At 39.6% G+C, this 72,089-nt stretch overlaps 2 protein-coding genes across 2 annotated transcripts; one reads left to right on the plus strand and one right to left on the minus strand.

The window, feature by feature from the left end:
- Positions 1–3,387: 3,387 nt before the first annotated feature.
- On the minus strand, positions 3,388–33,087 carry LYPLA1 (lysophospholipase 1). Its single transcript, XM_032222753.1, has 9 exons — positions 32,660–33,087; positions 28,882–28,913; positions 20,907–20,972; positions 18,747–18,794; positions 13,567–13,637; positions 11,244–11,317; positions 9,620–9,721; positions 7,122–7,298; positions 3,388–6,613 (listed from the first exon to the last, which is right to left on the minus strand). The coding sequence occupies exons 1-9, from the start codon at positions 32,726–32,728 to the stop codon at positions 6,560–6,562; spliced, it is 693 nt and encodes a 230-aa protein (XP_032078644.1). The 5' UTR covers positions 32,729–33,087; the 3' UTR covers positions 3,388–6,559.
- A 1,344-nt stretch (positions 33,088–34,431) lies between these two features.
- Positions 34,432–39,736, plus strand: MRPL15 (mitochondrial ribosomal protein L15). Its single transcript, XM_032223396.1, has 5 exons — positions 34,432–34,636; positions 35,930–36,078; positions 37,474–37,639; positions 38,813–38,936; positions 39,278–39,736. Exons 1-5 carry the CDS (start codon positions 34,436–34,438, stop codon positions 39,613–39,615), a joined length of 978 nt encoding a protein of 325 aa, XP_032079287.1. The 5' UTR covers positions 34,432–34,435; the 3' UTR covers positions 39,616–39,736.
- The last annotated feature ends 32,353 nt before the right edge of the window (positions 39,737–72,089 follow it).

Below are 72,089 nucleotides of genomic sequence, written 5' to 3' on the forward strand. Positions count from 1 at the left end.
GTGGCGATACGGGCGGCAAAATGTACATATTTTTCTGCTCTTATTGCATCCACGGAATCCCGCCCAGCCGCCCTGTTTAGGGTGACCCGCTCCCTCCTAAAAGATGAGGAGGCAGGGGAACCCCTGCAGGGAAGAGCTGAGGAGTTTGTTCAGTTTCTGTTGGATAAAATCACTCAGATTCGGGTGGACCTGGACTCTACTTGGGCAGCACCAGCTGAGATGCCGAGGGAGGGTCTTAGTCAGATTTGCTGGGATGAGTTCGAGTTTGTCATCCCTGAGGAAGTGGACAAGGCCATGGGAGCGATGAGTGCCTCCACCTGTTTATTGGACCCGTGCCCCTCCTGGCTGGTCTCGACCAGCAGGGAGATAACACGAGGCTGGCTCCACATGATTACGAAAGCATCTTTACAGAAGGGGTCTTTCCTGCAACCACTTAAGGAAGTGGTGGTAAGGCCCCTCCTTAAGAAGCCTTCTCTGGACCCAGCTATTCTTCGTCCTGTCTCCAACCTTCCTTTTCTAGGAAAGGTTGTTGAGAAGGTGGTGGTGCTTCAACTCCGACGGACCTTGAATGAAGCAGATTATCTAGACTCCTTTCAGTCTGGCTTCAGGCCTGGATACAGCACAGAAACCGCTTTGGTCCCACTGACCGATGATCTCTGGCGGGCCAGGGATAGAGGACATTCCTCTATCCTGGTGCTTCTTGACCTCTCAGAGGCTTTCGATACCATTGACCATGGTATCCTTCTGCGACGGTTAGAGGAGGTGGGAGTGGGAGGCACCGTTCTACGGTAGTTCTCCTCTTACCTCTCTGACAGGTCGCAGTCGGTGTTGGTCGGGTGACAGAGGTCGACCCCTAGGCCCCTTAAATATGGGGTGCCGCAGGGTTCGGTCTTGTCCCCCCTCCTATTTAATATCTACATGAAACCGCTGGACGAGATCATTCGACAGCACGGGGTTAAGTATCATCAGTATGCTGATGATACACAATTATCTCTCTCTGCCCCATGCCAGCTCACTGTAGCGGCGGACGTGATGTGCAGGTGCCTGGAGGCTGTTAGGATCTGGATGGGGGTAAACAAATTTGTGCTCAATCCCGACAAGACCGAATGGCTATGGATGTTCCTCCCTGAAGGATAGCCCAGATAGTCCATCCTTGATCCTGGGAGGCGAAAACTTACGCCTCTCAGAGAGAGCACACAATTTAGGGGTCCTCCTGGATTCACAGCTGACACTGGAAAACCATCTGTTGGCTGTGACCAGGGGAGGAGCCTTTGCCCAGGTTCGCCTGGTGCATCAATTGCGGCCCTACTTGGATCGGGAGGCACTCCAGACCGTCACTCATGCCCTAGTCACCTCAAGGCTGGATTACTGCAACGTGCTCTACATGGGGCTACCCTTGAAAAGTGTTCGGAGACTGCAACTAGTCCAGAATGCAGCCGCACGAGCGATATTGGGTGTACTTAGATACACCCATGTTACACCTATCCTCTGCGAGCTGCACTGGCTACCTATTGGTCTCCGGACACAATTCAAGGTGTTGGTTATTACCTTTAAAGCCCTGCATGGCTTAGGACCAGCATACCTACAAGACCACCTACTGCCACACTCTTCCCAACGGCTGGTAAGATCCCATAGGGTGGGCCTCCTTCAGATGCCATCAGCCAAAGTTGGCTGGCGGCTCCCCGGAGGAGAGCCTTCTCTGTGGCTGCCCCGACCCTTTGGAACGAACTACCCCCAGAAATCCGGACCTCACCCACTCTCATGGCCTTCAGAAAAGCTGTCAAGACCTGGCTATTCCGGCAGGCCTGGGGCTGTTGACTTCATTGTTGAGGTCCAGCCCCGACTGAAATGAATGTATCTCTGTTGTTTTTTAACTTGTCTATTTTATTTTTTATTTTCCTTTCTTTCCCCTCTCTGTAAGTCGCCCGGAGTCCTCCGGGATTGGGCGGCCTATAAATAAAATTAAACTTCAAACGTCAAGAGAAAATATAAAGTTCAGAAAGAGGCTCTGTATGTAATGTGTAGTGCGGTATTTATTGACTGAAGAAAACTATCAGTGTATTGATTTACTAATTTAAATTGTCAGAATGGTTTTGTAATTATGTCTGCAATAAGATTTCATGAAGAGATGGATTTATATGTAGTAATTCAACTTTCCATTGTAAACTGTAATAAAGTAGATTTCTGACAAAGCTTCTGCCTGAGCTCATTTTATTATTCTTATGAACTATATAATACCAAAAAAAGCTTTTACAGAAGATTAAGGTTCACAAAGCATCTGTAGTTTTATTCTTGCAACAAAAATGCTACAAAACATATATATTAACTTATCATGGAAATAACTGATTTTTTAAATACCTGGTTGTGCATTTTATAACTGCAGTTTGAATTATATGTTCAAATTTAAACATGGTTAACATTGGTTGCTTTGTTCATATACTAAGTCACACAACCAAAGTTTGTAGCCAAATTGTATAGAAGCCCACCTTTTATTATTAGTTTATGGGTTGGTGAATTATACAATATGAAAAGGTGCTGACCAAGTAATTATTTACCTAACAATAGATAAATGTGTAGCGCAAATGTGACTAATTTTAATATAATGGCCTCCCCAAGCCTTGGCATTCTGCTGCAACTGTATGGAATGATACTGATTTAACTTACTTTTTTTATGCTGTTTAAAAATCAATCCAAGGTGGTGAACAAATGTTTATCTTATTTTCTCCGCAACAACAATCCTGTGAAGTAGATTGAGATAAGAGATAGTGACTGGTCCAAAGTCACCAGCTGGCTTTCATGTTAAGGTGGGACTTGAACTCATAGTCTCCTGCTTTCTAGTACCTTAACCATTACATCACACTGGCTTTCTTTGGTTTATGACATCTATTAATATGCTACATATTGTACTTAATATCTTCTAGGTATCTGAAGGCATGCAAGTTATATATGAAACACAAACAATTGGATATTGCAGTTTGAAAGTATCTTAAAGTATAAAAGAAAGTATCTTAGTGAAAAGTATGAATCCAAATAGTTTCTCATATACGCATTTATTTTTTAATTATATATATAGATAACTTACTATCTTTCTTCAATTAGAGGTGTCAAACTCAAGGCTTAGCTCTGGCCCAGAGATGGAAACAGCAAAGGACTGGCCCACTGTGCCTCTGCCAGCGAAAACGGAACTCCGTTTTCAGCTCGACAACCCCCTGCAGCGCTGTGCTAGTGAAAATGGAGCTCCACAGGGCCAACACAAGTGATGTTGAGTTGGCCGCACACACACACTAGTCACCCCTCTCGCGAGGTCAGACACAACCCTGATATGGCCCTCAATGAAATCAAAGTTGATCCCCCTGTCTTCAATGAACAATTTTTTTTCTTGTTTAATAATTGTAGAGATGTATAAAAGGGATACAGCCTTTGTCATACAACAATAATTGTTTCATTCATTGATTGTTCAGATTTTATTCACAGTAACAGATTACAATTTCCAACTAAGATGTTTCAGTAGATTTCTTGCCATAAACATATAAAATCAAAGTGTTGTCTTAGCTATGAACCTCCTAAAATATAAGATAAAGAAAAGCCAAATTGTTCATAAAATACTCCAGCCTGAACATATGGCTTCATTTATATCCTATACATACTTTCTGGAAACAATATTTGACAGTCAATAGCACCTATTTATTTAAAAAATGAATTTAGAATTTACTGAACTGCAAAACACTTCCTAAGGCAAACATTCAATTAACAGACCAGACATTCATGTTAGAATAGAGTATGCCTTCAGCAATTCATTCACTGCAATGAACACTATATTTCAAGATAAACTAAAAACTAAACCTATCAGAATAAAAATCCTGATGATTTATTAAATTTGCCTCAATTGTCACAGTATTTAAGGTATGATATAATACAATAAAGACTGGCAATTTTATTTAAACATTCAATTAAGAACAATTTAATACTTAATACTCTAACGTTTGATTGTTTAGCAAAGTATTGTATATCAGATTCCAAAGTAAACTCACCATTATTTGGGGACTATTATATTTTGATGTCAGTAGTTCCACATAAGTTTTTTAAGTTAAAAAATGACATTAATCAAAGTTTTGGTTTGTTTTGCATTTCTGATGTTTAAGAGAACTGAAACAGTTATCTTTAGGTAATAAATATTTTAACAGACTACTTCCTGTTAAGTCAATGTTAGAAAATCTTACATGTTTATCGCTTATAAAAAAATCTCTGAATACTGTCAAAATGCTTTCTTCTTGCTGGTTTATAAGCAACCAGTCTCTAATAAAAACAAACTGATAAAATCATTGTTCCCATATTCAAGTCCTATGTACACAAACTCTCGCAGAGATTCCTATAATTAAAATAATTCAGAGATGCTTTCAGTACAGAAATATTTACTTCTTTCAAGAGCCAAATTCAGTTCATTAGAATCCAGAATCTGCACTTTAAAATATTGTTTCAGGCTGCAACAGGGAACAAACTTAGTCTCTTGCTTTCCAAATTCCATCATATAACTAAATAAAGAATAAGTCCAATTAAACCTCCATATTAGCAATACACACTAGAAAAAAAATTACAAGTGGAAATTATGTATTCCAAACAGTCTTCTTTCCCAGTCCTTCTGCTGGTATATAGATTGCTCTGTTTAATTATCTAAAGGCCCAGCAAGTATCAAGAAACATGCCAGAACATAGACAAGTGTCAAAGGCCATGATTATCTGCTCCACCAACATGTAACTGCAATTACATTTTTAATTCTGAATTTAAGTGCTTATAAGCTGCAGATATGAGTGATTCCATTAGCTTCCATGTCTCCTCTTAAATAAAATCACAATAGAAGAAATTTCAGAAGGTGCTATTTCACCATCAATAGATACACAGTAGCAATGTGATGCTAAAAAAAAAATCGGCAAAATATTGGGATTTGGTGAATGGCCTGAAAGAATGTGTCCAGTTTTTCTCCCAAACATACAATATTGACCACAAAACTTGTACACTATTTCTAAAAGATTCTTACAATTATGCTATAGAATTAAGATTTTTTTTCATTTCTATACATACACAAAGTACATATAGAAGCAATATGTATGTATAGCTGTGTATATGTACAAAACTTGGAACTTCTGAAGGAAGTTATCTGAAATAAAATATCAAGTCTTATTAATAATTTTTTTTAAAGAATTTAGATGGATAATTTATCATGAGAAGGGTGAAGTAGTACCTTATTTCTGAATGATCTGGTCCAGGGACATTGAAAATGTTGCTTGCACAAACTGTTCCAGAACAGCTAGTTTGTGGTGCTCTGCACCAAACTGAACCATGCTTTGTTGTTCGGTAGTGGAGAAAACAACAAAAAAAAGCCAAGGCTGAAGGACTGACTTGATGGCATATTGGCATATTGGCTATCAGTTGCAACTGGGAACAGAAAGCACATGCTGGAAAAATCCTCTGTAGGGTGGGGGTAACAGACAGGCAGTGCGATATGCCATGCTGAATATCAGTGGTAGTGGCTGAAGGCAGGCCATGGGAAGAGCAAGGAGATGATAGCAATGTATACTGCTGAGAAGAAAATAATGTGTATCAGTCTTATTCTAACTTTCTCCAAAAAACTGCTGTGGTATCCTTCCAGATTTTGTTTTGAACAGCCAAAGATTACATTTCTGCTGAGCTGTGGTAGATTTAGAATAGTTAAAATTTTCACACAGTGATGTTTTTTAGCTTTAAAATAAAATATACTTTGTATGCACCCTTTCTCTTTTATAGTCAGTTGATTGTGTGATGCTTTAAACAACAACTTTAATTTCTTTTTTGAGTTTTTTGAAGCAGAGTAAGTTAAGACTAATACATACAATATATTTTCTGATTTTGATTTTTAAGAAGTTAGCTACTTAAAAGAGTTTTTGAAAGCTCAATTTTTGCAAAATATTAAAATTTCTAATGATTTTTATTATATTCTATGTATAATTGAGTGACATTTATGTCTAAATTTATCTCAGTAAGGACAGCTAACTGAGAAACATTTGTTATAGCGATAAATACTTTTTCAAAGATTCTAAGTAGCAGGGCATACATTTAAAACACTGTATTCCTCCAAGGTGTAGGGATAATTTAAAGACGTGAGTCTTACCTTGAACATGCAATAATATTGGTTAAATGTGAATGTTAAGAATACTTGTTCTACCACTGCATGCTTAGTTTTATATACTGCATATACAAGTGTCAATTTAGCAAATACTAATATAACAGGATTTGGGGAAAAATCTTGCTTTGAATTATAAAAGGTCTCCATAACTTTAAATTTGGAATGATCTAGCAAGGAGGAGAATACCTAATTATATTCCAACATGTCTTTTTACTGCCATATAACTATGTTATGGCCAATGGAATTTAAAAGGAGTATTGTTTCTCATGAAGTTATAGTTTCTAAACTTTGCAATACAGTTAATACTGTAGGCACAGAGATGCTTTAGAAATAGCTACATGAAAAAACAATCTAGTACAGATGATGCTGGTGCATTTAACCAAAGGCTTTTCACATATTTCAGTCAATTGAAGGTAGGTGCTCGTCAATAAATTGCTTCACATCCATCATTTCCTATTTAGGAATGAAAAACAGTATATTAGTTTAGATATTTGATACTAATATTCTTTTAAGTATTACAGAAAGAACTGGGCTCCTCATCATGCAAGGAACCTTTTGTTCTGGTCTTCAACGAATACTACTTCACTAAAATCAGTGTCCTGATTTATATCTCCAACTTGTCTGGATTAAAGTTATAACCACCAATTATATTGAAGCAAGTGCTACTGAACTCATATTATCACAATTGCCAATGTCAACTTCCCACAAGTAAAGTCAATGAGGATGCCAGCAGGAAGTCAAAAGTTGCCCTCATATGAGTGTCTTGCTTAATAACCCACATGGTCCTCTGTTAATGATAACAAGAGGGACTGTTGGAATTGTCACCACTCAGCTCCATGGTTGCATGTCACAAGAGAGTTCCTGCTCCCAACTGCTGTTGTAACCCAAAGACTACCTACACCCCGTAAATTATTTTTTCCCTGATTACAATAACTCATTCTTAATGTAAAACAATCATTACCTCAATACATGAGCTATGCATCATGCCTGAGTATATTTTGAAATTTATGTTGCCAGGGTTTAACATTTTCTTTAGTGTTTCAGAAGTCACACCTCCAAACATTAAAGGAACCAAAGGATCACGGTCACCATGGCACTGGAGAATAGAAATATCTTTGTTGATGGAATTGATGGAATCCTAGAAAAAATGTTACAAGAAGTCACATTATGAGAGTAAAGCATACAGTATTACACAGGCTGTTTATTTGTTATATGTTCATATTTTTATTTCATCCTACCTCTAAGCAGCTATATCCACCATTCTTTTTTTGGAATATAGGATTGGAATCTAGATGTCTTTGGTTTTCTGGCACACAGTGAAATTTATTAATCCCTTTAAAGTTACTGAAGCATTATTTGTAAAGCAAAATAAACAACAATAAGAATTAGTATTAACCATTTGTGAACTGTCCAAAATTGCTGGCAGTCAGATAGCATATAAATTTAGTAAATTATGATGGTTCATCATAGTCAGCCAGATGTTTAGGATGGATTTGGCATTTTTATCAGTCCAAGGGCCTGACATAGGCAGATATTGATATTTGTTGCAGGATGTAATTTATTCCAAGCAAAGCTACCTTTTACAACCAATCAATGGTGATTTTGTTAATGCCAATGGTATTCCAGTTGTTTTGGGATTGCACCCAAGGTGCCTATTACTATTGGTATTACTTTTGCTTTCTTTTTCTACAGTCATTCTATTTCTATTTTCAGATCTTTCTATTTTGTGATTTTTCTCCAGTTCTTTCTAATCTGCTGCCTTCAGGTACATCCACTATCCAGACTTCCTATTTAAATACTCAGTATTCTAACATTTAATTTAAAGTCATTCAATACATTGTGTTCATGAAATGGTGGTTATATTTTTTCCATAACAAAGAAGAGGATCTTAAAGATGCTGTTAAAATGCTATTAGGATTTTATATTAGACAATATAAATAATAATTAACTCTCTCATGGGGAAGGTTGTTGAGAAAGTGGTGGCCTCTCAGCTCCGGCGGTCCTTGGATGAAACCGATTATCTAGATTCCTTTCAGTCTGGATTCAGGCCTCGCTACAGCACGGAAACTGCTTTGGTCGCACTGACCGATGATCTCTGGAGAGCCAGGGACGGGGGTCATGCCTCCGTCCTAGTGCTCCTTGACCTCTCAGCGGCCTTCGATACCATCGACCAGACCATGGTATCCTTCTGCGACGACTGCGGGAGGTGGGGGTGGGAGGCACCGTCCTTCGATGGTTCTCCTCTTACCTCTCGGACAGGTCGCAGTCGGTGTTGGTTGGAGGGCAGAGATCGACCCCTAGGCCCCTGAACTATGGGGTGCCGCAGGGTTCGGTCCTGTCCCCCCTCCTGTTTTAACATCTACATGAAGCCGCTGGGTGAGATCATTCGACGGCACGGGATAAAATATCAGTATGCGGACGATACACAGTTGTATCTGTCCGCCCTGTGCCAACTCAGTGAAGTGGTTGACGTGATGTGTCAGTGCCTGGAGGCTGTTAGGGTCTGGATGGGGGTTAACAAGCTTGCACTCAATCCGGACAAGACCGAGTGGCTGGTGTATTTCCCTCCCACCAATTGGCCAAGTATTCCATCTCTCAGGCTGGGGGGTCAAACTGTACGCCCTTCAGACAGGGTTTGCAATTTGGGAGTCCTCCTGGACCCACAGCTGACTTTTGAACACCATTTGTCGGCTGTGACTAGGGGGGCATTTGCCCAGGTTCGCCTGGTGCACCAATTGCGTCCCTACCTGAACCGGGAGGCCCTCGCAACAGTCACTCGTGGCCTTGTGACATCAAGACTGGACTACTGCAACGTGCTCTACATGGGGCAGCCCTTGAAGAGCATTCGGAGACTTCAGCTTGTCCAGAATGCAGCCGCGCGAGCGATTGTGGGTGCACCTCAGTACACCCACGTTACACCTATCCTCCGCGAACTGCACTGGCTGCCTATTGCTCTTCGGATACGCTTCAAGGTGCTAGTCATCACTTATAAAGCTCTTCATGGTATTGGACCTGGGTACTTGAGAGACCGCCTGCTGCCAATTACCTCCAACAGACCGATTAGATCCCTCAGACTAGGCCTCCTCCGAATTCCATCCACCGGCCAATGCCGATTGGCTACCACCCGGAGAAGGGCCTTCTCTGTGGCTGCTCCGGCCCTCTGGAACGAGCTCCCCGTGGAGATTCGGACCCTCACCACCCTTCAGGCTTTACGCAAAGCCCTTAAAACCTGGCTGTTCCAACAGGTCTGTTGATGATGAGTTCCCGTCCCCGCTCGAATTGTGTGGCTGTTGATTGTTTTTAAATTGTTGTTGTTGTTGTTTGTCCGTTGTCTTTGTTCCTGTTTGTATCCCCCCCCCTTACTTGGTTTGTGAGCCACCCTGAGTCCCTCTGGGAATAGGGCGGCATAGAAATATAATAAAATCAAATCAAATCTTTTTTATGAAACAAATAAACTACCTGTGGAAATGAAGTTCGCAGTGGAAGCCAACAGCTGAGTGCTACAACACCCCCTAACTTCTGTTGCGTTGTGAGGGCAGTGTATAAAGATAAAGCTCCACCCTAATAAAAATCAAGATAAAGTCCATTAGTACAGTCTTAATCAAATACTGAACAACAAACACAATTTACTTTTGAAAACTAGAATTTCAATTATATTTATTTTATAATATTTAAGAAACTACTCAAAAGAATTTATAATGTAGTAGCATTAGTTGTTAGATTGTCACATCAACTAGTCTAAACATGTAGAAACACTTGCCAGAAGTTTGGAAGTGATACATCACTGTCTCTCATAATACTTTTAACAGTGGTGTATCACTTCCAAACTTCTTTTGTTACCTATGAAGCATTTGTTATGCAAATGATATATCTTATAAGAATTTTAAAGGACATTAAGAATCCATAGCTGTAGTCAAATCAATATTTGTCTGACTTCTGAGTACAGACTGTAAAACTGTGAGCCTTTGTATAAAGGAGAACTCTGTTCAATCCAATTCATTAAGGTATTTTAATGTAAATCATTTTATATGCCCTATATATGTGTTATCTTATATTATCGCATGTACATTTTCATGTTCATTTACTTAAGAAGCTAACACTTGATATGAACATGAGATTAGGTTATCAACTGGTAATATAACAATACTATTTGTATCCCAAAAATGTCACAGACACATAGACAGGATTTTAATTTTGCTATACAAGAAAACTGTATTAAGTGAAAAAGATTAGCTATAAACTATGCAAAATGTATTTTGGATAATACAAAATTAACAGGATGATGAAAACAATAATAATTTATATGTCACCTCTCTCCCGGTGACTCTACATATATGTGGAAATGTCTATTTTAGTATTTGTATTGGTCTGAACATCATTATTCATTCTGTACTCTGAAGGGGAAAAAAAATTGTCAGCCTCTGCTTCGCTGCTGCTTTTCGGCTGCCATTGAAACGGGGAGGGGGGATGTTATTTGGGAAGGGAATCATTCTGTACTGGAGGACTGTTTATTAGGGAGGTATTCTCACAATCTTGCATGTGGAAGGAAGGGAGTTTCCCGCCAAGGCCAACTGTCCAGCATTCCATCCTGATGATGATTTTTGAAGATGTCTCCCACCTGACAGTTGGGTGAAATATGATTGGACTATGGACTGGGGTACCAAGGGAAGGGGAATGAATCTTGTATTGATATCTATTGCTTTCACGCCTTTTTATTCAGATTCAGCTTTGCTTTGCTTCTTTTCGTTTGTAGCCAGTAAAAGTACACTTAATTCTGAAATATGGAGTTGAGTGGTTTCTTTCTTGGTTATTAAATGAAGGGGCAGTGACAGAAATTTAAGCAAGCATATCAAATCTACCAGTAAAACTGGATTGTGTTCATGCTGCTACAAACTAAATACCTACTATAAGCACGGATCTAAATAACCATAACTAAAAAAGTGTTTGGGAACTTTTTGTAGAATCAATATTTTGATTATAATCCAAAACGATTAAAAGAATAACTTAAAATCCAAGTTAGTTACAACAGATTTGCCACACTGTTAGGGCTTCCATAGAATCAGAATTGTTATATTAGTATTACCTGAGAAAATCCTCCCAAAATTATTCTGTTTGAGGGTATTCCATTCCTTACTTCTTGTTCTATAAGTGTGTTCACTGAAAGAAAGAACTGAATGTTAACTATGTTTATAAAAGAAATATTATACCATCATAGAAAGGTACTATGGATACAATACTTATTTAATGGTTATATAGTTTACCTCACTATGAAGTTTTCACTTTAAGATGGGTAGGGTTTGACATTTTAATTTTAATTTTTTACTATTCTATTTTCTTATTTAATTTGGGACCTATATAGATTCCATTGTTTTAGAATGAAGTCTAAAGCAGTGGGTCTCAACCTCTGAATGCCACGACCCTTTAATACAGTTCCTCATGTTGTGGTGACCCCCAACCATAACATTATTTTATGTTTTCTATATTTTTTCGAAAATATGTTTTCCGATTGTCTTAGGCGACCCTGTGAAAGGGTCGTTCAACCCTCAAAAGGTCCTGACTCACAGGTTGAGAACCACTGGTCTAAAGAAAATAATTGGTTATATTTATGCAATTATTACTTAATATTATTAAATGTGTATCTCAAATTATAATTAATTTCATTTTTAGGAAGCACATAATTGTTCCAAAATGAGTTCTAAATTTGTTCTAAAATACATTATTTTCTTGTGTTTAAAAATAGGTGATACAAGACAGGTGTATGTGTGTGTATCTGAGGCAACAGATGAATATATCAAGGATCAACTTGAAACAGAAGACTCAGTTTAAGGCAGTTAAAGCAATGGTGAAAGAATCCAAGAAATATAAAGTGAAAAAGATTCATAGTTATTTTTTTTTTAAAAAAAATCAGTATTCAAGGAGAACTGTTTTAGAATATAATACTGGAAACAGTTGATAAAATGTACAGGCTACAAATCATCATTAAGTCTATCAAAATTTCAAAGCTCTTAAATGCAATGCTACAAATTATGGCAATGCTTGCTCTATTTAATTATTTAATTATGGTAATAATTAAGAAAGGGCATATTTAGACTCACTGTATAATTCCAACATTTTATTTCAGCAAGAAAATAAATCATATAGAACGTAGTGAGTTGAATCTAATGGCTGAGATCTGTCAGTCATACATCTGCCTCTACAATCAATTCTTAATCTCCCCCCCAAAATGCACTAAACTTTCTCCAGAGCATACACAGGATCGAGGGAACAGAATGATAAGAAATCCTGTTATTGACCAAAATTCCCGTCAATACTACTGGCCCATTAGTACCAGTAGTTGTATAGTTCTTCAGTTGCAATAATTTACACAAGAATTGTTCAAATTGTGTTAGATACTAGGGTTGAGCTAGTTGGGATTCTGTGAATCTCCTGCCCCAATTTTCAATCACAGCAGAAAAAGTAGGGCTGATATTCAGATGACCCCCTCTCCTCATCCCTCAGTTTGTACCAACAAGGAATCATTACTTTTGTGTGTATTTAAAAGGCAGGCAGTATGGGCTCTAGGGAATTGTTGATGTTAGAATAAAGTTTGTAATCTAATCTAACCAGGTGGGAAATCTGGGCTGATTGGAAAAAAGATGCTCTTCAACAGGAAGAAATTGAAGGTATTATAGTTAGGAAGGGAAATATATGTCATATGTACAAGACTGAGGATTCATAACTTGGAAAGGATTTGGGTATGGCCACTGACAAGCTCAATATGAGCCAATAGTTGAGACAGCTGCTAGAAAAGCTAGTGCAATTCTGGGTTGTGTTTTAGAAGCAATACCATATCAAAGATTCATGAAGATCTTATATCCACATACCTAAAATATTTTATGTGGCAATCTATCAACAAGGGGTTAGAGTTCTCCATCTTGGAGCATTTTAAGAGGTGGATGGACAGCCATGTTTTAAGAATAGCCTAATCTTCCTGATACTGGGAGCATTTGACTAGATGATTGTGTCCCCTTTCAACTCTACAATTCAATGAGTCTGTATCATTTTGCTGCCATATACTGATCATCTGGATTTCTACATGATAGATGTTGTATTCTCAGTGCTTGACTTTCACAGAAACCATTCTTGCTATACAATGCTATTTTTTAAAATCATAAAATATCAGACATATTATTTTCATATGTACTGTAGTTTGTTGGCTGAAGTACTTATTTGTTTACTCATTTATGACTTCTCACTCAACATACAACTGAACAGTACTGTTTATGTATGAAGATTATTTGCAAGATTCTATAATATTTATGGAACATAGCTAACTTTATAAAATACAAGTTTATAAGTAGGATGGAAATTGGTAAATTCCCAAGCAATTATAATTATGTACTTCATCAAATACAACATGAATATACCATTCTCTGATGCTTGTTTGATTCCAGCTTCATCTTCCTGTGAATCTGGAGCAAGTCCAAAAATATCGAACCTTTAATCAAACAATTAATTGTATTATATTATGCAAGTAACTTCACAATTATTAGCATAAAGTTATTCAGGTTCAATAACTTTCATATCCAGCGGGCTTAATGAAGCTCAGCCTGTCATAAAATATATACCTGTAACAGAAAACCAACCCTTGAAAAATGAAATCTCAGGATTTCTAATGATACTTTTCATAGAATAAGGAACGCCTTTTTTTTCCAAACATTCCTATCAGCTAAAGCTGTTTTGGTGAAACATACCAAAACAACATTTGCTCAACAAATTCATATAAATATATTTAGTTGAAAAGTCTGCAGGACTCATGAGAATTGGCAAGACAAAAATTAGTCAACCGCAAGATAAAGTTTTTCAGCTTTATATCAATCTCTAACACTGTGAAATTGGAAAAAGATCCAGTCAGGCACCACAAAGAAGATGTGCTAAATTTTGGCTTCAAATCTGAGAGTGGTGAGTGAATATACAGTATAGCAAAAACATATTGTCAAAATATTTAAGGATGTCAGATGAACTCTATGCTTTTTCAGCAGTACAGTTCCTATGGATTTTTATTATGAGCAGAATGAAGACGTACTTGCTCAAACTTGCAGCCATCTATGTTGCAGATAGTTCTTGGACCTTTTGGCAAGTGCAATATCAATACTTGAGTTCTAATCAGTCTTCCATGAAACACATTGGTAGGGCCTTCAATACTATTTTAAGACAAATAATATTCTTAAAAGTACTGCCTACCCATAGTAGAACAAAAAGGTGTCTTCAAATACATTTTGTGGAAGGAAAATGTATGTCATGGAGATGGCCCACTAAAGAATTAATATAGAAGTTGAATAGGTGTTAGGCCAACATGCAGTCTTGCTTTAATGCTTTTCTCAGTTTTAATAGCACTGGTAAGGGCATGGGGTTAAATCTTAGTCTGAATGAAATGCCTTCATGTGTTATATATATGAAATGAAGTAAATTCTGGCCTAAGAAGGCCTCCAACTTCTTCTACATTTTAGCTCAGTATATGGAATAAAACATTGCTTAAAATCGGCTTCGAGGGGAGGAGCTGCCGCCGTCGGGAGCCAAAAAAAAGCTCCTGCCAGGACTCTGGTTCGTATATCTTATAAGATCTATAGATATCTCCCCTTTCTGGCAGAAAGGGGCAGGGAGGAGGTCAGTCGTTAGGATCTCTTTGTAATTCATAGCTTTTTTTTTGCTGTGAATGGAGAAGAGATTCAACATTAGCTGAGCCTTTACTCCGGCCAGTTTTCCGCGCTGCCTTTTTTGCAGCCTAGGCAGATTGCCTCCCCCCCAGGACAAAGCTAAGCTATTTAAAAGCCAATCCGGGCGGGGACCATTCCCGAGGAATTTCTTCTATTACTATTTAAAATACCAGCTTCAATTTCGCAAAAGGCTCCCTTTCTTTTTTAGCTGCGTCACAAGATGGCGATCTCGTAGCTTTTGTGTTTGATCTGACGGAGCTAGTTGACCCTACCCTCCTGAAGGCTTCTCCGTACTAATTGCTAAAAGATTAACTGAGGGGAGCACAGACTTTGATTTTTGGCTCGCTTGATTGCTTGTCTTTTATTTTTATTCTGGAATGGCTCCCAAATTTAAACAGAAGCGCTTCCTTAATAACATATCTCCAAAAACTGCTATGAAGGCGCTACCCTTGTCTCCTACACCCTCCACGGGAGATTTGCTAACACAAGAATTCCTTCTCAAAACGCTTAATGATTTCAGACAGGAGATTAATCAACTGATATCGGATTTATGTGATCAATTTGATGCTAAAATTGCTCAGGCAAAGCAGGATATGATCGGTGTAATGACAGTCATGACAGATTATATTGCTGAAACAGAGGACAAATTGGAACTTTTGGAAGAAACTAACCTTAATCTGATATCAAAAATTCAAACGTTAGAACAGGAAATTGAATCTGCCCAAAAAGAACTTGTCATGATAAATTATAACAAGACTGCCTTTGCGATACGAGTTAGAGGACTGCGTGAAAACCAACAGGAGAATTTGAAACAGACATTCTTTGAGGCTTTCAGTCGCTTGGTGGGAAGTCCGGGACTTAACTTTGATTGGCAGATTCAAAGAATTTACCGCCAGAATTCCTGGGTAGCAAAACAGCGACAGCTTCCGAGGGACATAATAATATACTTTACTACAAGGGAATCTAGAAATGAGATAATACAGAGGCTCTACGGAAAGAGGTTGAGAATTGATGGGGAAGACTTGATTGTTTTTAAAGAGATACCATTTCAAATATTAAGAACAAGAAGACAGTACGCTTTCTTAACCGAAGAACTCAGAAACTCTCAGATTTCATACAAATGGGAAGTCCCAGCTGGTATTACAGTTACATTTGGCAACCAAAAACACCGCATTAACTCCGTTTGTGAAGCCCGAAAATTTTACTACGAGACCCTGAAGGCGGGACTTCCTGATTCATCCGGATCTGGGGAGAGACAAGGAGAAGGAGAAGACAAACAGCGAGACACGTGGCTACAAGGCGGAGGGTGTTGTTTTTCTCTTCCGGAAGGGCAGAAGACTAAGGAATAAAGACTAAGCGATGTTTGTAAAGTTTTATGATTTCCGTCTGGGATAAAATGGAAAAGTGGCATATCGATGATGAGACATGGAGACTGAAAGAAGCGTTGCTGATTGTGGACATATATTGTACAGAAGTTTTGTCTGAACTCTAACTCAAATTGTGCATGAACTATTTTCTTAGGCGAGGAGAGCGGAAATTGTGATCTTTTTGAGTTGCGGTTTGGGACGAACGGAGTTGGGAGGTGCGTGGGAGAGGGAAGGGCAGCGAAAGTTTAATTAGATTACCTGGGGCTAGAACGCAAGCTGATGTTTGTTTGAGTTGCTATATCAATATAAGGTTAAGAAAGATTGGTCGGAGAATCTTCAGGAAAGTGGAGTAAACATGGGAGGAGCAATGAATGTGGATAAAATATATATGTGGATATAGATAAAGGCAGGGTGGAAGGTAAAAAATTTACATGTGGAGGTGGGTAAGGATAGAAAGGGAGGTGTTGGAAATGAAAAATGAAAGAAGTATTTGAGTTTAATGGTGTTATAGAAAGGTTTGGATATTTGGATAAAAAAGAGATAAATTAAAGGTCTGAATAGATAGACAAAGCAAGGAGACTTTTAGTTGGGGAATTCTAATTGATCAACTTACCTGGCTCTAATACAGTTTGAAACCCTGCAAGTAGCAAAATAATCGAAATTTGGAATGAGTCACATTGTTTAAGATTTACAGATAATGGGAAGCTGTGTTAACGTAGTGGGTTTATTGACCCTTTTTGTTTCTTTCTTCTTTTTGTGTGTGAGTGTGGGTGTTTTTTTTTTTGTTTATTTCTTATTTTCTACTATTTTTCCTTTTTCTTTTTGGCTTTACTTTTATCTTATTTTTTTAATTTTAAAGTTAGCTGGCCTTATTATACTCAAATGCTTGTTAAAGAATTATGCCGGGTATGGGACCTGCGAAGCCGTAAGGGGGTTGGGGAGGGGGGATTATAGGGGGGAGGGGGGAGGGTGGAATTACAGTTTCAATCCTTAGAACAATAAGAATTCACTTGTGTACTGTGGCTCGTTTTTCTTTTTTTTTTTCTTTTTTTCTTTTTCTACTTTTATTGTAAAAAACAAATTGAATTGTATGGATACACCAAAGTGAGGAGAAGAGGGAAAGAGAAGGGAGAAGTAAAGAGGGAGTGAGAGGGAATGTAAGGAGGGTGAAATGGAGGGAGGGGGAGACGTCTGAGGGGGTAGGGAAGTAGAAGAGGGGAATGCTGGAGGGGTGAAAGGAAAGTTGGAGGGGGAGAAGAGAGGGTGTATGGGGGAATGAAGTGTTATGTTGGGTTTTTTTTCTTCCTTTTTTCTTTTTTTTTATGCACAGTATATAAGTGATTGTATAAAATGAAAATGAAAATGAAATAAAAATATGTTTTATAAAAAAAAAAAAACATTGCTTAAAATCAACAAAAGCAATATACAGGGAGATGCGAGAAATACTTTCAATGAAGTGCTGGAGTACAAGCTACTGATTAATGTCAATTGACTTCTCAAGCAGACTTTCTTGTTTCAACCACTTCCAGAATTTCCACTGTAGGCATCTTGCATACAGCTTGCTGCTGATGTTGAGAAGGCCAATAGCTCTATAATTAGAAAGATATCATCTCTCTTTTTTATAATTAGGAACAAATATTGAAAGTCTCAAATCCTTGCAGACTCAGCCAAGGTGTCAATACAGGTAGAGGGAAGCCAGATAAGAAGCCCAGAAAACCAGATTGCTTTTAATGGTCTGTATAAGGATTTGGTCATGAATGTCAATGTTGGCAACTGTTTGATAGCTTGCATAGGATTCCTAATTCTACAGAAATGTCCTCATAGGTTTCAGAAAATACATTTCCTGACTCCTGAGGAAGTGGTACATAATGATGCACTGTTATGAGAGCTTGATGTGATATGCTCAAATGAGGCTGAGTCATTAAATGTTTCTGCCTGAATGAGTTGCATCCAATTGTTTTTCAGGACTTCCCATTTCTTGCACACCAACCATTGTTTATTGTATCCCTTCTGCTGGAAAAAATCCAATGCAGCTGTACAATAGTGGGTACATAAGCCTGGGAAGTGGTAACAAGAGCTATTTTTATAATTAACACAGCTCTTTAAGTGGTAGTGGTGTAGCTAATTATTGTGGGTCAGGCAGTATTGGTTCTCTATGGAAAACGTGTTGTTGTTCTTCATTAGTACATTAGGGGATATCTAGCTGATGACAAGGAAAATTGAAGTCTTTAAAGGCAATCTGATTCCAAAAACTCATTTATCATTTGATTTAGTTGATGAGGGGTCCACTTGGCAAGAACTTTTAAGACTCTTAACTGCATGGCCATTTATCATTCTGGTAAGGAAATAACTCATGAAATGGGTCATATGAAATTAGAATCAGTGGCTAATTAAGTTCCTTTCCATTTATTATTCATTATTATTTTTTTAGCATGAACAGTATAAATCACAGGAATAAATAAGCACCAGAATGTTTCAAACTTAAAAACAAAGAACGGCGAAAAAATTTAATCCCTCACTTACCAGGAAGGCATGGCCATATTCATGTTGAGAGAAACTGGCATGACAGGCCTTGAAATTGTGTAAAGAAAGATTCAAGTTAAAAGTCAGCAATAATGTTTTAAATATTTGCTTCTGCGTTTTAAAAAATGTTAAGAATGTTTTTACTTTTTAAAAATCATAGAATTGCATCATGCTATTCCTTAATGCATCTCTTTTCATTTCTTATCACATTGAGATAATCTATATTAATATCTATTCAAAATTTATATTCCAAAGAAGATGAAACAATTGTTTAAATGGTCGCAGCAAGCCATCCCAACATTTACAAAGTAGCTGTTTCGTTGGTGCCGCTGAGGCCACTGCCTCCAGCAACTGTGGCCGTTTTCGCAGTTGCAAAAGCGGCATGAGGTCCAGTGAGGAGTCCCACGCCTCATGCCGTTTCCACTGAAAGCAACAAGAAGCACATAGCTGGATCTCCTACCGCTTTTGCAGCTGCAAAAGTGATCACAGTTGCTCAAGGCGGAGACCTGAGCGGCACTGGAGAAGCAGCTACTTCATGAAGAGGGATGGCTTGCTGCGACTATCACACAGTTATTAGTAGACAAAGCGGGAAGTGCGAGGCACGTCACTGGGCTTGCTATTCTTTTTGCAGCCATCACTAAGAGAAGGAGTGCTAGGGCTTGCTGTAGCCGCCTCCATGAGGCTGTTCTGTGTGGCTGGCAGGTGCGTGTGGGGCATATTCCGTCCCATCCCCCCCCCCCAAGGAAATGGCAGGTACCGGCTGGGCAAGCGATTCAAAGTCCTATTTTCAGAAGAGGGCTTATTTTAGTGCATGCACTCAAAAGCCCGATTGGGCTTGTTATTCATGAAGGTCTTATTTTCAGGGAAATTATCCATCCATCCATCCATCCATCCATCCATCCATCCATCCATCCATATCAGTTTAAAGAGGATTAATATTTTTGTTTGTCCCAATTCATTGGCTAAGAATTAGCAATAGTACTTAGACTGATATATAGGTAGTTCTCAACTTACAACAGTTTATTTAGTGACTGCTCAAAGTTATAATGGCACTGAAAAAATTATTTATGATTATTTTTCACAATTATGATGGTTGCAGCATCCCCATGGTCATGTGATAAAAATCCAGACATTTGGCAACTGACTTATATTTATGACAGCTGCAATGTCCTGGGGTCATGTGATAACCTTTTGCAACCTTCTTATAAGCAAAGTCACTGGCAATTTTGCCCCATTACTAACTTAACAACTGCAATGATTCACTTACTAACTGTGGCAAGATAGGTCATAAAATGGGGCAAAATTCACTTGAATGATTCACTTAGCAACAGAAATGTTGGGCTCAATTGTGGTCATAAGTCAAGGACTAGTGTAGTCCTCCATAGTGCTTTACAGCACTCTCTGTGTACAATGTCAACATATTGCCCCCAACAATCTGGGTCCTTATTTTACTGATCTGGAAGTCTGGAAGGCCTAGTCAACCTTGGGCCAGTCAGGATCCAATTACTGATGTGTGGGCAGAGTTAGTTGCAATACTGGATTCTAACCAGTCTGCTACCACACCTCTTAATTAGGTAGACTGGAGCTTCTTCAAAATTAAGCAATAGGAATAAGGAAGCAGATCCAGGGAAAAAGAAATGTGTATCACCGTGGACTTTTGAAGCCCGTGTCTTAACAGTGGAAGGGCTGCTCTTGGGAGGGACTCTTTCTGAAAGAGGCGGGGAACCTTTCTTCCATCTTTAAATACACAAAACGTTAGCACTTAGATGGGACAAAAATAGGCATGCTGGGCCAATGAAAGGAATTTTTGGGGTCCAAACCATAACCCTAGCCCAGAGCAGGAATTTCCTTCTGTACATAGAGAGGAGCTGCATGCTCTCTTTTGGCAGGGAGCTCTTTCCTTCTGTCCTTTCAATTATTTGCAAAGTTGCTTAGTGACTGCACCTGGAAGAATTAGGGTAGCAGTCACTGAGAGAATAATCACATGGGTGCCTCACGTAACAACTGTCCTGACTTGCAATCATAATGGTCAAGCTCCATTATGGCTGTAAGTCAAGGAGTACTTGTAATTTCTTTCTCATAAACAGGTCACATAATTCTGTCAGATTTATTATTGAGAACTGTAAGGAAACAGCAACCAGAAAATATTAACATACTTACGCATGCGGACAAATATACTTTACATGTGGACTCCTAATACCAGCAAATGCTTCTGCCCAGCCATGCCTATAAAAATATGGAAAACAAATTCCCATTCAAAATCTTCCCAGCTATTGGTACTTATTGTATTTCTAATTTCCATTCATCTCTTCTCAAATTTGGAAATAAGAACTCTTGAATGGAGTATGATTCTTGGTGATTTTATCATCATGAACCTTCTTAGCAACAGAAATGGTTTGCTACAGCTTTCTTTCAGGATGCTTACAACTTTTTTTTTGTTATTAAATTTTTTTATTTTTTATTTTTGTTACATAAACAACACATACCCACACCAGTGGGAAAAGAAAAAATCAAAACACAAAAAAAACAAAAAACAGAAAACAAGGCAGGGAAGAAAAAAAAGAAAAAAGAAAAAAAGAAAAAAAAAGAAAAAACACGAGTATATATTATAAAAAAGTATATCAGCTGGTTACAACATGTTTTTGTGCATCTCTTCCATTAATTCATATTAATTCAAATATCTTAACTCAAGTGTTTACCATATTGACATCATCATACCTCCACTTTTAGTTGACTACAGTCGTTTAAACATCCTTCATCCTTAACTATGCCAAAGATTTAATCCATAACCACATGCTAGCATTTCATTTACTTGTTTATAAAATCCTCCATTAACATCAAATCCTCATATCCTGTTTTAGCTAAACATCCATATTTAATACCAAAAATTCCATCCTCCATGTATATAGTTTACTATCATTCTCCTTTCTTTATGTAATTATATCGTATATCATAGCATTTTCCCCATATTAGTTAAGATTTAACTGTATATAGTTTTATTTTATTTTTTAATAGTGATAATTGTGATTAATAACCTTTATATATGGTCCAAAAATATTTCTAACCTTCCCTTCTCATATCCAATTATTAATCATATCAACTCCACATTATATACATTACTATCATTATCAATTATTATTCAACTATGTCTATTACAAATAAAATTAATTAGGTTTAGCTAATTTTGAATTGTATTCTTCCATCTATCAGCCTGTGTCTCTCCAATAACAAAACCTCCTTAATCCTGTTGCCATTCGTGGATCAAGTTCTCCAAACGTCTTTATGAGCAAGTCCAAACAAGAAGATCTTTGCACCTTTTTGCTTAAGGTGCCTCTCATATAATGTTGCCATCCTCCGCTTATTCCCCTTTTCAGCTTGTCTTTAATTCTCAATGGTGGTATCAAAAGTTTTGCAAATGATATTTCATAAAGTATAAATTCTTTAATGCTTCTCATTCCTCCTACGGTCTGTCTTTCGAAGTAAATCTTCTGTGTGGCTGCCCCCCCTTCAGACATTCCATCTTTTTCTCCCTCGGAGTAAACCAGATGCCCGGAATGTCAGCAAATTGAAAATCTTCATCTCTGACATCCTTCGTTTGTATTTCAGGAACATTCAAACATTCAACATTCTCATTTTTTTTTCTTCATATTTTGTTGTTAGAAACAGCAAATAATCCAGCTTCCTCTCAAATCTGTCGTATGTGTCAGATAACTTTTGTAGTGCGGAAAAAATCATTTGAAATGAATCATTTGAAACTTGAACAGACGCCATCTTTGTACGCAGTTAGTATTTTCCCTTTAGAAACTTTAAGGTATTTGCAAGTAAAAACAAGCTGGGAGCTGTACAATCTTATCTGATCTTAGACCAATCCAGCCAAGCAATAAGTGTCAAGTTGTAGGGAGCCAAATTATAGTAAATTAGTTTACAGCCCACTTACAGAGAGTCAGAGGAGATGTTGGAGTAATCTTTCCTTTGTCCATGTAAGTAGCATTTAAAACATTTAAAAAATAGAGTAACCACCGTCCATAAACCAATAAAGAGATCGAAGTCACCGCTAGATTCTTCTGTTCTTTGGTTTCGATTAGCTTAAATTTTTATGCGGACCGTCTCTCTTTGAGTAATAAAATCACCTTACCAGCTGGAAACACTCACGCCATTCTTAGGGGCAACCTGCAGTTTCGGTTAGCTTCAGCTAATCCAGAAGTCACTGGCAAAGGAGGTTAAATTCCAAGCCCCCAGGGACTTTGCGAACGTCTCTGGGGTCACTGGATCTCCTCCTACCTTTCACTGTCTCTCCGGGACAGCTTGGGTCCGAAATGAACCGTCCAATTTCCTTCGGAATAGGGGAATTTCAGGAATAGCCTGAAAATCCGTCTTCTCACTGCTAAGCCCCGCCTTCTTCCCTGGGATGCTTACAACTTTCTAATCTAGTCTTCCCAACCTAATCTACAGCTATGGGATTTTCTGGTAATCTCCTATTTAACCTAACCAATTCCAACCCTACTTTTTCAAGAACATTTAAGCTCACTGAGATATTCTGACTGTCATAGATTAAATTTACTAAGCAAAATAATTAAAAGTTATGAAATTAGAACAAGACATTTAATTTTCCATAATTTCTAACCCTGGGACTATTTTTTTCCCTCCAGTATTGTTTGGTATAGTCTGATATCTTGCATTTGGGTTGGCTTTTTTACCAGTCTTCAAATACTCCGGTAATAAAACTGATGGTGCAGATTTTATCCCTGCTATCACTGGAACTAACTGATGATAGGGACAGGATGGAGAGTTGAGCACACATTTAATATGTGAACCTTACTGACATGCAAAAACATTACTGTCTAGCTCATAGAGAAGCTTAATCCACGCATACACACACACATATAAGATTATACACTGTAAGATTTTACAGTGTATAATATTTTACCTGTTTATGCTATACTTTTTTAGACAACTAACCAATATAAAATATGCAGTTATTTTCAAATTTTGTTTTAGTCCATAAAGAGGAAAACATTTCAGCATATAGCATTTCGTAATGTTTCCTTCAAATGCTAGTGGTTCCATTAATAAAATGGAAACAATTTTAATTCCAATGAAAAAGGCATTAAAATTGAGGTACTTTTCTTTTCAACATTCATATCCTAACTACAAGGAACTTTTCACTTAATAATTAAGAGTACAATATATTACATCTGCACCTCCTAACAGGCTTACTAAATGCTAAACCTCACTGACAACATCAGGACTTATTTCTGAATATATGCATATGACTTTAACTTTTAACTTTTAATAAATTTATATGCCGCCCAATCCCGTAGGACTCCGGGCGGCTTACAAAACAAGATTAAAATAAAGTGTTAAAAATAGAAAAAGAGAAACAATTTAAAAACAACACACCATACACTCAATCTGGGGGGGGGGGCTGGACCTCGTTCATGAAGTCAACAGCCCCAGGCCTGCTGGAATAGCCAGGTTTTAGTAGCTTTTCGGAAAGCCGAGAGAGTGGGAAGGGTCCGGATCTCAACGGGTAGATCATTCCACAGGGTCAGAGCAGCTACAGAGAAGGCCCTCCCCCAAGGGGCCGCCAGCCGGCATTGTCCAGTCGGCGGCACCCGGAGAAGGCCCAGCCTGTGAGATCTTATCGGCCGTTGGGAGATATGTGGCAGGAGGCGGTCTCTCAGATATCCAGATCCTAGGCCATGTAGGGCTTTAAAGGTGATGACCAGCACCTTGAAGCGCATTCGGAGACCAATAGGAAGCCAGTGCAGCTTGCGGAGGATAGGTGTAACATGGGTGAATCTAGGTACACCCGATATCGCTCGTGCGGCTGCGTTCTGGACCAACTCCGAACACTTTTCAGGGGCAGCCCCATGTAGAGTGCATTACAGTAATCAAGCCTTGAGGTGACGAGGGCATGAGAGACCATTCGAAGTGCCTCCTGGTCCAGGTAGGGCCACAACTGGTGCAACAGGTGAACCTGGGCAAAAGCCCCCCTGGTCACAGCCGACAGATGGTGTTCTAACGTCAGCTGCGAATCCAGGAGGACACCCAAGTTGCGGACCCTCTCTGAGGGGTGTAGGATTTCACTCCCCAGGCTAAGGGATGGGATATCTGGACTATCCTTGGGAGGCAACATCAATAGCCACTCGATCTTGTCTGGATTGAGTGCAAGCTTGTTCGCTCCCATCCAGACCCTGACAGCCTCCAGGCACTGGCACATCCACCATTTCGCTGAGTTGGCACGGGGCGGACAGATACAATTGAGTATCGTCCGAGTATTGATGGTATTTAATGCCGTACCGGCGTATGATCTCACCCAGAGGATTCATGTAGATATTAAATAGGAGGGGGGACAGGACCGAGCCCTGCGGCACCCCATATTTAAGGGGCCTAGGGGTCAACCTCTGTCCTCCAACCAACACCGACTGCGACCTGTCCGAGAGGTAGGAGAACCACCGTAGGATGGTGCCTCCCACTCCCACCTCCTGCAACCGTCGCATATGGATACCATGGTCGATGGTATCGAAGGCCGCTGAGAGGTCAAGAAGCACCAGGATAGAGGAATGTCCTCTATCCCTGGTCCGCAAGAGATCATCAATCAGCGCGACTAAAGCAGTTTCGGTGCAGTAACCAGGCCTGGAACCCGACTGAAAGGGATCTAGATAGTCTGCTTCATCCAAGGTCCATTGGAGTTGAAAGGCCACCACCTTCTCAACTACCTTCCCTACAAAAGGGAGGTTGGAGACTGGACGGTAGTTGTTAAGGATAGCTGGGTCCAGAGAAGGCTTCTTAAGGAGGGGTCTCACCACCGCATCCTTCAGAGGGTGCGGCAAAGATCCCTCCTGTAGAGAGGTGTTAACAATCCTCTGGAGCCAGCCTCGTGTTGCCTCCCTGCTGGTCGAGACCAGCCAGGAGGGACACGGGTCCAATAAGCAGGTGGAGGCACTCATCGCTCCCATGGCCTTGTCCACTTCCTCAGGAGCGACAAGCTGGAACTCACTCCACAAAATCCGATCAAGGCCCTCCCCTGGCATCTCCACTGCTACTGTCCAAGTGGAGTCCAGGTCCGTCTGAATCCGAGCGACTTTGTCCGACAGAAACTGAACAAATTCCTCAGCTCTTCCCTGTAAGGGTTCTTCTGCATCCCTCTCTTTCAGGAGGGAGCGCGTTATCCTAAACAGGGCGGCCGGGCGAGATTCTGCGGATGCAATAAGAGTGGAAAAATGAGCACATTTTGCTGCCCATATCGCCACTAAATAAGTCCTAATAAAGGCTCTTAGTTGTGTTCGGTCAGATTCGGAGTTACTAGCCCTTCAACGTTGCTCTAGACGTCTCTTTTGGCGCTTCATCTCCCAGAGTTCCTCGGCGAACCAAGGAGCCCTCCTGGATCCACTTCCGCGGAGAGGCCGCAAAGGCGCAATCCGGTGCCTCAGCCGCCGCTGTATTCCAAGCAGTGACCAAGGACTCTGCCGGATTGTGGGCAAGGGAGTCAGGTATCTCTCCAAGCGCCAAAGTGTCCATCAGGCGCCTGGGGCAGAACCACTTAATTGGCTCCCCCTCCCTGCAGTGGGGGAGTAGTTTCAAAAAATCAAGCCTTAGTAGGAAGTGATCTGACCATGACAAGGGCGAGATCTCTATGCCCTTCAATTCCAGATCACGTCTCCACTGCCCCGAGAGAAACACGAGGTCAAGCGTGTGACCCGCTGTATGAGTCGGACCCTGAATTACCTGGGTCAAGTCCAGGGTTGTCATGGAAGCCAAGAACTCCTGTGCTCCATCCGAGCATTCGCCGAGAGATGGCAGGTTGAAATCCCCCAGTACTATCAGTCTGGGGAACTCAACCGCCAGTCCGGCTACTGACTCAAGGAGCACAGGCAGGGCTGTTGTAGTGCAGCTGGGAGGTAGGTACATTAGAAACAAGCCCACTTGACCCCCTAGGTCCAACTTCACCAGAAGGGACTCACACCCGACAGTCTCCAGAGCAGGGATCCTATGAGGGACTAATGACTCTCGGATGATGGCTGCCACTCCCCCACCCCTTAACTGGTGTCATGGTTGGTGAAGCACCTGAAACCCTTCTGGGCACATTTCTGAGAGGGGGACTCCTCCCTCGTGGCCCAGCCAGGTTTCAGTAATACATGCTAGGTCTGCCCCCTCGTCTAATATTAAGTCCTGGACAAGGGGAGCTTTATAAATCACAGACCTGGCATTTAGCAACAGCAGCCTGAGACCAGGGCCCTGACATCTCTTGCCACCTGGTCCTTGAGTTGAGCTATCAGGGCCGGAAGGAGGGATCGCTGTGACGTAGCGAACCCTCCTTCCCCGGCAATGGCTAGCCCTGTAACTCCCGTCATACCTGCCTCTCCCAAACATAACCGGGATGTTCCGGCCTGGCCCCATCCCCGTAGAACCCTCCTCCCCTCCCACGGCCCCCATTCTCCCCGGCAGGCCATTCGTACCAGACACTCTGGGACAAGAGACGGATCTGGGCCCCCATCCACTTCTGCTTCTGCACTCAGTGGAGGGAGCTCCAGGCCGCACTCTCAATCCCCTCATACATATCGGCCAGGCATTCTCCACATGCATACCCCACTAATATTAAAAATATACAGTAATACAATAAAATACACTAAAATAGAATGAATTACGTTAGATTAAAAAGCATGGGATCACTCAATCACATACATACCACATACACTCCACATACAAAGTTTGCGCAGCTGTTGATGTTGTGCGACGTTATAGGCGGGTTCGTAAAAAAGTTCAGATAGGTGGAAATTAACAGTGATATGGAGGGGGACAGTTCGTCTTCTCTCTTTCCTGTATAATAGGATGGTATGGCAGGGGGTCCAAAAAGTCCGAAGTGACCTCCCTGAGCATCAACAGGCGGCAGTGGTCACACCAAATAAGGCAGGTCGTAAGTCCAAAGTCCAGGTCATAGGTCCAAAAGTAAATCCAAAGTCCAGCAGCTGTGAGCAGGGAGAGCCCGGTGATAAGAAAGAAGACCCCGTAATCATGAAGGAAGACAGGGGAGAGGCCGCACCGTAGGGAAGGCCAAGTCCAGTGGAATGGGGGCGGGGGGGAAGGCCACGGCAACGGTAACATAGCCAGCTGCCTGATCTCATCTGGCGCCATGCCAGGCCGAGCACCCCCTCTGGAACAGTCTGATATAGACCGAGGGTCACAGAAACAAGAGCAGAAGATGTCAAAAAAGATGTCAAGGAAGATGTTAAAGACACCGGGGACACCACGTGTTGCAAACCGATGGAAACAGAGGGAGGGGGGGGCGCCTAGGGAGGCCGCGGCAGCAGCAGACAAACCAACTGCCCGATCTCGTCCAGCGCCGTTCTACACCATCCACCTCCTCTCTGCCAGCAGTAACACTCCAACAATACTCCAGGGCCCCTCCCGGTCAGAAGGAGAAACGGGCTAGGACTGTGAAAAGCCTTCAGCGCGGCACCGCCCTTTTCGCCACCGAACGCTGTAAAAATTGTTATGAGCGGCCGCATGGACTGGGAGCCGCCCAATAGCGGCGACCCCCCCCAGATAGGCAACTGGTCGGGTCCACTAGATTTCGCTCCACCGGTAGGACCCCTTCCCGCATGATCTCTGAACTAGTTTACTAGTTTTCTTGATGTTTTTTCACTCACCCAGGCCGGAGCCGAGAAGGCTGGCCTGCCATCCCACTTCGCACATGGCCAGGATAATATGAAACTGCACTCAAGATCATATGAAAGATTTATAGAAAGTTTTGTATGAAAAATCATATTCTTGTTTTGACTTAATTGTGGCAATTTTAAGTCAAATAACAATCTGCATATATTGAATTTTATCAAAATAACTATAAAGGACTATTTATATAATTGATGTTCTTTCATTAACTGAATTTTTAAGAATTAAATAAAGAAATATGCACTAACATCTTCCAATGTCCAGTTTCCAACTAATACTGGTACCATTAAGTCAGTTTCAACTCTTACTGATCACACAGGTATCTATAAAATGAAATGTAAACATTAACTTAAGCATAGCATTGCAATTAATGAACACTACATTTTTTCTTTGCAAATTGCAAATAATAAAAGATATTTCAAAGGTACAGGTAGTTTATTTAAAAAGCCATTTTACTTACCCAGTATCTCCTAATCCATGGAGAAATATGACCTAGAATTAAAGAGTATATGAACAGCGTTACTACATGCTGGAAAGTTAGCTCTTCAACATTGTTCTGTTCTTGCTTATTTTAAAAATCTAACTGCAATAGACACTGCTAAATACAAAGTGTCCATTTAAATACGACAAATCTATTAAAAGAACATAATTTTGGTAGCATTACCAAGTGCACTCTTCTGACATATTACTTATAACTGCTATATATCTATATATGGTCTGTGTTAACAAAAAGAGAGAAATATATAAGATTTTCAGTGATAGAAAATGAATAATTTGTATTACCAGTATCCTATCTTTGGCATTTAATGAACAGCAATTTAATCTATTCTTTACTGACAACTGTGCTTAGCATTATTAATCTATTCAATGTTCTTAATTTAGGTTTTGAACTTTTTTATTTTTAATCCACTATAATCTATAATGCTAGATCTTAAGTAGAAAATAAGTTATTATTTATTCTTTCTTCCATGGATGAATACAGAATAGTCAGGGATTATTGGCAGGATTAACAATCTTTCTTGAATTGAGCAAGTTTGAAGTTACAGCAGTGGTCACATGATCAAATTTTGAACCTTGGCAGCCAGCATTCACTTACAACCGCAGATGGACTTCAACTGCCCCCCCACTTATTCCCCCCATGCCCTTCTATATGCTTCAGCCCGTCACCTAATTGACTTTCACTCTCTTCTTGCTTCCATTGCTGACTACCCAGTCTGATTTTTCATGAGTTCATGGCTGTACAAGACTTTCTTCCCCAAGTTGCCCAGGGGTTTTTTTTTTCACAAGACCTGGGGAAGATGGGAGGGACCAAGCCTGAAATAGCTTGAATTGGATGGGTACTTGCTTAACAACCTGCAATTCTCGATTAACAATGGCAACAGGGGAATAGAATTGCTGTCATTAGTGTGGTCATGTGACATCTTTATGATATCACTTAGCAATGGAAATTCTGGTTCCTACTGTGATCATAAACCAAGGCCTATGTGTACTTCTGAGGCCGCCATGCTTGTTGACAAAGTCATGTTTTTAAGGTAGGGTTGAGGATAGCCGGTAGGATTGAGGGTCAATCTGATCTCCAGGGAAATGATGTTCCTGATCTCACATGAGTGAGAATAGGACAGAAAAGACTGTGTTCCTGGGCTCCACCATTCAATACTGTCCAGTAGACAGAATAGGACCATTCCCTTCCTTCTGGACCCAACAAAATGGGGAGATGGGATTAAAGAGAGTTGGTTCCTCAAAGTAGTTCCATTTATAATCAGTGCTCTTTCAAATCCCGCAAACTTAGCTACCTAGCCCTAAGTGCTGCCACAAAATCCATAGTTTATAATTTAGCTATATGCTATGTGAAAAGATATCTCCTTCTGTTGATCCCGAATCTCTCCATATTTAGTTGCCATGCATATCTTTGAGTCCTAACAGGGTAAGATAGGTAAAGAAGAGTACCAAGAGTAAATGAATAGAAATGTGCAGAAAATATATATTTCATGATATAGTAATAATATATTTTATAATATAAATATAAGCAAGTTTCAGACGTTTCTGTGGAATCTTTCTAAATCAGATAGAGTTCGAAGAAATCTCAACCTGATTCCTACCTTTATCTGTCACCAATATCTCAACACATCATATTTCACCAACCTTTCCACCCACAATATTTCCAACATTTTCTCTTCTTTTCTTTACCTGACATCCTTCAAATGCCAATCATTACCTTCCACTGCATAGCATACCAGTTGGGTTTACCCCCATAATCTTCCCAGAACCTTCTCTTCTATCCCTCTGCTGCCTCTCTCAACCACTAATATCCTTGATTTTTCTCACTCTTCCATAAAACACCTACTCAGAACACCTACATTTCAGTCGACATGGACCAGAAAACAAACCCATTTTGTTCCATACTCGAACCAAACATTTTGATTTAAGCACAACAGATTGCAATGAATTAATTGAATCATGAAACTGTTCATAGTGTTTTATTATTAGTGTTGACAGAAGGTAGAGTATAAAAGAGTGTTCAGTTCAAGATAAATTATGATTTAGTCATATAGAAAGATTTAGAACTGAATTACAAAAAATATATATGAAAAGTGAATGGGTTGAAAGGAACTGGAAGACTAAGAAAACTGCAGTTATATGAAATTAATGAAGTCTTCAAAACACAGAATCGGTCCATAGTGTGATATCAAAAGTAGGTATGAAATGTTACAGTGAATAGTACTGATGTAAACTACATTTGATTATATTTTCTTTGCTTACCTGGTGCCCTTATTTCTTTGCTATGCTATTTTTTACTTATTTGCTACATCTGCTTACCCATAAGAAAATAGCTCAGGTAAGTATGTAGATATGATTTTTATCCTTTTTCTTAAAATATTGTAAGTGGGTTGACATCTTCATGTCCATGATAACTCAAAGATCACTTTTTGGTCAGGGGCAGATTCAGATTTCATTAACACAGTTCAGACTTTTTCTGTCAATGTATATAATTTATACCTTTTTACACTGAACTTAATAGCTGTACTGAAACTGGATCTCTCTTTTTATTTTACAACTTTAAACAGTTTGTATCATCAGTAAATGTAGTCATCAAGTGTTCATTTAAAATTAAATTTTGGGCATCCAAAGATATCAAACTATTGTCTAAAATCATAATGATCCATCAGTATTATTAATAGAAAAAAGCTGAGAAATATTCTGTGCAACAGAATCCCATAAAAATGTTTTTCACAAATTTCACAACTTAGCACTTAAAATTATTTTCAGCAATTACATGCACAATGCTTTTAAGGCTATTTCTTCCGGACACTCTTGAATGGTAGCTGACATTAACACAATTCTCGCTAATTCAATTCAGTTCAGTTATTTTGATGCAAGAATTCACACCAAGCTACTTTGGAAAGGCCAATTAAAATGGTGAAAAAGTGGTTATTTTTTAGCTTAAAATATAAATGTGTTGTTTCCCTATGCAGCATCTTTTCAACAATGTTGTGTCATGGACCTGACATTTTTAATTTTTTCCTTTTTAAAAATACTATCTACACCTCTTAAAAACTTACAACAGAATACTATAAAACATGTTTTTCACATAGAGTTTGAAACTTCCTCATAAAGTTTTAAAAAGTTGGAAGGAACTGTCCTAATTAAATTTCTAAGCACCTATGAAGACCTAGGAAGTGAGAGCACGGTGGATATTGTCAAATTTTAAAAACTGTACTTGAAAATGTAAGTATCAGATTTATTAATCTTGTATTCCTGCTATTGGACCAAAAACCTCCCAGATCGCAAGCAAACGGTCAAGACTAGAGGTCTTCAAACTTGGCAACTTTAAGACTTGTGGACTTCAACTCCCAGAATTCTCCAGCTAGCTATGAAGAAGCTGGCTGGAGAATTCTGGGAGTTGAAGTGCACAAGTCTTAAAGTTGCCAAGTTGGGAACCCCTGGTCAAGACCATCAGAAAAGCTCAGGCGTTCTGGGGCAATACGGTATTTTCCAGGAAATAAGAGAGCGCCGCGTCAGAGCCAAGTCAATGGCAGAGGCGGCTAAGTCGCCTGTCCGGTCAGAAAAGATCTGCATGGGTGAGTCGATGTGCGTTACTCAAAAGCAAGGCCCGCTGCAGGAAGCCTCGCTCAACCTGAATCGACCCTTCCTCCCTTTGCCCCAGCCAGCTCCTATCCCATCGCGCCTTCTTGGACCCCGGAGATAAGAACCGTCAGGAATGTCCGTTATTCACTCACCGCGGCGGTGGCCTTCTTGGCGGCCGGGACAATGGCTGGGAGCGGAGCAGACATGGTGTTGCCGCACATACACTGGGCTCTCCTCTCACGTCGGCCAGTCAGTCACTGACGGGGCGGGCGGGCGGGCTGGAGGAAGGTGGGGAAAACGGGACGCACAGGAACCCGATTGGAACCAGGGAGACAGAGAAGACTCAGCAGGCCCGCCTCCCTTCCCTGGGAAGGGTTGGGAGGGGAGTGAGCGGGCTCCCGCTCCCTCCTGCTCAGTTGAGAGAGCGCGGAGGCGGCCGTTGAAACGGGGGCGGGAAAGAAAAGGAACGCTTGAGCGCCGGCCCGGTTCGCCTTAGGCTCCCCGCGCGTGCGCTCTGGTGGCCTACTCGGCGTAGGCGGCGGCTCTTTACCGGAGATTTCAGACTTTCAAGCCCCTGCGGACCCCCGTAAAGGCCGGCCAACGCAAGGGATTCTGGGAGCTCCCAGTTCGGGTCACGTGGCTTCCCCTGGGGCTTCATTGGAGCTGAAGCCGGGAAGAATTTTAGAAAAGAAGTATTTTCGAGGGGAAATTAACGGAATTTTTCTTTCTTTTTTGGTTTTGATACCGTGCTTTATTTTAGCTGATATGAAGATTGACAACATGCGCTCTTCCAAAGGCTCCCATCATTCCTCACCATAGAATTGGGGGCGTGCATAAGTGCAGCAGCGTGCCTAACGTCCCTGTCCTACTGTCCCATCTATTTGTATTCATTTCTTTCGTTTATATCCATGTTTATATTTATACCTGCTATCTTGTACATATTTGACAAACTAATAATAAATAAATAAATAATAAATGGCTATTCCTTTTGACAGTTGGACTTCATCAAGGGGTAGGGGGGCTGTCATGTTTTCCGTCTTTAAAGAGCATGTTTTTTAAAATAAATAAATAGAGACAATCGAAAATTCTCTTCCTCCTGTTTATCTTTCCAAAGAGACAATCTTTCCTCCTTTTTCCACCACTCTTAGAGGTGAGTTGGGCTGAGAATTAGAAATGGCTTCTTTCTTGAGGTGTTACTCTGCCCATTAAATATCTTTTGCGGAGGAAAAAATATATATTGGAGCGATCTGTAAGGAAATGCGGCAGCTGTTCAAAAGAGAAACTTTTGTCAATGTTATTGCGGCTGTGTGGCATTAGGCAACAAACAGCCTGTCCTGCCGAGTAGAACAAAATCAGCCTCAGATTTTGCGAGTGCTATAAAAACGCTGCGCGTTCATTTTTAATATTTGTATTGGAAATGTAGGTTTCGTTTTAAACCCACCAGTCGATATACGGAAAGACGGGGTAGGTGTAGTCAGCGTGCACCAGTTCTGACATGTAATCTTCATTTTAATAGTGAAGCTTAAACACTTTTTGAGAATCCAGTGCCGTATTTTAATTGACAACCTTTTCCAAGACAGTTCTCCAGACAGCGCAATAAAAAAAGTGCATGTTATCAAAAACAAGCCATGGAATCACTATGCATTCAGATGCACAAGTGGTTTAAAAGCACTGATTTTCACACAGCCCTTTGCATCTTCACTACCCCAGTCGGTACATTATAGTTTTATCAAAATCAGATTAAAAGAATCCCACAGGGAAAAAAAACCTCAGAAAATGTCCGCGTCCTGCGTTACAATATTACTCAGCCCGTATCGCTGCGACTTCCTGACAACGGTTGCCTCTGAAGTAGTTTTCGCGTGATGAAACGCATACCCTTAAGCAAACTGTGAGGGGAGACTCCGTATTTTTCGTTGCTCTCTGTCTCCATGCGCCTGCGCAAGAGGTCGCGTGCGAGCTTGCCCTTTTCCTGCAGGGCGACGGTTCTCCTGGTGATTAATTGTGCGAAGGCGATGGCTGCTTCGCGGGCACCTGGCGGGGGGAACAGGATGAAAGCCTTGGGGCTGTTGCAGAGCCTGCCTAGGGTCAGTCTCGCCAACCTACGGCCTAACCCTGGATCCCGGCGAAAGGTGAGTTGAAGGGCTTCTCGCTCTCCGCTGGACTGCGGCTGCTGCAACAATATAGGCCGCTTTGGCTTAGTTTTAGCGAAAACGAAGGAAAAGCCAGGCGTCCTTTGCCACGTTAAGCCAACCCCAGCGATTCCCCCCCCCCCGCTTTGCTCTTTCTGTAGTTTTTGCTGGTAGTTTTTACCTTTCTCCTGCATTCACTTATCCTATATTAATGTCCTACGATTTTCTTTCACTTAAATGTTTTCTCTAATCCTTTTAAAAATATGTTCGATTGGCGAATAGAATAAGAATAGAATTTGGGAAGGGATCTTGGAGGTCTTCTAGTCCAACTGCCTGCTCAGGCAGGAAACACTATACCAGTGATGGCGAACCTTTTTTGGCTTGTGTGCCAAAAGCTGGGGGGGGGAGTGCAGGGGGGGTCGTGCACAGGCGTGCCAAACATGCACATGTTTCGCCCCTCTGCGTGCATGCATGTGCGACCAGTGCTCCTCCCCCCTGCTTTTGGCACTTCCCCCCCCCCTCCCCAGGCTCCTAGAAAGGCCCCGGGGAGGGTGAAAACAGCCTCCCTGCCCCCTCCCGGAGACCCTGTGGAAGCTTCAGGAGCTTCCCTGAAGCCTCTGGAGCGCGAAAAACCAGCCCTGCAGGCAAAACGGAAGTTCGCAGGGCTGATTTTACCCTCCGGAGTGTTCAGGAGCCCTTGTGAGGCTTCTCTGAAGGGTAAAAACGACACTATGAGCAAACCGGAAGTGGAACCAAAGGGTGGTTTTTTGCACTCCGGAGACTTCAGGGAAGCTCTGGTGGGTGAAAAATGGGCTCAAAAGAAGGCAGAAGTGAACTTCCAGCTAACAGGGCAAGCCTCGTGTGCCCTGATAAATGGCTCCATGTGCCACCTGTGGCACGCATGCCATAGGTTCGCCATCACGGCCCTATACCATTTGAGACAAATGGTTGCCCAATCTCTTCTTGAAAAAGTCCAGTATTGGATGACCCACAACTTCTGGAGGCAAGTTATGATTAATTGCTCTAGCTGTCAGGAAATTCCTCCTTAGTTCTAGGTTGCATTGCTTCTTGTCCTGCCCTCAGTTGCTCTGGAGAAAATAGTGCAGAATGTAAAGTTGTTTCAATATCTAACCGTGGAGGAATGAGATATTTGACAATGGTTTTTGTAGATTCATATGGGAATAGAGGTGTAAGGAATGGGATAGCCTATGAGGATAAAGAAGTAAAAGAGGAGGCCGGAACTGAATTACATTTGAATATGAAATTCATGTTAACATATTGGTTCTTTTTAAGAAAAAAGTACAAGGTCGTGGAAGATATAATCCTCCAAAGAGAACTGGTGGGCAAGCAAAATCTGGGTCACTTCCTCGATTAGGCTTTGAAGGTGGCCAAACACCATTTTATCTGGTTATTCCAAAATATGGCTACAATGAAGGACATCAGTAAGTTTATTCCTTTATTACATGTACAAAAATGTGAAATAATATCTGCTGGTTCTTCAGCTGGTGTTTTGCCTTCATGTACATTGAATTGTTCTATAGGACTGGTATTTGTATGAATCCAAGATGACCGTATGTAATTGAGAGATAGAAATGTTGTCAATGTACATATTTTCGAAATGGTGTCCAGTAATGATAATTTATTATCATCTTAGACATAAAAGCTGGCTAGGTGACTTTGGACTAGTCTCTCGGCCCAACCCACTAACAGTTGTCATGGGAAAATAGGGGGTAGAAGGTATTATATCATTTAAACTATGTATTCTATGTAACAGGTAGGATAAAGATTTTATCATAACTTTATTCATTTTTGTAAGAATGTGAAATTAGTCTATATTATTCTTTCCCACTACAATTGGAATCCTTCGTCAGATCTCATTACAAATGACTTCTGAAATAACTGATAGATTTTCACAATGAAAAACATAAATGAGCCTTCTGAGTATTTTGATGTACATTCATCTAAATTGTAGTGATTAGATTTTAAATAACATTTTAAATATTGTTCCTATAATCACAAGTGAGAGAATTATCCTTTAAAGTCTGTAATTCTCATAATTTCATAGCATGCAAGGGATACAATTGAAGGAATGTATGTGTAGTCACAACAATTTAAATTAAAGATGATGATATATTATTGTTCATATGTGTTTGTCTTTAAGAGTGTCTTACTTATCCATACTTACTAGTATTGTCACATCTTTAATCCAATGAATAATCAGGGCCATAAATTTCATTCCAACAGTATAAGAAGGACATTACAATTTTTCCTTGTCTAGCTGTAAATTTCTACATAAGTATATTGTTCAAAAAATACATCTAAAAATATCGAGTATTCAATGTATTCAATATTATATTCAGTATTCAATATTCTAAGTATTCAACTTGAAATTAAGTAACTAGTTTTACTAGAACATGATAATTCAGGCCATCAGAAAAACACTTGTTTTAATTGCATTAGTCAAATGTTATGTTAAAGTTCCTTTTATCTTTATATTTGCAATTTATAGCTAGGCTGTTAAAGAGAATTATTTGAAAGAAGACTTTGTAAGAAGAATGTTTGCCTTTTTATTTCTGAATTGTTAAGTGGCATGGGTTCTGTCAGTGCACAGTATTAAGCTGGTCTTCGTTTTGCAAAACATGCTTGCCACATAAAGATATATAGGCTTGAGTGAATCTGTAAGATTGCAGAAGAATATTCCATAGATAAAACAATTTCATCTTTCATTGAGGATGGTTGTCCAAGAACAATGTGCTGATGTATTATACTATCAATATTCTTAAATTACTTTGAATTGGATTTACTTTATGAATGTTTATTTTCTTTTCATTTCATAGTCTCCGGCGTCAATATCCACCTATCAGCCTCAGAAAGTTGCAATACCTTATTGACTTAGGCAGAATTGATCCCATGCAACCAATAGATCTTACCCAACTGACAAATGCCAGAGGTGTAACAATGCAGCCATTCAAAAGACATTATGGTGTACATCTTGTGGAAGAGGCAAGTCTATAGCATGGTTTTTTTTTAAAGAACTTACTGTAGTTTTGTAGTTATTGAACAGTTTCAATAATATTCTCAAACCATTGTATTTTTGTTTTTTGTTAATAATTAGGTTTTTTGTCTAGGAGCTTTATGCATCTGAATATTTTCAAAACAATTATTTAATAGCGTTTTAGAAACATATACCACCAAAATGGCATATAATTAATCAGAAATATTTTTTTAAATGACCATAATCTCAAACTGATGGGACTACAATTTCAGGCTAAGGGCTATATTTGTCAGAGCTCTGTTACTGCTAGGAAATACCCATGTAATTTATAGGAATTATCTGGATAGCAGACCAGGAAGGCATAAAATGAAATATAATCATCCCCAAAGGATGATCTAAAAATGAGTTATCAGAAGAAAGTTTCTCTTCTTGTGAGATGTCACTGTACAAGCATGAGAATATGACAAAGTATGGGTGGTCCTCAGTTGACAATCACTTGTTCAGTGACTGAACTTTGGCACTAAATGAGTGATACTTAAAACTGTCCTTGAAGTTCCAGTTGTTGTAGTCACATGATTGCTTGACAGCAAGACTTGATTTCCCACCATTTCCATCCCACAATCATGTCATTGCCATTTGTGAACTTTCCTGCCAACTTCCCACAAGCAAAGTCAATGTAGAAGCTGGCAGGAAGTTGGAAGTCACAATCACAACAGAAATTCTAATCCCAGTGACCGTTATTAAGCAAAAACTGTACAAATTCTATAATGTTTTTCCTGCTCTCACACTATTTAATAATGTGTTATACTTTGTGTACAGTGAAGAAATATTTCCTAACTGAGTAATCCTTGTCTCTGGAGTTGTGAGTCAGTTAAAAACAAATATTGAAACTCCCAATGAAAATAATCTATTTCTTCTTTAGCCCGGTATGACTGAATGCAATGATGAGTGCTCCAGAAAGCTTGTTTTCAAATTTAAACCTGATCCCAATTATAATCCAGACGACTATAACTTGTACCAGGTTGAATTTCCTGGCTGTCTTCAAAGACAGTACAGTACAAAGTGAACTCCACTAATCCTGAAATAGCTGGCTGATAACTTGCGTTTTAAAATGGGCAGATGGGTGAATGATGTTTTACAGTGATGTTATGTAATTAATTCCAGTTTATGTAAACTTACAGGGTGCTGATACTTTTGCAGCAAAAATAAACATTGAAGTACAATGGATATCTGAACTAGCCATAGCTGCTGTTGAAAAAAATGGTGGTGTAATTACTACAGCTTTCTATGATCCAAGGAGTTTGGGTAAGAATTTTCAATATATTTTCATATTCTTTAATCTTGCCAAATATTATTTAAATAAATCAATCTGTCATTATTTAAAAATAAAAGCTTTGCGACAATAATTTTTTTGAAAAAGGATCTGTGATACTTTTCACCAGATTCAACCTGAATGTTAATTTTCTAGTCTTTGTCCTACAGGTATCATTAGAGCAGAAAAATATGATCATGTTTGTTTTAACAGTACAATATACAACATGTAAGGAAATGTATTTTGTATTTTGTGTTAATAACAATTATTCCAGAAATTGGATTGTTAATGTTAAAGTAATATCTTATCTCTCTATTCCATGTTTTATACATAGAGGTTCTTTGCAAGCCAGTGCCATTTTTTCAAAGAGGCAAACCTATTCCAAGGCGAATGCTTCCTCCTGAAGATCTTGTCCGTTACTATACAGATCCTGCAAACCGAGGCTACTTGGCTGATCCTTCAAAAGTTGCTGAAGCAAGGATAGAACTTTCCCAAAAATATGGTTATACATTACCAGATATTACCAAAGATGAACTCTTCCAAATGCTGAGTACTCGGAAGGATCCTAGGCAGATTTTTTTTGGACTTTCTCCAGGTTGGATAGTAAATATGTCAGAAAAGAAGATTTTGAAACCAACAGATGAGAAGTTGCTAAAATATTACAGCTCCTGAATACTGTAATTGGATATATCATTTAATTTTTTCATGTTATATAAATAAAATTGTTTTTTTTTCTAAAAATAAATCAGTTGTAGTTAACAATAGTATAATAAAACATGAACATTTAACTGCATTAGAGTTTATTTTCCTTATGTCAGATGCAATTTTTAGTATGATTAATCCTTAGTATACAGACTAACTAACTAACCATCCTTTAAGTCACTTACTGCAAATTTCTGGGTCTTCTTCCTGCATTGCTTTCTTATAGAAGTTCAGTAAATATGCCTTTCATACCCTTTTAGCTTGAGATCCAGATGGGTACCAAAGTTTGTATAATGGTTATGCTGATTTCTTGTTGTTGAATGTGTATGTTATTTTTTATAGTTATGTCTTTTGATGATTTTTGTTACTGTTGTTAGCCTTCCACAGTCAATTGAAATAAGTGAATGTATAATAACTGACTGAATACATATAGGATCAGATAATGTCATCTTAAATGTTTGAATAATAATTGAAAGTATTGCAATTATTTTAAGATATATCTAGGATAATTTTGGGACACGATGGCTCAGTGGCTGAGCTTGTCGATCAGAAAGGTCGGCAGTTCAGCGGTTTGATCCCTATTGCCGCGTAACGGAGTGAGCTCCCATTACTTGTCCCGGCATCTGATAACCTAGCAGTTCAAAAGCATGTAAAAATGCAAGTAGAAAAATAGGGACCACCTTGGTGGGAAGGTAACAGCATTCCGTGCGCCTTCACCGTTTAGTTATGCCAGCCACATGACCACAGAGACATCGGACAGTGCTGGCTCTTTGGCTTTGAAACGGAGATGAGCACCATCCCCTACAGTTGGGAATGACTAGCACATATGTGTGAGGAGAATCTTAACCTTTTAGTATCATTTTAAAAAAATAAGCTAGTGTTTAAATTATACAAAGATATTCTCTTTATAAGTGTGGCTTTTAATATTTTGTTTTAAAGCACCAAAGCTTATTCTCTGTAGCAAGAAAACCTGCTTGTGCTATTCCATCTCCCTGTACAGACTCACTTTTATATTTTGATCGCTATATCAGATTTAATAACTCCTTTATAGGCAACAAATCTATTCATACCAAGGAATGAAAGAGTAATGTTGCTATGGACAGTGTATCAATGTATATTTACCCGTGTACTCAGAATAAGAAAGTGTACATCATTTTCAGAATTCATTCTCCAAAGTTGGGCGGGGGGGTGTGTGGATAGTGGAAGAAAGGGAATTCTAAGAGCTTTCTGCTAACTAGAAGCTCCCTAAGCGCTATAGGTATATTTACTGAGAGAACTGTCAGTTAAAAAAAACAAAACAGTTATTTGGTCACAGATTGTCATATTGTGTGCGCATGGAATACTTTTAATAACTTTGCAGGTGACTATACAAATATATGACTAATAGAGATTAAAGTATGGTGGAATATCATGTACTATAATTCAGCTGAGTTATTCCTGATACCCTCGCCCGCAGTCCGGCGGAGACTCTGGTTGCTGCTTGGAATTCAGCAGCGGCAGGGGCTCTTAACCGGATTGCGCCTTTACGGCCGATCCGAGGCAGTGGATCCAGGAGGGCCCCTTGGTTTACTGAGGAACTCCGGGAGATGAAGCGCCGAAAGAGACGCCTAGAGCAACGATGGAGATCCAGTAAGTCCGAGTCAGACCGAGCACTTTTAACATCCAGCATCAGAGCCTACCTCCGGGCAATTAGGACGACTAAAAGAACACACATTGCCTCTCTGTTTGCTTCCGCTGAGTCGCACCCAGCCGCCTTGTTCAGGATAACCCATTCCCTCCTAAATAGGAGGGATACGAGCGATCCTTTGCAAGGCAGAGCTGAGGATTATGTCCAATTCCTCGCGGATAAAGTCGCTCGGCTTCGGACGGACCTGGACTCCAATTGCGCAGAGCCAGCTGAGGCACCAGGGGAGAATCTGGTAGGACATCACTAGATTGATTTTCAAGCTGTTACCCCTGAGGACGTGGACAAGGCCATGGGAGCCGCAAGTGCCTCCACATGCATACTGGACCCGTGCCCCTCCTGGCTGGTTGCTAACAGCAGGGAGGTGACACGGGGCTGGATCCAGGCGGTTATTACCGCCTCCCTTCGGGAGGGGTTCTTTCCCCCCGCTCTAAAGGCGGCGGTGGTGAGACCCCTTCTGAAGAAGCCATCTCTGGATCCAGCCGTTTTAAACAACTACCGTCCAGTCTCCAACTTCCCCTTTGTGGGGAAGGTTGTTGAGAAGGTGGTAGCCTTTCAGCTCCAGCGGTCGGAGGAAACCGATTATCTAGATCCCTTCCAGTCAGGATTTAGACCGGGCTACAGCACGGAAACTGCTTTGGTCGATGACCTCTGGAGAGCCAGGGATGGAGTTTATGCCTCCATCCTAGTGCTCCTTGACCTCTCAGCGGCTTTCGATACTATTGACCATGGTATCCTTCTGCGACGTCTGCGGGAGGTGGGGGTGGGAGGCACTGCCCTACGGTGGTTCTCCTCTTACCTCTCGGACAGGTCGCAGTCGGTGTTGGTCGGAGGGCAGAGATCGACCCCTAGGCCCCTGAATTATGGGGTGCCGCAGGGTTCGGTCCTGTCCCCCCTCCTGTTTAATATCTACATGAAGCCGCTGGGTGAGATCATTCTATGGCACGGGATAAAATACCATCAGTATGCGGACGATACACAGCTGTATCTGTCCGCCCTGTGCCAACTCAATGAAGCGGTTGACGTGATGTGCCAGGGCCTCGAGGCTGTTAGGGACTGGATGGGGGTTAACAAGCTTGTATTCAATCCAGATAGGACTGAGTGGCTGGTGTGTTTCCCTCCTACTAATTGGCCAAGTGTTCCATCTCTCAGGCTGGGGGGTCAAACAGTACGCCCCTCAGACAGGGTTCGCAATTTGGGAGTCCTCCTGGACCCACAGCTGACTTTTGAACACCACTTGTCGGCTGTGACCAGGGGGGCATTTGCCAAGGTTCGCCTGGTGCACCAGTTGCGTCCCTACCTGAACCGGGAGGCCCTCACAACAGTCACTCGTGCCCTTGTGACCTCTAGACTGGACTACTGCAACGTGCTCTACATGGGGCAGCCCTTGAAGAGCATTCGGCGACTTCAGCTTGTCCAGAATGCAGCCGTGCGAGCGATCGTGGGTGCGCCTTGGTTTACCCACTTAACACCTATCCTCCGCGAGCTGCACTGGCTGCCTATTGGTCTCCGGATACGCTTCAAGGCGCTAGTCGTCACTTATAAAGCCCTTCATGGTATTGGACCTGGGTACTTGAGAGACCGCCTGCTGCCAATTACCTCCACTAGACCGATTAGATCCCACAGATTAGGCCTCCTCCGAATTCCATCTGCCGGCCAGTGTCGACTGGCGACTACCCGGAGGAGAGCCTTCTCTGTGGCTGCTCCGACCCTCTGGAACGAACTCCCCGTGGAGATTCGAAACCTCACCACCCTCCAGGCCTTCCGCAAAGCCCTTAAAACCTGGCTGTTCCGACAGGCCTGGGGCTAAAGAACTGTTGCCCCCGTCTCGAATTGGTATGACTGCTCTGTGTTTTTAATTATGCATTGTTTTGTGTTGTTTTTAATTTTTTTGTTTGTATCCCCCCTTCCCTGGTTGAGTTGTGAGCCGCCCTGAGTCCCCTTCGGGGAAAAAGGGCGGCATATAAATAAAATCAACAACATTCAACAACAATCAACATTATGCATTCCTACTTTTTGTTCATTTCATATGTTTAGATTAATAATATCGGTTAGTGAAGAGTCTAATGTATATAATTTGTCACTTCCATACTATATTGGACAGATTTCTTTAAGGTGGTTACTTTAGTTAAAAATAAAACCCAGTAACTAGAACATAGTTAATATAATATTTCTTGTTTTTTCAGGCGTGATGGTTTAATTTGAGAGTGAACAAGGACAGGAAAATATGAGTAGATTTCCCTCATTGGATAGCACAAAATGTTTTCATGAGTTGATTATTGCATTCCAGAATTTGAGACATTAATTGACTGGTAGTAAGATACTCCTGCAGTGAAGTTTAGGCAAGTCTTTCTCTGTAAACTACATTTATATATGTTATAAGGAAAAGAAAACTTATTTCCGCTCAGTTCTATATTTGATGAGCAAGTTGCTATATGTGTTTTAAGAATACTTTTCACCACATTCTTAATATAAAATGTACATATTGTGGAGTATTCTAAATAAACTTCAGGTGAAAGGGAAACTGATAAAATGAAAATGGGAAAGAATGAAAACAGGAAACAGATGTCTAGTGACATGCATTGATTGGATAGTACATATTTGTCAAGCACCTTGTAGTCACAAGGCAGCTGTATCCTGATACCAATTTTGTAATGCTATCAATATGTTAAAGAGCCAAAACTGCCACGTTCCACAGAATCTGGTTATTTTATTCTAGAAAGGTAATTATGATCAACTAAAAATTAGAAACAAAGGTGGCAATGCTATATTTTAAAAAAGAAAAATTACTAATTGTTTTTAATATATATTTGAAGATGTACTATTATATATATATTAGTTTGAAATCACACTGCTGTAAAGAATTTCCTACTTATCTATTACCAGATAACTATCACTGCCCTTCCGCCGGTAATTTTTCATGTTTTGACTTCTTTTAATTCGAGCCAACCAACTACTCAAATCAAAGAACTTCTCTAAAAGCCAAATCTGTTTTTCACAGATTCAAGATGAATTGTTGCTTCAGCTTTCCTGTTTTGTTGTATATGTAGAAATCTAAAAGTGCCATAACAGGAAAAGCACTCGCTAAACTTGCTTCAGGATAAAGGACTTAGTTTTAGCCAATATATATTGAAGAAATGGTTGCAATGTTGTGAAACATTGTTTCATGAGGATGAGAATTGGCCCTAGGCCCTGGACCAAAAAACTAACTCAAAAGTGAAGATTACTGAAAAAAATATAGAAATATTTCTTTCCATTGAGGTGAGTTTTATTACATTGTCATTATATATACATACCATAATTGGGCAAAGTCAAAATGTTTGGTACAGTTGATAAGTCTTAAGGTATTACTAATGATGATTTCATTATCTTCCCCTCATTCCAAAATTGAAAGAAGTGAATGTAAAAAGGTGGTCTTGAAGTTTCTTTCAGAGTAAAATTAATATGAAAATATAATTGCTATGACAACATAAACAGAATTTTGAAACCACAGCTTACCCATTCATTTGAATTCCAAACAGCCAGTTACAGTCAATGGCACTTTTTTTGGACAGTCCATGGACACATATTTCAAATATTGGATGATAATCTCAAAAGTGCTTTTTCAAAAGACAATTTGACTTTCGTTTTGCTTGAAGACATTTCACTTCTCATCCAAGAAGCTTCTTCAGTTTTCAAAGAATGGTGGAGAATGGAAGGATTTATACTCCTTGTAGCCCTCTGGTCGTTAGCACTCTTTCTGAGAGTAGTTGAGACCACTTGGAGGTTTATCTGAGCCCTCAGGGTCATCTGAAGAGTGGAAATGATATGAGAAGTGAAACATCTTCAAGCAAAAACAAAGTCCAGTTGCCTTTTGAAAACTCAACTTTGACACAACCATGATCTGGATAACTGAATCTCCACGAACATACTGGATTATAAACTTTACCTATCATATTATCATCATCTAGTCAGACAGGAGAATCTGGGACAGTAAATGCCATCTTAAAACCATATCTTTGTTACTTTGGGAATAATGAGCACAACAACCTGGCCATAGGTTTCACCTGTGGCTAAGTTTGCCTAAATAGTTCTGTTTATACCTCCTCTCATTTGTTGCCATTTTAGACCATCTGTGGCTATCATTCTTACTTTTTGCTGAATGACTCCCAACAGTTCAGAGTCCTTTTACAAGTATTCTCTTAATTGTCATTACCAGTAATGTGGTACAGTATAGTAATGCCTGTCTTTCTCCTAAGTTTATCCCCACTGCACAATCTCTAACATGTTAGGTCCCATTCTTTGAAATATAAAGCAATCCTGTGATTCTTCTGAAATTACATGGGCTCTTCTTCACCTGGTTCAAGAACAACCTCACTGCCTTTTTGTACTTCATCTCATCTGGTGAATGGGAGGAATTCCCAACAAAGGTGGGTTTGACTCACTGGAAGTGCTATTCAGTCACTGGCTGTTCCTGAAAAGGTGGCAGAGGATATGCGTACACCATGCTTCCTTTGCTATTTCTATTTGCTTCACCCTTACAAATTCAAACTTTCTGACTGGTTGAATAATAAGGTTCCTAGAGCTGCCAGATATTCTGAAAAGGAAAAAACAAGAAACACTGAAGTAACTTTCCCATTGTCTCCTTAATGCCCCACTCCCTCAGTCTGATCCAAGAGAGACAGCTTTTGTCTGATGGACATTCTGTCATTTGTATTTTACCTCTCTTAATAAACTTTGATTTTTTTAAAAAAAAACCTGAAATATTGGACATTCTGCCTCCTCCAGCTGAGGAAGAAAGGGAGACCAAGCGAAGTGGGAAAACATATTTCTTTCCCCTGCTGAGATTTGCTATTTTACTTTCTAGAGGAGAGATCTCTTCTCATCTCAAAACACATGGTGGCAGTAGCACTGTGCCTGGGGAGGAAAGGGCTTCTATCACAACCATGAGATTAAGCAAAGACATAGTGTTTGGCTCAAAGCTAAATGAGGGCTTGATCTTAGACCAATCCTTATCCTTTTTCATTGTCAGACATTCTGAAGCCATATAGGATAATTATATATTGAAGTCATACCCCCTATGCATACATCTTTTGGAATAAGCCCCATGTAATAACAAACAAAAAACGCATTCAGCAAACTGCTCCCTTAATATCTAAATTTATAGGTAAGTTAGACAAGTGCATGGCTTTCAGAAGTATTGGATTATCATTCCTGTAAATCATCAGGATAACCATGAAGCCTACTAATAAACACTGCATGCACAGTTGATTCATATTTGTAAATACTTATTAGCTAAAATTTATTTGCAACCACCAAATTAATATTCACAGTGCTTTCACAGTCATTTGTGGACATGCAAAACAACCAAAAACTGTAGTCGCTCAATACTGATGTTTCCAGTTGAGCTGCTAATTCAGTGTTCACAGCAACATTACAGAATGCACTTACTTTGAATAGCAAAAATTACATATTATTTTGAAAGTTATTTTGAAACCCTATGTAAGATTTAAAATTTCACTATCAAAACAAATAAAACTAGAAATTGTGCATATTTTGGGAATCATAAAACCATTTGAAAAAGGAAGGCATGCCAACAATTTCAAAATGCAAACAAAGAAGAATACTGTCAGATTACCTGATTGTCAGAACCACTAGAATTTTCCTGAGGAGGGCAGAGACCTTTTATTAAAAAGAAAGAAAAATACCCACAATGAACACCAGGGGAAGGTGTTACATTTAATTTAAGTTGGAATAATATTTTCTACTCCCTGATATGGCTTCTAATATCTTATAAAGGGATGTTAAACTACCCAATGATTATTACATGTTAAAACAAAGCGATCTTTCCTAACTTTGCTAATAAAACATGTCAAGTTCTGATTTGTATTCTGAAAAGCAACCTTTGCGATCTTGTGACTCTTAAATGTGTTGACACCACAAGTCCAAGAATTGTTGGACAATTACAATGCCAGCTGGGAATTCCAAGAACTGGGGAAATTGGGAAGACTGCTTGCCTCAAATCAACATGCCTCGGGCAGTGTAGCTTCAGCATAATTGAGATGTCCTCCAGATTCACATTTGACTAAGCAAGTCTTCATTCATTCACAGGAAATAATGTTCAAGGTATGTTTTATTTTGATGGCTTTAGGTATTGTGACAAGGAGGGCAAGACATTCATTATTCCAAAAGAAGTATAGCTAGGAAAAACAGCCTTGTTTGATCAGTAGTTAGGAAAATGGCAGTATTAGCCAGACTTTGAGATAAATAATACAGTAGTCCCCAGCAAACATACTGTCAGGGCTGGAAGCCATCTATTGCATTGGGCCTTGAGGCCTGCCACATTTAATGCTGTGGGAAATTGGGAGGGGGGATTATATGGAGTGTGAGATATATAGTCAAAATAACATTCCTTTCTCAGAGAGTCAAGGACGTCTTGCCCTGCATCTGAAGTGGTATGACTGGGAGGCATCTCCAGTTGAGACGATCTCTGATTGGACCATGTGATGGACATGTGGATGCTGGGCAGCGACTTGAACTTTCACTTGGGTGGGGGAAACCTGAATGCTTGCAGATTTGGGTTTTCCCAGATGTGCCAATATGACATCTCTAATAAAATAGAACTTTGAGGAAACTCAAGCCTCTTTTGTTAGGAGTGTTACTTGGAACTCTGACACATATAGGAGCTGATTAGACTGAAGGTTGAATGACCATGTTCAATAGTGTCCTCAGAATGTGGTCAAAAAAGTTTTGTGGCTATAACAATGTAATCAAAGCTAGGCCCATTTTTATGTGTGTTGCACATTGATGCACAGTAAAACCAACAACAACAAAGCTTTAGCCACATTGTTCCAGCCCCAATACAATTTTGTTTTCCATACCTTTGGACGACTCTGATCGTATCCGTTGCACTCATGAGTGACAAATTGGCTTCCTGACAGAAGACAAACTGTACAAAGTGCTCTGTATTCTTAAGAGATGGGCATGTTCAGTAAGAAGAGTCAGGTGATTGCCACTACTATTCCAGCAGCCAACCTGTTACAGGGCAGGACCTTATGTTCTGAGATCAGCAACATCATGGTCATTGCTACTAGCAGGCAAACAAAATTATCTGATAACGTTTTCTTCTTATATCTTTAAAATATTAGATCTAGGACAGAGATTTCAAACTTTTCAGTTCATGGTGCCCTTAGTGCACAAAGATACAACATCACAAATGGATAGTGCAAACATTTAAAATATCTATGGCATCGTTGCAAGTTTGCTGTGCCCTGGTGCACAGTGGGAACCACAGATTTAGGGTATTTCTCCATCCCTTGCCTTTTTGGAAGCAGATTGAAGGAGCTGAGCAGTTTTCCAGTCTTGGATTGTATTTTCACTCATAACTTACAGTATGTCAGTGCAGCACAGAGAACCATGAAAAAGTATAAATCAAAACAACAACCAAAAAATGAGATATAAAAGCTAGTGTAATAAAATCTGATAATCAGATTATCAGGCAAAGTCCATCTCAGAAATCCATCAGAGGTTTGTTACAAGGAAAAAATACTCCCGGTATGGCACAACTATGTTACGCTCTTTTCAAAGAAATAATTTGATATTTTCATCTCCTTGTTGCTAAGTCATGTCCAACTCTTTGTAACTACATGGGCTATACGTATGTCAGGCCCTCCTGTCCTCCACTCTCTAACTATCTCATCCTCCGCTGTTCCCTTCTGCTTTTGCTGTCAATCTTTCCTAACATTAGGGTCTTTTCCAATGAGTCCCTTCTTCTCATTAGATGGCCGACGTATTTAAACTTCAGTATCTGTCCTTCCAAAGGACAGTCGTGGTTGATTTCCTTTAGGATTGACTGATTTGATCTCCTTGCAGTCCAAGAGTCTTCTCCAACACCACAATTTGAAAGCATGTAGGCAATAGCAAGTCTATTTTATTTATATTTTTATTATTTTAAATAATTTTACTTTTCACAGTGCTTTTATTGCTTCCATTTGCTGCCTTGAAATCATTGATAAAAAAAATTCAAGGCAGCAAATATTAAACATTATTTTATGTATTACATTTATTTATTTGTATCCTACCTTTATTATTTTTACAAATAATGTAAGGTAGCAAACATATCCAACACACATTTCTCTTATTTCCTCACAACAACAACCCTGTAAGGTGAATTGAACTAAGAGAGAATGACTGGGTCAAAGTCAACAAGCTAGCTTTCATAGCTAAGGCAGACAGACTTGAACTCAAGGTCTCCTGCTTCCTATCTTGGTGCCTTAACCACCAGACCAAACTGCTTTAATCAAACTTAACCACTAGACCAAATTGGCATTTTAGTATGTTTACCCCCAAATGAAGACTAAATAGAGTGAGGACAAAGTAATTCCAATTGGACAGATTTACTCAGTACTTCCCCAACTGCCCTAGGATTTGTTCTTTGTATTGTAACTCTTTAAGGTGTCAGGAAATCTAATTTGGTGTAATACAGGTAGTCCTCAATTTATGACCACAATTGAGCTCAAAATATCTGTCGCTAAGTGAGACATTTGTTAAGTGAATTTTGTCCTATTTTTACAACTTTTCTTTCTATAGTTGTTAAGTGAATCACTGCAGTTGTAAAGTTAGTAACATGTTTGTTAAGTAAATATGGCTTCCACATTGACTTTGCTTGAGAGTAGGCCACAAAAGGTGATCACATAATTCCAGGACACTACAACTATCATAAGTATGAGTCAATTGACAACTGTCTGAAGTTTGATTATATACTGTAATCGTGGGGATCTTGAAACGGTTGTAAGTTTGAAAAACAGTCATAAATCACTTTTTTAAGTGCTATTGTTTGAACAGTCACTAAGTGAACTGTTGTAAGTCAAGGACTACCTTTAATTGAGGCATCAGTTTAGAAACTGTGGGTTCTAGTCCTGCCACGGGGACTGAGCCAGCTGAGTGACTTTGGGCCAGTCACTTTCACTCAGCCCAAGGAAGGAGGCAATGGCAAACTATTTCTGAAAAACCTTCCAAGAAAACTGCAGGGAATTGTTCAGACATCTATGAGACTCAGATAAGGCACAGGAATATTCTTACTTTCTCTTGCCAAAGTGATAGGAATAAATGCAACTAATGCATAGTTGCTTCAATGAGTATTCCGTCTCTTTTTACAAATAGATATGATCTAGCACCAAGCCAATCCATTTCTAATATCTTTTTTAATGGAAAATTCATTTAAATTTATTCTTTTTCTGCAACTCCACTCACATTTCTTGAACAGGAACAGGCAGGAGCAGCATACATTGAATAGCACAATAAAGTAGTTGGAAAAGTGTACAGGAACTTTTGCCTAGCATATGGGCAAGACTCCCCCAAGGCCAGATGGGAGATTCCACAGACGTTTGTGGAGAATAATAGCGCTTAGATTCTGTGAAACATCCATATCAGAGGTGGAATTCAGCCAGTTCTGACAGGTTCTGGAGAACAGGTAGTGAAATTTTGAGTAGTTTGGAGAACCGGCAAATAGGCTGGCCCCACTAATCTGCTACCTCCCAACTGATATTCTTTTGTTGCCCTGAACAGGAGAACAGAGCTGGAAAGCAGGTTAGTGGGGTGGAGAGGGAATGGGGATTTTGCAGTATCCTTCCCCCAGGAGTGGAGAGGGAATGAGGATTTTGCAGGAACCTTCCCCCAAAAGTGGGGAGGGAATGGGGATTTTGCAGTATCCTTCCCCTGCCATGCCCACAAAGCCATTCCACACTCACAAAGCCAACAGAACCAGTAGTAAAAAAAAATGAATCCCACCACTGAGCCATATCCATACAGACAGAGAGGGAATGAGCAATCAACCAGACATTGTGGCAGTAAATAAAGACCAGTAGACAGTGTTGGTGATAGATAAAATGGTGCCAAGTGAGAGCAACATCAGGAAGCAGTCTAAGAAGCTGAAGAAGTACCAAGGACTGAAGCAGGAATTAGAGAAGATGTGGAAAGTAGGGACCAAATTGATTGCAGTAGTGCTAGGAGCACTCAGTATTGTGATTCCTAAGATGGCAGAGTGGCTCAAACAGATATTGGGAACTTCAGAGCTCCCATTCCAGAAGAGTACAGTTCTAGGTACTGCTAAGATACTGTGTGAAATCCTCAAAGTCCCAGGCCTTCGAGGAAGACATACTACCAATAGGGGTGAGAAGGGAATGTTTTATATATAAAATTCCAATAGCCTCAATGTCACGCATCACAATTCCTCTTTAACAAGTGCCCAGATGAATGTAAAGTTTTTATTGTTTTATTAACAACTTAGAAGTTGCCAATGCAATTAAGGTGGTTTATAATTTATTGTTGTTGTTTCTCATTGTCTTCTTACTATGACTCTAAGTGTGATTCCCAAGTGCCTGAGAGTATTAAGGATTATTCTTTGAACTTCTTGTATGCTGAGTTTCCTTTGTAGTACAGGGAGGCACTTTTCTGTGTACTAGAATTGTGGGAAAATCAAAGATTGTGTCATAGGGTAAGTACAGTGATTTTGGCTTGCTCATGTTCTTGGCTTCTCAGAGTAGAGGATGGAGTGGAAGATGGGGTTATAGTTTTTCTGATTTTTCCATTGAAATGATTATTGCTGGAGAAACATCCTATCTCTTCCTTTTATGGGTCTTTGCTTGGTGGGAACTGTATTCTGTTTCCCTGGGGTGGAGCTCAGCCCTGCCCCATTTCCTATTGTAGAATTGTTTTACAAATGAACTACTAGGCAGCACTTGGATGTAGTTCATAGTTTCCTATGAATTTTCTGGCATAGACTCTATTCTTCCCAGCCCAAGGTCCAAGTGACTTTGTCCAAAGCTATTATTCACTTTACGTGTTGGCCAGATACTTGCATTGCACTTATTTCTAGTACAGATGTCCGTATTGACACTTTGAGACCTGACCTCTCCTTCCATGCTGCATGTGCATGGACCATAGAACTTCATTTGCTCTGGATCTCACAATGACATTGATAGAATAGAATAGAATAGAATAGAATAGAATAATAGAGTTGGAAGGGATCTTGGTGGTCTTCTAGTCCAACCCCCTGCCTAGACAGGAAACTCTACATCATTTCAGACAAATGGTTATCCAACCTCTTAAAAACTTCCAGTGTTGGAGCATTCACAACTTCTGAAGGTAAGTTATTCCACGGATTAATTGTTCTAACTGTCAGGAAATTTCTCCTCAGTTCTAAAGTTGCTTCTCTCCTTGATTAGTTTCCACCCATTGCTTCTTGTTCTACCCTCAGATGCTTTGGAGAATAGCTTGACTCCCTCTTCTTTGTGGCAGCCCCTGAGATACTAGAACACTGCTATTATATCTCCCCTAGTACTTCTTTTCATTAAACTAGACATACCCAGTTCCTGCAACCGTTCTTCATATGTTTTAGCCTCTAGTCCCCTAATCATCTTTGTTGCTCTTCTCTTCACACTTTCTAAAGTCTCCACATCTTTTTTACACCGTGCTGACCAAAACTAAATGCAGCATTCCAAGTGTGGCCTTACCAATTATGAGGAGGAGGATCTAGATAAAATACAAAGGGACTAGTAATAAAGAACTAGTTGCTGATTGAGATATTCTGTATCGACTAAAAAACAAGAGAAATTTTTTTTCTTGTAATTTTTTTTATTTTTTCCATTTTCACAACATATGTCACATGTATACTATTACATAGCCAACATCATTTTAAATGTTTACATCAATTCATCTTACCATCAACTCCCAAAACACAATTATTTAGCTCTTCTGCTCTCCATACTCTATATTTATCCTTATCCATCACTTTTTTCTCCCTCTGTTTCCTCCCCCTCCCTACCTCCTTTCTTCCCTCTGTCATCCTTCCCTACTCTACTTCCCCTTCCTCTCTTCTTCTCCTCTCCCCCATTTTCCACTCCTCATTTCTCTCCTCCTCTTCCCTCCTTCTTGCCCTTTCTCCTATTCCTTTCTTCTTCCCTTGCCTCTCTTCTTTTCTTCCCACTCTTATCATTTACTTGGTGTATTTCAGCTTCTAAGCAAGCTCCGTTTTATGTTGATGGTATTTATAGTTCCTTTTCTATATACATATTTCATTTTAACATCCTTTCTTTAAAAAAAATAGAACAAAAAGTGTACATATATAGTCATTGTACTTTTAACCCCCGCCCCCCCAGCCTAATTTTGGTCGAGATGTAGACCTGGTTACAATTCCAGGCTATTCTCATTATCTTTATATAATTATACATCCTTACATGCCTCCAATTTGTGATTCTGTCTTAAAATCTCAGTAATTTCCCATTGTATATAAATTCCATGTTCCCTCTCTATTTTTCTATAACTTGGATTAAGTTATCCTTAAATGACTATAAATGACACACCTTATTGTTCAATGTTTGTTACAATTCCCTTAATCTATTATGTAAGAAAACAAGCAGTAAACATCTCACTTTATTCATTATATATATATATATATATATATATATATATATATATATATATATATATATATATACACACACACACACACACACATACATACATACACACATACATACATACATACATACATACATACATACATACACTAGTCTCCCTTTATTTATTTATCAGCACAAATACAACACAAATGTAACAAAGGCAACAGTAAAAATACTGGGTTTCTGTCTGGATGGTCTCTTATGACGAGCTGATGGACAGAGAATGGAAGTAGTGAACTTCCTCCCATATTTGGGCAAACCAGGGGTTGTCACTTTATATATATATATATATATGTTGTATTTGTGCTGATAAATAAATAAAGGGAGACTAGTATAGATCTATTTCAAGCTATTTAGCTCTCATCAGCTAGCCATACCCTTACTGGGATTCGAATGGAAGCAGTTAGCTTCCTCCCATAATTGGGGCATACCAGGGGTTGTGACACTAAATATATACCTTCTTCCCTGGCTTCAGCTGATAAGGAGGAGACCTGTGGCATAATGGCTAAGATGTTTGCCTAAGATGCAGTACAGCACAGGTTCGAATCCCAGTAAGAGTATGGCCAGCTGATGAGAGCTAAATAGCTTGAAATAGATCTATACTAGTCTCCCTTTATTTATCAGCACAAATATAACACTATATATATATATATATATATATATATATATATATATATATATATATATATATATATATATATATACACACACACACACACACACACACACACACACACACACGTAATTGTACATGTAATATAGAACTAGTTGCTGAATGAGATATTCTGTGTCGACTAAAAATATGAGAGGAATTTTGTGCTGGATATGAAATAGAGTTCCTTGTTTCTATATCAAGAAGCTTTGATGTAAGTGCAATTGGATGGCATAAGTCACAGAAGGAATGCAACAGGCCAACCACCTGCTGCAAAAAGAACTAAAGAAGTAAGAGAATCAATGGGTAAATAAGCATAGGGCCCATTAAAAGCTGCTTTTTCTATCTTGAACCAAAGCCCAAATAATATTCCTTTCTTATACAGCAAAAGCCAGCCTGCATTGCTTTTCTGTGTTACTATTGTTGTAAACTGTTTTGAGTCATAATTTAAAAGAAAATTAAACTGATGCTGGAAATATTTCTATTTCTTACACATAATATAGCCGACTTCTAGTATATTTGTACTTTATATGCATCATTTTTTTCTAACTAAGCAAAGGTGTCTCTAAAACACAAGTTGCTTGGTCTTTTCATTCTTTTTTTAAAAAAATTTCTGTGAGGTTTGGTAGGAAATCCACACAGCAACAGTGAAAATGTTTATTGTAGTTGGGGAACTTTTGCCCTGTGAAGTCACCTCCTTCTAGTCATCAGTAGCTTTCTGATATTCTATCACAGGAAATTCCTGGTAGCCCACAAAAGCAGTCCCCGGAGTGCAGCTGGTAATAAGAAAAGTATTACACTCCAATCACAACTTCAGAGGCTGTGTCATGTCCATAGCGGGATGGTGCACCTGTGCCCTGCAAAATCTAAAACCATATCTTTTCTAAGACAATGTTAAAATGCACTATGGAAGGGACAAAGGTCAAGTGAGTCCTTATTGTACTAGACTTCATTGAAAACAAAACAAAAACAAAAGTAGTAGAGGATATGCTTTGTCTCCTACAAGGTATTAGAGGAATATATTTAGGTTTCATGCCTTTGAAGAACATGGTAACTGAACCATATAACTGCTCTTTTTTGAAGTAGCAAGGAAGTTATAATCCAGTAGTGGGAGGATGGGCAAAAGTGAGTGAGGAACACATTGGTTTCATTTCATAAAAAAAAATAGAGCTTAAAGGGTCTACTCAAATTATTGAGCCAAACTCAATGTTTACAAGAATCCAAAATAAAGTTCCACAACAGATGACTAGCAGTCTCATCTTGAATATATCAATTGATGGAGAGATTACCACCTCTCCTGATATCTCAGTTTTGTTGTAGTGGTTAAAGTGCCAGTATAGAAACTGGAAGACCATGAGTTCTAAGTTCTTCTTCTCCCTTGGGCATGAAAGCAGGATGGATGGGTTTAGACCAACCTTTATACCATTGGTGGTGTTGTAAAGAAAACTGAAGGTAGGAGCATTATTGTATGAACAGAGTGCTTTCTTAAATTGTATAAAATAAAGATGGAACATAAATCTAACAATAATGAACAGAATAGATAATGTATTCCACTACTGAATTGCTTTTAATGTTAAGACATTTTTGCTAACATTCAAGTAGATCTTACATCTCTGGGACTAGAATCCATTTCTGCTACCAGGATGTCCATTAACAAATCTTGCCCCTCTCTGAGATATACAGTAATACTTGAAGAATATTACAATATTTGTTCCTTTGTCATTCTTTTATCAAGGCTAAATATATTCACATTTTTCAGTGTCCTAATTGCTTGGAGATTAAATTCTGGGCATTTGTATTCCACTCTTCAGTATCAAACTCTGAAACTCATCTCAGAAAGATTTTTTTATATTTACAAAATTATTGCAAAAAGGTGAGGAAAAGGTGACTCATAAAAAAACTGTGAAACTGAGCATCCAATTATGTTTTTCTCTTTCTCATGTTCACTTTACTGAGGAAACTATATCTAATCTCTGCAAAACCACCATGTGCTGTGAAACATTATGATGCTCTAGGATACTGTATAGTTTTTGCTGCTGCAGTTTAATACAGCTATTCATCTCAAGCAGTTTAGACAGTAAAGACTGGGTTTTTTTCAAGTCAACCAAACACAATACTATACAATTTACAGGATGCAAATATCCCCAGGCACCTTGCACAATGACTTTTAAAAACAAAACAAAAAGCTCCCCACCCCCTCTAAAATAATACACATTATAAAAACTGTACAGTAAACAAACATGAAAACATTCAGATCTTAATAAGCTACAATGATATTACAGAATTACAATAGTTTTTGAAGATAGCCTTCTCTAGAAGAGAAATAGATGGAGATTTCAGGTATTTCAACAGAGGACCTAATTTTGCAATCTTACATTCAGCAATTTAATTCCATAGTGCACAGAATTTTACAATATCTAGGCTTCCAAAATTACTTACACAAGGCAGGTGGATGTTAGGAACAATGACAAATAGATCAGCAATACTATGAGCATAAATACCACTGGCCTTGATACTTGCTTACATAGCACCCTTTCTTACCTCTTTAAAAAAGATTTCCAGGTATATGTAAATGTTCATTTTTAATTTCATGCATAATCCTTTTCTACAAAAGAATAATGCTTAGTATTACTAAACTAAATATGTTTAGTATCCATTTGGTCAAAGCAAGGACTACATGAGGACTCAGATTGTTGGGCTCAATATGCTGACTCTGTAAACCGCTTAGAGAGAGCTGTAAAGCACTGTAAAGCTGTATATAAGTCAAAATGCTATTGCTATTGCTATATTACCCCTACAAGGTATTTTATTTCAGAAGACTTTATAAATGACACTATATGATCAAATTACTCTTTCTTAATTATAATTGATTTTATTTTTTATTGTAATATATCAGGAATGGAGCTGCAACTATAAAGCACAGAAAATAACAGGCGGAAGAAAAACATTAATTGCCTTTCTTCCAAGGACCACCTAATCATCACCTCCCACACTTACAAATAAGCTTATTCGGAGCAGAATCTGAAATTACTTACCTGAACCTCTGAAACAATTATAAATTCTGTAGTCTAAGTGTCAATGTTGGTACCAGCTAAAACTGAAAGCCATAATCTTTTATTGCAGTGGTGCCCAAAAAATTGGGTGACCGGTTCCGTGGAGAGAGATTTCTCTGTGGAGTGGAAGGTTTTACAGGCTGCCTGCATTCGCTTGTTTGTGCAGTGTTTCTGGCATGTTGTGGACCAGTGCCAGTTAGTAGACCAGAGGTTGTGGACCTCTATTTTATTGTAAATGTTGTATATGTTTGTGTGTTGTGAGGGAACGAAGCAGGAGCCATGGAATCAGAGAGTAAGATGTTTATTAGTAGGTAACAAGCGATTCAGAATGTGTTACAACTGTCACAGTATTTATACTCTCAGGTACCAACTGTCATTTAACTGTCATTACAACCACCAATCACAGGCTGTGCTTCGCCTGACCAATTAGAACGCAGCACAGGCTGTTGCTGGGTTATAACACTCCTTCCCCCCAGTTATTTGCATACGTGTATTTTATTTGCATTTTCCGTATTGTCAATTTGCGTGTTATTTGTTTGCATTTTTGTGTTATCTGTTTATTTATTTGCATTTTTGTGTTCATGTTCAACATTTACAAGTATTTGCATTTTTTGTTTTTGTTTTATGTTCAACATTTACAAACTCTTTACAAACTCTTTTACAAATTCTCCTTCCCCCCAGTTATTTGGCACATTTTCATATTCACATTTGCATATTCACATTTGCATATTTACATGTGCATATTCATATTTGCATATTTAAATTTGCATATTCAAGCTCTGTGCATGCTCACAAATCATGGAGGCTGGAGAGCTTACATGGAGGGAAACTCAAAGAAGTCCTGTTGATAACTTTTCTGTTGGGCTTTGTTCGATCGGCATGCAGGCAGGGTTCCGCTGTTGCTGGAAGGTTTAGCTGACAGGATTTCTGCTGACTTTTGCTGCAGAGAATGGTAGGCTTCTGAAACGGCTGTGGAGGCTTCTGTTAGAGAGAGAAGACCGGCCCTGGAGGTGGCTGAGTTGTTCCTGGCTCGTTAGGAAGGCAGCAGGCAGGCTTTTGAGTGGCCAGAGTTGCTCCTTGGGAGGCAGGCAGCTTTGTAATGCATGTAGCAGGCTTCTGACAGGCTGGTAGTAGGCTGCTGGCTTTGGAGGAAGAGCAGGCTTGTCGGAAGCTGCTTCTTTGGAAAGCTGTATGAAGAGTCAGAGGCTTCTTAGGCAACAGTATCCGTGTATTGCAACACTAATGTTTGTAACAGTAGCAAACAGTAGACCGGATAGACTCTAGAGTTGTGTCTGGTAGATCTTCGCAGCAGAGAGGCAGGCAGACAGGCAGCCCCAGCCACGGTTGAGCCAACGCGACTCGCAGCTCGTCCCTGAGCAGAGGCGACGGCTCCAGCCAAGGTTAAGCATAGGTTGCCCGTCCCTTTGACTGAAGGAGTCCGTGCCTGTGGATCTACTCAGGTTGGCTTGATCGGAGGCGAAACCTGAGGCGGTGGCAACTGCTGCTGCAGCTCTGACAGGTCTTCAAAGTATTTTCTGTTCGCGTTTGCTTTGTTGCGTTGCGACTGGCTTATTGTTTAGTTTATTCTTATTCCAGGCTCTGCGGAATCGCGATCCCACCTTCGTCGCCAGTGTTGTATATGTTTGTGTGTTGTGAGGGAACGAAGCAGGAGCCATGGAATCAGAGAGTAAGATGTTTATTAGTAGGTAACAAGCGATTCAGAATGTGTTACAACTGTCACAGTATTTATACTCTCAGGTACCAACTGTCATTTAACTGTCATTACAACCACCAATCACAGGCTGTGCTTCGCCCGACCAATTAGAACGCAGCACAGGCTGTTGCTGGGTTATAACAGTAAAGAGTTCCTTCTTTTCTTTTTTCTTTTCTGTGAAAAGTCTGCAAGCTACACAGTATAGTGTATGTCAAGTTTGGTGTGATTCTTATGGTTTACATACTTTTAGTTATTTATTTATTAAATTTATATGCTACCTGTCACACAGTTACATGTCTCTGGGTGGTTAACAACATAATAAAAGAATATTTAAAAATTAAACAGTAAGCGTGTTTAATGACATGAAATTAAGAATTAGCTAAGTTAAGCAGAGCTGGCAGCAGAGTCGGACAGTGAAGAGGTTGGGGAGGAACATGGGCCAGTCCTGGAGTCTGGGGAAGGTTCGGACGAAGGCTATGCGTCAGAGGCAGAGAGGGGGCCAGGACCATCTGGGAGTTATGTGCTGCCTCCAGAGCCTCCGGAGTCGAACATCAGCAAGGCAAAAGAACAGGAGGAGCCTGTTCCCAGTGTGCATATGTGCAGAACTGCCAGAAGGCAAGAACAGTTAAGACAAAAGGGGGACTCAGGAGTAATGCTTGGAGGTGATTGGCCTGTTCCATAGGACATAAAGGAGGAGCAAAGGCATGTGAGCTGTAGCAGACTACTGCTAAAGGACTGTAGCAGACTACTGTCGGACTCCTTATAAAATATTTGTGACTCATTACGGGCTGTGAATGAACATAATTCACACCCTTTGAAATAAAAAGAGGGTTTTTGGGAATAAGCATGTGCTTTTTACTCTATCAGGCAGCCTAGGTCAGAACAGTTAGTAGCATACAATGGGGTGGGATCTTCTATTCAATAGCCACTTGGTGGTGGGTATTAGATGCAGATGAGATTGTCACAATAGTCTAACTGTTCAGTCATTTTCCTGAATTTGTATCCCCTTCCCCCTTGGTTGTTAGCCGCCCTGAGTCTCTCGGGAATAGGGCGGCATACAAATTGAATAAACTACAACTACAACTACAACTGAATGGAGAGCATAAAGCTAGATAAAAAATGGGCAGGTCATGCTTATTTTGCCCATAACATGCAGTTCATCTTATCTGTGGCTTTCTTTGAGCTGCTATATTAACTCTGCACCAGTGGTGGGTTCCTACTGGTTTGGACCAGTTCAACTGAACTGGTAGTGGTTTGGCGACCTGGGTCACTGGAACCGGCAGCGATCCAGGCCTGCCACGCCCCCAAACTGGTTGCCACCTTGTTTTTCAGTTCTGCGCATGCTCAAAACAATTTTAATTGCACTGCACATGCACTTGCGCAAAGCGTGCATACAAGCGAAGCAGCAGTAGTGCTTGCCGGAACCCACCCTTGCTCTGCACTTACCAGTTTGTTCATACTGTATGAAGTAGATTGTGAATTGTCCTGTAAGCTGCCTTGAGTCACAATGTGGAAGTAGGCAGCAATATAAATTTTCTAAATAAAATAAATAAATTTCCAACTAAGTTATACTCATATACTGTATAGGTCTTTTTAAGATCTCTGGTTGAGAAGGGAAGAAGATGCAGCATGTGGTTTTGTTGTTCTTTGCCTTTTTTTCAGTTTTAAGTTCTCATATGGACAAGCAAAGACATAAACAGAGCTAATATTTAAGGGGGAAAATATTTGTTTTGATGTATATGCATGGAGTGGCAGATAGAATTAACAGAACATTTCTCGTTGATTATGTAGGAATGCATGAGTCACTGGGCTACTCTTTAATCTTAATCCTAACAACTCACACTTCTATTTATTTATCCAATTTAGGTGCTGTCTGACTTCAGCTGACTTACAGTATATGTGCTCCTATTTTTTTTTAATAATTTTTTTTATTTTTTTGTTACATAAACAACACATGCCCACAACAGTGGGGGGGGGGGAATCAAAACACAAAAAGACAAAAAACAAAAAACAAGGCAGAGAAAAAAAATTATACATAACATTGTGGGTAGATGGAGAAACATATCTGCTCAGAATTTCTCAAATCCCAAAAACTTCATTTTGGACAAGAAAAGCAGTGAACATTTGTGGCAATGCATAATTATTGGGATGGAGCTCATGTGTCATCAGAAATAAGGAAAAATATGCTTTTCAGCCTATTGATCATCATGTGTCCATGAAGACAATTATGTGAAAAGAAATCAGGATTGCTTTACAGTCACATTTGCAACTGCTCAGAGATCTATATAAAAACATTTTATTTTAGCACTGCATTGTGCTGCATCAAAAAGGAGAGTATTTCTGTCCTTTTAAAAAGCTACTTTGGAATAGATTGTTTAAATCTGAACCATATCTAGCTAGACTAAAAAGCTCACAAACTACTATTGTTGGTCAGTGAAAAGATGATGTTCGTTTTTAATTTTATGATAGTGAACACACGTTGATGTAGACATAATAGATGGGGGTAGGGGGGAGAGATCAAAACTCTTTAAAAAGCTCTTCCTGGTCCAATTCAGAACTAAATTGGTCTTCGATGAGCCTTAATCTTGTGTGGCTCTGTTTACAGCATAGTTGCAGCAAAAGAAAAAAAAAAATGCAAAAGTTGCATTTAGGGACCTCTGTCTTTTGCTCTCTCTTTCAGTCTCTGGCAGCATGTCAATTTCTGTTGACGACAAAGCTCCTTCAATTGAAAACAATTTGTGGAAATTAATAAACATCTTTATTGAGAAAGGTCACTGGCAAATCAGAACAATTAATCTCCCAGTTTTCAAGGACATATTAAAGATCAGATCATGAAATTCACAAACCTGCCCATCAACAATGATTTTGTTGATTGTTTCTGAAATCTATAGAGATTCTCAGTCATCCACATCATGGTTGTTCCAAAGGTGTTGTTTCTGAAGTCTTTTGCCATTTTCAACTGCACCAGAACTCATGGAATTGGCATGCAATTTTAGCAGTAGTCAGTTTCTGTTTGCTGATTGAACAGCTCTTTCCATTGAAAGCCCAGAATTCCTAGTCAACATGGGTAACACATTCCAATGGTTGCAAAACTTGAGAGCAACACTAAACCAAAGACAACTTTGGAGCAGTGGACATTTAATGTCTTCATATAAAGACTTCTTATATTTTGACTCAGGCATGTAAATAAGTGTTATATGGAAAGTGATGAAAATAATGCAGAAGGGTTCTGGGAAGTCGGGGGGGGGAAGGAGGAGGGGGGTTGGGGGTGGAGGGAGGGAGAGGCATACAAAAAAATTGTACTTAGATGTTTTATTGATTGAGGAATGATGAAATATTTGTGTTTTAAAAGAAATAAAACTTTTGAATTGAAAGAATAAAAGAAAAAAGAAAAAAGAAAATAATGCAGAAGGCAACAAGACACTGGGTCAAAGTACTTTCTCATTACTCAATGGGACAGAAGATGTTTTGGTTTCATTCCAAGAAAAGAAAGTTACAAATGGATGATGCTTGGCCTGAATTAAAAAGAGATCTGGTATATAGTTCTTTAATCACATTTATAGCACAACTAGAACTTTGAAGCACTATATGGAATATAATTTGTGAGAAGTTGTAGGGGTAAGTTATATAAGGGACATGATGAGAGCTGAAGAGTATATATTCACAGAAAAATATGGGAAGCAAAGGCATGAAACCAGCCTCAATGTATGTGTCAGCCTCTGCTTTGCTGCTGCTTCGACTGCCATTGAAACGGGGAGGTGGGGCATGCTATTTGGGAGGGGATTACTAATTGTGCTGGCTCCGGCCCCGCTTTGGCCGCCAGAGGCCAAGAGAGAATTGAGGGGGAAGAGAAGATTCCAAAGGAATATTGGGACCTGAGAGGAGTTTTTAGTGAAAAATCTTCAGATAAGCTTCCGCCCCCACAGACCCACTGATTGCTCCATCGAGATTTTGCCTGGGGTACTGCTTCCAAAACCCCAAATATATTCTATGTCACCCAGGGAGATAGAGGAAATGAGGAAGTTTATTGACAAGAACTTGCAAAGGGGTTTCATTGAACCAGCCAGACCCAAGGTGGCGGCCCCTGTACTATTCAGAGAGAAGAAAGATGGCTCTCTTCGTTTGTGCATGAACTTTAAGAACCTTAATTCAATCTCTTCCCACAATCTCTCCCTTTGCCTCTGATGAAGGACATGCTGGCCCAACTGGGGAAAGGCCGCATTTTTACTAAACTGGCCTTACGGGAGGCATACTATAGGGTCCGGATAAAGGAGGGGGATGAGTGGAAGACTGCTTTCAACTGCCCCCTAGGTTGCTTCCAGTTCCGTGTAATGCCCTTTGGCCTGCAGGGGGAGCCTGCAGTTTTCATGCAATTAATTAATGAGGTTTGCATGACCACCTCTACAAAGGCGTTATCGTATATTTGGATGATATCCTTATTTACACGCAAACACATGACAAACACGTCAAGTTGGTCCGCACTGTCCTAAATAAACGGAGCTTTATGCCAAATTGTCCAAATATGAATTTCACCAGGAGAAGATAGACTACCTTGGCTATCGTATCTCACACGCAGGTGTGGAGATGGACCCCGCTAAAGTCAAAGTGGTCACTGAGTGGGGGCGCCCCGTACACGCAGGCAATTGCAGAAATTTTGGGGTTTTGCCAATTTCTATCGACAGTTCATCTCTTCTTTTGCCAAAATTGCACTTCCCATCACTAATTTGTTGAAGTCCAAAGGTGGGCCGAAACCCAAGCCTAGCAAGCCGTTGAATTGGACCATGGAGTGTCAAGCTGCTTTTGAAAAGTTGAAACGACTTTTCGCCGAGGAGCTGGTTCTGAAGCATCCGGAGATGGACAAGCCCTTTGTCGTTCAAGCTGATGCCAGCGACGTGGCGGTGGGGGCCGTATTGCTTCAGACCAACGACCAAGGTAATTTACAACCTTGTGCATACACCTCTCGTAAGCTCACAGACACTGAGAGGCATTGGGCGATCTGGGAGAAAGAAGCATTTGCTGTACGTTGGGCTTTGGCCACATGGCGCCACTTCCTGGAGGGCGCTAAGCACCCGTTTGAGGTGTGGACTGACCATAAGAATTTGGAGGCTTTGAGGACTCCTAGGTGGCTCTCCGCTAAGCAGATGCGCTGGGCTCAGCATTTCAATCGTTTTAATTTCACACTTAAGTACATCCCGGGGGGGGGGGGAAGAACTTCATGGCTGATGCTTTGTCCAGACTCCCTCAATACAACTGCTCTAAGCTCAGCGTTGTCCAGCCCATTGTTCCCACGTCAAGCCTAGATGCTCCTGTTGTTACTAGGCAACAGACACGCTCTAAGGTGGACATGTCCCAAGATTTTCTTTCCGACCTTAAGAAGTCCCTTCCTCATGATGATTGGTTCCAGCAACATCAAGGTGAATGCACGATGAGGGATGATTTGCCATGGATTGGAGCGAAACTTTACGTCCCTGCCTCTCTTTGTCTCGTTGTTCTCCAACAGGCTCATGATTCCAAGTTGGCGGGGCACTTTGGTTTTGTGAAGACGCTGCATCTGGTGAAACGGCAGTTTTGGTAGCCCTCTTTGAAGAAGGACATTGAACTTTATGTTTCCAGCTGTCCCGTTTGTGCGGCTGCTAAACACCTGCCGGGGAAACCGCAGGGTTTGCTCCAGACTGTAGCTCGCCCTGTCGCCCCCTGGAAGGAGATTTCTATGTACTTCATTGTTGAACTTCCTGAGAGCCAGGGGCACACTGTCATATGGGTGGTTACTGACTTGTTCTCCAAGCAAGTTCATTTTATACCTTGCCCAAAGATTCCTTCTGCAAAAGCGCTCGCTAAACTATTCATTTCTCATGTTTACCGTTTGCACGGTGTGCCTGATCGCATCATTTCAGATAGGGGCATGCAATTCACCTCGGTCTTCTGGAAATAATTTCTTAAGCGCATTGGCTCTGCCCAAGGCTTAAGCTCCGCCCACCACCCTCAGACTAATGGGGCTTGTGAGAGGACTAATTCTGTGCTGGAACAATATTTACGTTGTTTCATCAATTACCAGCAAGATGATTGGGTGGACTTGTTGCCGCACGCAGAAGTGCCTTATAATAATTCTGTACATAGCAGCACTGGGTTCACCCCTTTCCGAGTTCTGTTTGGCCAGGACTTTGTTCCTATCCCCGAAGTTCCTCTTGAGCAGCTGCAGGTTTCATCCATCTCCGAGTGGAGTGAGCGATTGTGGCATATTTGGCCTTTGGCACCTCGTACTTTGGATGCTGCGCATCGCGCGCATAAGAAACAGGCTAATAAGAAACGTGCTCAACCTTATCAGTACAAAGTGGGTGATCAGGTTTATCTATCCACAAAGTTCCTTCAAACTACGCAGAAATCAAAGAAGTTGGGCCCTAAGTATGTGGGCCCGCTTCCCATAATCAAAGTCATCAATCCTGTTTCGGTTCGCTTGCAGTTACCCAAGCACCTCAACCGTGTATCTCCTGTTTTCCACGTTAATCTCATTAAACCTGTTCATTTTTCATCTTTACGTCCGCCAGTGGTTCCGCCACCTGTCCCCTATTTTTCTTTTTCTGTTTTTTGTTGTTCGTCTGTTTGTTTGTGTTTTGTCGTTTTCCAGATCTGACCGCCTTTTTCCGGAGGAGGGCCGGATGTCAGCCTCTGCTTTGCTGCTGCTTCGGCTGCCATTGAAACGGGGAGGGGGGGCATGGTATTTGGGAGGGGATTACTAATTGTGCTGGAGGAAGATTCTGGAGTTTCTGCTGCCTGTCTTACTGCGCATGCGGAGGAGGTTTCCTGCCAAGGCCAATGGCACCGACATTCCATCTTGGTGATGCCTTTCGAAGTTATCTCGCACCTGACATTTGGGAGAATTATGATTGGACTGTGACTGGGATGCCAAGGGGTGGGGAATGGGTTATTTTATATATCATTTGCTTTCGTGCCTAAATAATCAGTCTTCGCTTTGCTACGCTTCTGTTCATTTATAATTAGTAAAAGTACACTTGATTTCTATCAATGGAGTATTGTGGTTTTCTTTCCTGATTATCCAATGAAGGAGTGCTGACAGTACGTATGTATATATAGGATAAGAATATATTCAAGAATCAGGCATGGATATTATGATATTGTGAGTTGTGTCTTATGCCAGTTGCTTCACTTTTTGCAAGCTCATCCTAGCCCTGTTACGATCCACACTACTCTCATTAGGGTACAGTATTGCCTATCTTGATAAGAATTAGTAAGCTTCTTTTCCCATGATTTGGCCCTTGTTGTAACTTGAATCTGGTGAGAATGAACTTCAATAATATACAGTAGATACTTCTTAACCAACGGGGATGGTATACCTACAGCTAAAACAAGAGCATAAAATAGAATTACCTATAAATTAAATTACTTGTAAATTAAAAACCAGGCAGATAGTATATTTGGATGGCAAGCTTAATCAAAGGGAAAGAATTTTCTCTTCAGAGAAAGAATAGTGTGTATTGAGGGATACGGCTCCAAAGGAAATTACTGTCTGGCACCTATGCCTATTTCAGCTTACATGATACAACTGTGACAAAAGAAATAGTTCTGCCTACTTTAAAGACAAAGATAAAGTTCATTACATTGAACAAGAGTAGGGAATGCACACAAGCAATTCTGAAACTTTTTATAGCAGTGTCCTAGGGCCAAATATTGTAATAGTTCTATGGACAAGCAAGACTTTTAAAGGATATTCCATTCCATCTTCCAATTTCTCCTCCTTTTTTTGATAGCTGACAGTGTTTTTTGACAATGAGCTTGCTCAGTCTAAAATCAACTGTGGCTGGGTTGGGTTGGTTCTGACTGGAGTAAATGTTTCTTAATTCCCATTATTGTAGTTATTTTGAAAACAATGGTATTCTCAAACAAGTTATGTATCATTAGCCATATTTTGATTATACAGTCAGCTCCTGATCTGTATTTAATTGTGCAAAAATTTCTAAATTTTATTATTGCTCCATGCTTCTGGAAATATCTAGAAATACAGTGTACAATTTTAAACACATATTCTGATCTCTGAGATAATAGAATAGCACACTGAAGCACACTGAAGTAGGATGACCTGATTAGAGTTATCAATATTTTGATTTTAAGTATAAAAGCACTCCCAAAAATTTAAGCAATCATAAATAAAAATATAATTATAATTTAACCATCCCCCCCCCCCCCCGGGCTCCCACAGACATACATATTTTCACATTGGACAATTGGCCTGTGATGGAGATGAAAGAATTCAGGTGAACAGGATTATCTGATGGTTATTGCCTACCTTTCCTCTCTTGAGGGAACCAATTAGTAATGACAGTAAATGCTGCAGTCTTTATTGAAGTTATAATTGTTGCAAAAAGAAAGAGTAAAGGTCAGAATTATTAGAAGTGTTCCAATAATGTTACATTATTTAAGATGAATGTGATTTCTCTAGAGGTTTACATACTGATAATTAACCAAAGGTATGTGGAGGATGAAAATACCATTAATTAGAATCTATAACAGGTATCTGATTACAATATCTGATAATTTTCAATGATTAATTCCTTTACAGTGAAGATCGTGGACCAACACACAGTTAGGGATGAATGTTAACAATTAAAATAAAGGTTGAGATGTTTTTATGGTATTTTGTAGGATTCATACTGGAAATTTTAATTTACTCTATGTTCATATGTTTGTGTTTATAGTACCTGCGTAAATCCTCATTTAGAACCAGAATATTATGATGGCAATTGATTTATTACATTGTGTCGTAATAGTACTAGTATACTATGCTGGCATCAATCCCAAAAGATACATTGTGTTAACCAAGCACCAGATTACTTGTTCATTGGTTTTACAAGGATATTTATATCTCAATTTTCCATTATTAAAACAATACACAGGACAGCTTCCAGCATATGAAAATAATGAAGAAAAGGTCAGCATTTTTAAAAAGTGATATAAAAGTTGCCTGGAATAGAAGATTGGTATCCAGAAATAAAGGCTGACAAGAAATCTCTTCTAAACATTCTTCAGATGAAGACTTAAACTGCCCAGATTTCCTTCCAGCTTGGAAAATTATAGAATTAGAAGTTCAACTTACCTGCATGGCATAATATTTGGAATTATGTGCTATATACACTTATCTAGATATAGAATTCAGCTAAACCTTCCTCTGTGTGAGTGTATGTGTGTATATTTGTATGTGTTGTGATTTTTTGTCTTCTGCCCAGGGATCTTTCTGAAAGAGCAAAATGGAACTTTCCAAAGTGATGGATGAATAAATAAGAATGCTCGGAATTTAGCTGTAGCACTTTTTTAAAAAGAGTAATATAGTGTACAATTACAAAGGTTATAGGTAGTTTACAATCATGACATCTATAATATCAGCATCAAAACACCCCCGAGCGCCCCCCCAATAATATTACATCCCTTATTTAGAAGTAGAAAACATAACCAGAATTAGCATTTTCTGTTAAATTTATTTCACAATACTTATAGAGCTCAGGGAATAACAAGGATGGTAACCAAATCCCTAATATGGAATGTTAAGCAATTGGATTAATTTAGCAGGAAATGGAGTGCTCAGTATTGAAGGGTTTGATTTGGTATATGGCTGCTTGTTTGCTGTATAATAAAGAGGTGGATGAGAACGTTAAAGGTCATGCTCTGGGTTGGGGGAAAAAAACCACATTAATATTAATTACATGGTAGATTTATAAAAAGGTTAAGGTATTCTGGACACAAATATGAGGGATTATGTAAAATGCTCTCTCTCAAAAAAAAATCCACCTATTCCTTATTCTTTGTTATGTATAATTACTGACTCTACAGCAGTAGAGATCAACTTGACTTTGCATTTGATAACTGCAGCTAGATTATTGGTGGCGCAATATTGGAAGAAATAAGATTTGTTTACTAGTTAGGAATCGATATTGAAGATCACAAACTTAGCAGAGACGACTAAAATAGTTGCATATCTCAAGGATAACTCAAATGAGAGATATAAACCAGACTGGGAAAAATGGACTGACTATATTCAAAATAAATATGGGTCTAGGAAATTTCAGATATTATGACTAAGATCAGAAACGATACAAATTATTTATAGCTAGCCTAGCAAGGAGGAGCTAATACGAATTCAAAGATGTCATTAACTTTCTACGTTTTCTCTTAAGTATATCTTAAACTGTTTTTGTTAAAGATTTATACCTTGTATTGGTTCTGGGAAGTCAGGGTGGGGGAAGGTTAGGGGCTTGGGGGGAGGGTGGGAGGGAGTGGAGTTTACTAAGCTGGAGGAGGGATGTTGGATGATTGTACATGTATACTGTTTTCTTTTCTTTTTTAAGTATATTGAAATGGAATTATAAATACCATCAACACAAAAGGGATTTTGCTCGGATGCCGAAACACATTAAGTGAATCAGAGGAAGAGTGGGAAGTAGAGGAGAGAAGAAAGAAGAAAGATAGGAAGAGAGGGATAGGAGGGAGGGTGAAGGGGGAAGATGAGGTGTATAAGGAGGAGTGGTAAAGGGAGAGAAGAGAAGAAAGGAAGGGGAAGTAGAGTAGAAAATGATGGAGGGAAGTCAGGATATAGATGAGTTGGAAGTAGAGGAGAGTAGAAGATAGGAAGAGAGGGATAGGAGAGAGGGTGAAGGGGGAAGATGAGGTGTATAAGGAGGAGTGGTAAGGGGAGAGCGTAGAAAGAGAAAGGAAGAGGAAATAGAGTAGTATGGAAGCGGAAATACACCAACAAAAGGAAGAGTGAGAAGCAGAAGGGAGAAGAAAAGTGGGAAGGGAGGGATAGGAGAGAGGGTAAGGGGGGAAGATGAGGAGGTTGAGGATAAGGAGGAGGGGAAAGGAAGGGGAAATAGAGTAGGAAAGGAAGTGGGAGGGAAGATAGGAAATAAGAGAAAGGTAGAAGAAGAGGTGTAGGGAGAGTAGAAGAGCTAATAATGGGTGTTAATCTTTTTGGGGCATTGAGGACAAGAGGAACTGATGTAATGACTACTTAATACTATATGATATTGGCTATGTATAGTATACATGTGATTGTATGTTATGAAATTGAAATAAAAATATGTATAAAAAAAAAGAAAGTCCCATTTGGCTAATAAAAAAGCAAAGGATCCTAGCTAAGTTGGAGGAAGAGAGACAGAATGACTCAAAAAGGAATGTTCCATCATTTTTAATCTTTTTAAATTAATCTTCCCATGACAGGCTTTTAAAAGTAATTTCTGCAGCTAAGACATGGCATTCTTAAAGAATTAATCCATTCAGAATCCAGGAGGCATTCTAGCAGCCACCCAGAGTTGTGAAGGAATTGGGCAGTCTATAAAATTCATTAATAAAAATGTATTATGTAACTGTTGAGTTTTTGGGCCTTCCATAATGACCATCTAAAAAACCATAAGAGGACTTTGGTAGGGTTTTGTTCTCTAAGCTTGCTATTTAGCTCCCAGATGCTTTGCTACCAAACTAGATAACATCTTCAGTGGGGTTTTGAGTGACATGTCTTTTTTCTTCTGTTTATATAGGTCTTGTGTGGTGGTGTAATCAGTTGGTTGTGCAACTGGTTGTTCACATGGTGAGAGAGGTGAACAGATCCATCATTGATTGGTTATTTGGGTGATCTGGTTTCTTATAGGTTTGTTCTGCCTCGGGAGTTGTAGGCTTTTTTCGGGGCATGCAGTTAATTCCACGCTTAGGAATCTCTTTCAGATCAAGTTTATTAGCGGGCATTCTTAATAGCAAAACTTACAGTTCAGTGTTAAGATACTTCTGACGTTCCATAATCTGTCCCTACACATGGTGTAAAAAGAGGATGATTTCACTCCCATGCTGAGCGGAGATATAAAACACTACTAAGGCATTCAAACTGACCAGCTATAAACTTTGCATGTGGGCAAAATGCCCCAGTGGCCAATCATAAACAGAGATGTGATCACATGTCATGAAACTACATTTCCCATAAGGCAGTCTATGCCTACATTTCCTATGAGGTAGTTTCTTAAAGGAGACAGTTCTTAATTCCTACACTAGCTAAATACCGCTGGGGCAGCACAAAGTTCATATGCTGGTTCTGGTCAATGTATTTATTAATGGATCCATTTGTAGAGCGCAGGCTTCAATAAATTCATACTTATGGTGAGTTTTTGGTATGGCCCATGACTTTGATTTCATTCCAGTTGAACTGGTTTTGTTTGTTGTTGACGTGGCTCAATATCAGGGACTTATAACAGGACTTTTAATTTTAACAGTTTTAAGAGTTATTAATAGCCGAGTACCTTTTTCCACTCAAAACTTTTTGCAGCACAAGTTTCTAGAAGAATAATCACTTATAAATCACAATAATAGCCACAACAATAAGAAAATGGTCAAATAAAATCTATATCTGAATAAAATTTACACATGGAAATATGATTGCTATAAATTTGGATATAGACACTATAAGATAAATAAAAACATAGAACAGCATCTCATGTAGTGAAGATTATGACCAGCTTCATTTCTGCTTACCGGTATTTGATTTGTAATTAGATTCTAACTATTGTTGCTTTATTACTTTTAACCAGGAGTTGCTAAAAAGCTTTAAGCTAGCAAATAGTTCCTAATAGAGAACTATAAAGAAGGATCATTGGCCATTGCAGTAGAGAGTGAATTATCCTAAATTTTAATGACTGTGTGTCTAATATTCTAGATGGCATCAATATACTGTACCTCCTGCATTTCTCCTATGTAGCTAGCAATATCATTTAAGAGGCTTCAGAACATTTAGACTATGACAGATGTTTTTGGGACATTATAACCTTAACCCCAACTCTTCAGCAGTAGCTTTTAAGATTCATGATTACTTGTCTCTTTTCAGTTCAAGTTCACAGTGATAAATCTTTTT

The sequence above is a fragment of the Thamnophis elegans genome, chromosome 8 (genome assembly GCF_009769535.1).
Source record: "Thamnophis elegans isolate rThaEle1 chromosome 8, rThaEle1.pri, whole genome shotgun sequence".
In the NCBI taxonomy this organism is placed as follows: Eukaryota; Metazoa; Chordata; class Lepidosauria; order Squamata; family Colubridae; genus Thamnophis; species Thamnophis elegans.

Coding starts and splice junctions, on each gene's coding strand:
- MRPL15 (XM_032223396.1), top strand. CDS start 34,436: ATGCGCCTGCGCAAGAGGTCGCGTGCGAGCTTGCCCTTTTCCTGCAGG. Junction 34,637..35,929: donor ACCCTGGATCCCGGCGAAAG/GTGAGTTGAAGG, acceptor GTTCTTTTTAAG/AAAAAAGTACAAGGTCGTGG. Junction 36,079..37,473: donor GGCTACAATGAAGGACATCA/GTAAGTTTATTC, acceptor TTCATTTCATAG/TCTCCGGCGTCAATATCCAC.
- LYPLA1 (XM_032222753.1), bottom strand. CDS start 32,728: ATGTGCGGCAACACCATGTCTGCTCCGCTCCCAGCCATTGTCCCGGCC. Junction 28,914..32,659: donor CCAAGAAGGCCACCGCCGCG/GTGAGTGAATAA, acceptor CTTTAATTCTAG/GTCATATTTCTCCATGGATT. Junction 18,795..20,906: donor AAGTATATTTGTCCGCATGC/GTAAGTATGTTA, acceptor CACAATTTCAAG/GCCTGTCATGCCAGTTTCTC.